This window comes from Cyanistes caeruleus, chromosome 5 (assembly GCF_971803275.1).
Source record: "Cyanistes caeruleus chromosome 5, bCyaCae1.hap1.1, whole genome shotgun sequence".
In the NCBI taxonomy this organism is placed as follows: Eukaryota; Metazoa; Chordata; class Aves; order Passeriformes; family Paridae; genus Cyanistes; species Cyanistes caeruleus.
In genome coordinates, this window is record NC_141705.1 from 62,305,814 (window position 1) to 62,376,165 (window position 70,352).

The following is a 70,352-nucleotide window of genomic DNA, read 5'->3' on the forward strand; positions in this document are numbered from 1 at the left end:
ATTTCCCTCTACAACAGGGTAACCCACCTAGTTGATCTAGGAAAGCCATCAGATCCAACCTTTTTTGGACTTCAGCAAAGCTTTTTATACAGTCTATCACAGTATCCTTCTGGACAAAATGTCCATTACACAGCTAGATAACAGTGTTATGCAATGGGTGAGCAACTGGCTTATGGGTCAAGCACAAAGGATTATAGGGAATGGGTTGACAACAGGCTGGTGTCCAGTCACTAGTGGGGTTCTACCAGGCTCCATCAGTGGCCCTGTGTTCTTCAACAGCTTCATTAATGACCTGGATGCAGGACTCAAAGGAATGCTAAATAAGTTTGCTGATGACAGTAAATTGGGAGGAGTTGTCAACTTCCTGAGGGTAGAGAAGACCTGCAGAGACCTCAACAAATTAGAGAGATGGGCAATCATCAGTCGTAGAAAGTTCAACAAGTGAAGGGCCAGATTCTGCATCTGGAATGGGACAATCCTGTATGTAGGGACAGATTGTGGAATGAGAGGCTGGAGAGTAGCACTGTGCAAAGGGACCTGGGGGTCCTGGTATATGGAAAGTTGAATGTGAGTCAGCAGTGCCCTGGGAGCCAGGAGAGCCAACCCTGTCCTGAGGGGCATCAAGGACAGCATCGCCAGGTGGGCAAGGGAGGGGATTGTCCCGCTCTGCTCTGCACTGGGGCAGCCTCACCTCGAGTGCTGGGGGCAGTTATGGGTGCCACAATAAAAAACAGGCATTAAGCCATTAGAGAGGGTCCAAAGGAGGGCCATGAGGACGGTGAAGGCCTTGAGGGGAAGTTGTATGAGGAGTGGCTGAGGTCACTTGGTTTGTCCAGCCTGGAGGAGACTGAGGGGAGACCTCAGTGTGATCTTCCACATCCTCACGAGGAGAAGCAGAGGGGCGGGCACTGATCTCTTCACTCTCCTGAGCAGGGACAGGACTGGAGGAAAAAGTCTGAAGCTGTGTCAGCAGAGGTTTAGGTTGAAAGTCAGAAGTAGGTTCTTCACCCAGAGAGTAGTTGAGCAGGTTGAACAGGGTCCTTAGGGAAGTGTCACAGCACCAAGCCTTAAAGAGTTCAGAAAGTGTTTGGACAGTGCTACTTGGGATGTTGCTGTGCAGGGCCAGGAGTTGGACTCGATGATCCTAATGGATCCCTTCCAACTCCGCATATTCCGTGATTCTGTGGTAAGAGCAGCAGGTGAGCGGTCCCTGGTGTGGGAATGGAGAAGGGATGTCCTACAGCTGCCGGCAACCCTCCGGTTTTGTGAGGTAAACTGCAGCAACTCTAGTCGAGGTCAGCGGGCCGACGGACGGACAGCACAGAATGCGCTGGAGGACCAGCGCTGAATCGGCTGGCGTTCTCGTGCCCTCAGTGCCCTATATGAGGACACACGAAACCAGCCGCGGTCCGACGCGGAACTCCTCGCGACCTTATTCTGACGGGCGGGGCCACCACCTCCTTGCGTCCCCTCCTCGGCCCTCAACCGCCTGGGGCGTGCTCGGACACGCCCTTAGGGCGGGGCGAGTCCCCCTGGAGTATGCCGAGGGCGGGGCGTGAGGCGCGCGCCCGCGCGCCCTCGGTACCGCGGCTGCGCCTTGCCCGTGCCCGCCGCCGCCATGGACAGCGACGAGGAGACGTTGGAGGAGATAGTGGAAGGTACGTGTCCCACGGCTCGGGGAGCGAGGCCCGCCGGGGCCGGGCTCTGCTGCAGGAGCTATAGGGGCGCAGGGCGGTGGCCGCGGTCGGAGCTGGGCCCCGGGGTCGGGCGCAGTGGATGACATCAGTGGGCTTATGCAACGGACGGGCCGGGGCCGCGCACGTGGTCGAGTTCGGCTGGCGGCGGGGCCGGGGGGAGCCGGGGCCGCGCTGGCGCCGTTACCGGGCGGGCGCTTCGGGGGCCTTCCGCCGCCGAGTGCTCCGGCCACAGCGGGGAGCTCTGCACCCCGGACGCGGGGATGGCGTCTGCTCAGCTCTTACTGTCAAAAATAAGTCATGACCGTGGTTTTCTGTAGCTGCTGTGCCCCCGTGCGGGCGGTGGCCTACAGCCCGCACGCCCTGGGCGGTGCGGCCGCTGCCCAGTCCTTTCTCTGGCGGCTGAGGGACATGGAGATGCCCTTCTTTGGGGAGAGCCCAGGGAGCCAGGACGGCAGTCACATACATGGAGAAAAGAAAAGAAAGAGCGAGTCCAAGAAGATACTGTGGCCGTATCCATGGGCAGCAAGGTTGGAGCCATCCGTATGGGAGAGGGGTGGGCCAACTTATAGCTAATATATACCCTGTATGTTCAATTCACCTCACATGTGTGGATAGCTAGCCCTTGAAGAGTTCTAAACCCAGAGGCGCGTGACCTCTGGAAGTGATTTGCTGGTGGAAACCTTAGCAGGCAGGGATGCAGTTCCTCAGCAGGCTGTCATTCCGTGGCGTCTGGGAGCAGGGAAACAAAGCCTGACATCTCTGTGGGAGACCACCGGCTCCCCAAAGATTCCTCGCAGAGGGACCGTGGTCCTGCCGTTAATAGTAGTTTGGCGTGTTCAGCTGTTGGGATAGGCAGCTCCTTGCTCCCTAAGATGCGAGTAATGGGCGTTCGCCGTGGGCTTTGTGTCTCATGTGGTAGAAGGACTAGGCCTCAAAGCGAGTAGCTCCGGAGAAGGTGTCTTGCACGGCAGCTTAGTCTGACAACAGATGTGAGTTAAGCAGCTGCTGCTCAGAGCTGGATTTACCATCTAGGTGTGTGGTGTCAGAGCCAAAGAGAAGCTTTGTTGTGTAGAACATGGGTGTGAGGGGAGTGCAGCACTCCTATGGATGGGTCCTGTGTCCTTAAAGATGTGGTTTTCCACTGCCTTTCCTCCTGACTCCTCAGATCAGTGGGTTGCAGTTGTCTGGGGCATCCTTATGTCACAGATAAAGTGTTCTGTATCCTGGGTTTGTTTGGCATCTCCATGGGCTAAGGAAACAAATTTTTAAAGTGTCTTTTATTCAACAATGTATATGAATGTATGTGTTTTTCTGAGTGAGACAGAAGCAGGATGCTTTCTGGGGGTGAATAGGATTTTGCACTTACCCAAACGAAGTTAGGAATATAGAAATCAGCACTTTTATTTTTGAAGGGGGAGTTTGGTTCATTGTTGTTATTCCTCAAGCATTCATCTGGCATCTTTGTGTCCAGGATTTTTTATTGATGATGCATATTATATGTCATCTGTTAAGTAACAGTGATACTGCCAATAGGGGTTTTTATCTTTGTTTTGTGTACATCAGTGGTTTTGGTAAGTGACTCCATTGTGAGCTAGCCCCTATTAAAGTAAAAAAAAACTTGAAAAGTTCGTTGTCTGAACTTACAAGGAAATCTTAGGAGACCCTTAATGAAGCGACAAAAGTGAGGTTTTACTATAATTTAAAAATGTGTTTAGATGCTTTGGGTTTATTTTTTGCAAATGGAGGAGAGAGGTGAAAAAGGCAAGTGGAACACACTGCTCCCCATGAAATAATGAGGATTTCTTCTGTTGAGTTAATCTGGGACAGAATTAGAGCCAAAGGCCACAGCCATACAGAAAAAAGTGGTATTTATGAAGTTATGAAACTTGAGGTTGTGGTTTTTTCCGTTATTGTTGACTAAGAGAGACTGTGTTTCTTGTTTTGTTGTAGTGGTGGGGGCATGGCTTTATTTTTTTTTTTTAATAAGGGAAAACGTCTAGCACATTAGAATAATTGGATTCTTTGTATTGTGGCTGAGATTAAGACCCTGTATAGAGACCATTGGATCAAAGCTGACCATTTAAATCTCTGAGATAGTCTGTATCCTACTGTGCAAAAGTCCTGATATATGTTCTGTGTACAAGCATGGCAGATTTTATGTTTGCCTTTGCATTCTAGCAAAATCTTGACAAAGCTGAACAGTCACAGAACAAATTTGCTAGGGTGTTTATTTATTGTTGTTGCTTTGGGTATTTTTTTAAATAGTATTATGTACCAATATTATCAGTGTATTTTTTTAATCCAAGTGTTTTATAAAAGTTTTGCCCCTGTAGTGATGGTAAAACAGCTGTTGTATTGTTTTGGGTTTGTTAAGTTAAACCAGTTGTACCCTTCTATATTGATAAAACTTAATTTAAAAGGCCTTTAATTAAAACTATAAATTTTAACATAGTTTTTGGTCTAAAAGAGGTGTCCACATCAGAAATGTTACTGACATTTTAATTAAATTGGTCATTAATTTATTGTTTATTAATATTTAACCATTAATAATAATTGGTTAAATTTAGGTAAAACTTGTCCTTTCTACAAAAAGGGGTGTTCTGACAGAATGGGAGGGGAAAAAAGCCTTTGTCCTCTTTGGAAAGAGCAGCTTTTGTTTAAAGAGTTCCTCTTCAAAGTAATTAAAAGCCTTTAGTGATAGAGCTTTGTTCCTTCCACCTTTTTCTCCCTCTTTTTTTACTCTATTATTTCTCTCACTTTGAATTGATAAACGGTGCCTGATTAGTTTTACTGGATTCTTAAACTTTTAACTGTTTTCAGTTAGTTTGGACTAGGGACTTGAAGTGAGAGCACAATTGTGCGAGAGAAGCTTGGTGGAGCATGCAAGGGAGGGCTGAGGGAGGGAATCCTGGCTCTTGGATGAGTTCTGATTCCTTGCTGTTACTTTCTTCTTTACACCTTTCTAGGTGCATTTCCATACTCAATTAAATCTGCACAGCTTGTTCCCTCTCTTGGCACTGGACTTAAGGTGTGATAATACTGAAGTGCCTCTTGCTACCTGCATCAGCCTGGGCTGTAAATCAGGCCCCCTCTCACCGAAGTTTGTTTCTGCCTTTCCATATGTGTGATGAACCTTTTCAGTTTAGGGCAAATTTTGTCAGGGAACAGCTTGACCCAAAGCTTGAAGAATTGGATGCATACACTGTCTCTCATTTCTAATTGGCTGTGTATGCATCACCAGGAGACTGGAGGAATCAGAGGTAATGTTTTAGGTAGAAGCATGGCAGGACATAAATATAGGCTAGCTGTTATTTATTTGACAGTTTTCATGCAAAATTTGTACCTGATAAAATGTCACTGTGGGAGCTGTAGCACCTACTCAGGTGTATCCCTGTGCTGAGAGCAGCCCTGCTGAGCTCTGCAGCCAGAGCTCACATAGCTAAACCAGGCAGTAACTATCATTTAAAATACTTCCTTTGGCTTTGAAGAGGCAGTTAGAGATGCAATAGGAGCCTTATTATGCTTTAACTTAGTAGAGTTGGCCAGTTATATTAAGTAAAACACAAAACATGCAGGTGAGGATCCAACTGTTTTGTCTCTGGTTTCACTCTGTGCAACAGATGTAATAGGGAAAACTGATATGGCTAGGGGTGGGAACAGTATATAACACATCAGAAAGGCACTGGAGGACAGCATTTAAAATACTAAATACAACGTTGACTGTCATATTGCATGGGCACAGCATTATGGACGTTACATACTTTTATTTCTTTAAATTCCTGTGAATACAGCTGCATGGTGGCACATGCATATTATCATAAGGCATGTGTTTATCAAAAGAAAAAATCAAACCTTTTCTTATCCTGTTCTTGCCAATAAATACATGTTTTAGATAAAGAATTATTGTACTTTTGAAGATGTATATTAATACAAGTTAGAGTAATATAAACTTTGTTTCTTTAAGAAACAAGTTTTGCTTATTGTCATCTTCTCTCTCCCATCTCTCATCCCTTTTCTTTCATCCTTATATTTTATTTTTATATTAAGCTATGTGTTACACAAGTACGAGCTTCAGTTGTATACTATGCCTGATCACTGTTCCTAACAGCAATGATCCGAATTACTGTTTTGTACTAGGGAGCTACTGCATTTCAAGCAGCTACATAATGAGAGAAGGTTTAAAATCTTGTATAAAAAGTCATGTATTTTGTTGCTTTTTTTTTATTATTTTTTTATTTCAGGGCATCTAGATGATGATGGGCTACCACATGGATTCTGTACAATAACCTATTCATCAACAGACAGATTTGAAGGAAATTTTGTGCATGGAGAAAAAAATGGCCGTGGCAAATTCTGCTTTTTTGATGGAAGGTACACTCTGACTCTGCTTTTTCTTCTGTATTCTTCTTTCTGCTTGTAGTGATGCAAAACTAATCTGCAATGATTGTATATTGCTGAGTTTCTGGATAAGATTTCTCATTAAAAACTGTAGCTGAAAAGTTTGTTGCTGCTGTAGCCATTCCTGTGGTGGGTTTGTGTGTAATGAGGTGCCTGTAGTTGTTACCTTGAGGGAGAATGCAGTGGTGTGAGCTCTTTTAGCACTGTAAAGTTATGAGCTAATTAGAAATTATAAGAAATTGGGAGGTGATTAAAGTGGTAAAAACCATGCTGACAGTGACTTGGGCATCAAAGTTCATTACTTCAGGAGGACTTCTTTGCCTTAAAGAGCTACACAGAGAGTGCATCTGGACCAGGAGCTCCCTGTGCCAGCCCTCACACACAGACATAGGACCTTGACAGAAGAGGCTTGCCTTCTGCTTTGTCAAATTGTTTTGTAAGTTAAAGGACTGTGTTAAATACAGGTTTGTTATCAACTCTAGTTAATCCTCTGCAAGTTGTTTGTGGCCTGATTTACTTTCAGAAAAGCCGCTATAATTTCCCTTCTTTTCACTGGGAATTGTGACAGTGAAATTGGGCTAGTTTGTGCCTATGCATGTGTTTTCTTCTCTGATCCTCACTGTGAACACCTTGTAAGTCTTCACCCCACCACCACTGCAGCATTCCTGTCGGCAGTTGCTCAGAACTTCCTCCAAGGGAGCAGCAGTATAAAATTATACAATTCTTCATGATTTTGCAGCTGTTGATGACACTCTGAATAGCGGCTGTTAAACTGACAGTTGTGCCCGGTTACTCTCTTCCTGCTTAGCAAAATTCTGAGGAGGAGCTCGAGGTATTGTGCTGTCTCAGTGAGTCAGCTTCTTGTCTGTATTTGCCTTTGCCCTTGTTTCATACTGGGGATGTTTTTTCATGAGAAAGATAATATATTTATTCAGTTGTGTAGAAAGATATTAGGCCTCCAAACTTGGATGAAGAAAAATCCTCACTGTTGTTGGTAATGGCCTTATTAAATCTTACCAGAGTAACTGAAAATGAGTACTGCCCAGCAGCTGAGTTCTCCAAAATAGTTTTGGTTTAAGTTGTTAGTGTCTCTGTGGACACACATACTTAATGTTTCTGTGCTGGTGGATGATCTCAGCAGTGTAGTTGCTGATTGTATAATCAGAGGAACTGACCCACTATTTTGTTTGTATGGCTTCTCCTCCACGTAATCCAGGGTACAGGCGGCATTTAGTGGGAAGAGTCAGGTTGCTGCTGAGTCTTTACTGCTTAAGTATTGCCAACTCATTTTTTTTTTCTTCTTTTTTTTTATTTTCTCTTAATTTTAACCTTTAAAAAACTAGAATAGTTGGCCACTGATTTTCAGGAACGAAAAGGGTACTTTTCAGAATGAAAATATGCAAAAATAGTCTGCAATGTGGTTTTGGAAAATGGGGTGTTTTCATTAACTATTATATATTTTTATTTAGCTAAAGCAGCCTTAACTGAGCAATAGCTAATTACTGAAGATGCCATTTATCTAGCTGTGCCCAGCTAGCAAGACTAAGTTGCTTTCTGAAATGGATGGTTCAGGAATCATGACATGTTATAAGAATGACCTGGCATAAAGCAGGACATGCTATTTCCATTAACTGTGCCATGGGCAAGGCTGAGTGTTCATGAAGATGAGCAATTAATATCAAAAATGTCTCAAAACAGCTCTCCCTTTGCAGAATCCTGTGCAGTAAGCTAGCTGGTTTCAACACTCGTGGGTGTGTTTCCCTGCAGACTACTGAGTAAAGGCTGACAGCTGTACTGCTGTACATCTGTTGTTGGGGGGGGCAGCTGAGTCCTGTCAAATACAGGACTGGCTGCAGTGTAAGCATTCTCATTTTTTGAGTGTTGGGGAATAGGACTGGCTTCCTGGCTGCCTTGTTTGGTCAAGGAAACTTTTCCCTTTACTGGAATAGCTGCCCCCTTCCTGTTAATTATTTAGAGGAATGGAAACCTGGGATGAAATATCAGTTGTTTTTTTTCCTTCCCCTTCAAGAAAATGCAAAAAATTGCAGCATATTCTTAGAGAGAGAGAAGTTTCACCTCTAGCATACTCCCTGTTTTGGATTATGGACTTGAACTTTCCTTGGTGCCAGTGGTTCTGGAGTGAACTTTGAAGAACACGGCACACTATAAAGGCAGGCATGAGAGCCATGCTTGGCACAGAGCTGCCCTTCTTCCCTAATAGGAAACTCCTGTAAACTGACATCTCCCAGAACACATTAGAAAACCATTATTTTTAGGGAAAAAGTTCTGAGTTTTCAATATGGAGGGAGCAAGAGATAAGTGGATTGCTCTGTATCGATATTAACTTAATCCCTGGAAGGATATTGGAGTAAGTCTTTTCCTCTCCAATTCATATCACTGGTTTAATTTAGATAGTTTAGATAAGGAGTATCTTCAGTCCCTTCTAGGCATAGTGGATAATGGGAAGATGGTACATCTGATGAATCTTGACTTAGATAGAATTTATTTTATCAGAAGTATGATCATCTGAGAAGCAAACCAGAGAAATACAGACTAGTTCAGGTTTTGTATTAAAAAGGTTTTTCTTATGGAAGACACAGAAGCTATTTATCTTTGTGCTGGTCAAGTCTTAGTTGCAATTACTGTGTCTGGCTGCAGACACCATAATTTGAGAGCTTAAAAAAAGTGAAGTGGGAACAGGGTGAAAATAGCTAGGAAACTATGAGCAACATAAGAGTTTCTGAACCTGACTTTTTAGGTGAGCTTGAAGGACATAGACTTCTTTCTTAAGGTATCATCCTTTTGATTTCCTTAGATGGATCTTTTGGTCTGTGTTTGGAGCTTAATGCAAAGAGAGAAAACATAGAAGTCTGAGTTACAGTAAAAGAAAATATATTCTTTCCAGGGATGAAGCCCTGTTGTAATTTAGCAATGTTTTAACTTCAACTAGTGCAATTAAAGGTAACAAGACAGGATTTTTAGTGTTTTTCATTACATGAACTAGGGGTGGCTGCTTCTTTTAAAGAGTGATCCTACATGTGCACCCTATGTGTGTTGTCACTACAATGGAATTCAAACCTAGTGATCTGTGATAAATTAGAGAGGAAAGTGCCATCATTTATAGTTAAGCAAGGGCACTGATTTCTGGTGGTTCTCTCATCCTTCTGTGTGCTGTAGTGCCATAGCTGTCTGTGCAGCTCTGCAGTAACCTGGATCAAGAAATCCATTTGACTGAAAAGTAAAATAGTTTTCCTGCCCCTTGTTGTTTTGCATCTGGTGTGCACTGAGGCTTTTACTGTAATGTATTTTCTCATGGAACCCTCATCCAGCTTGCAAAAGTTATGTAAAAACCGAGCATGAAGCTTTAGAAATGAGAAAGTAAATTCTGAAAAAACGTTCCTTCCACAGCTCTTGTAAATCTAGACATGACATGTATAGTCATTTGCTCACAAACACTACTTGGGCATATACCTTAGATGTCTGCATCTGGAAAAGAATTATGCAGTGAAAATATGTGTATGATGACAGCTGGCTGTTAGCTAAGTGTGCTGAAGTAAAAGCTCAACAGGTTGTGTTCCCTTATGTTAATCCTAACATATGAAAGAAATACCTGAATAGACCCTCTTTTATGGTGATAATAAAGGTTTTGCAAGACAAAACCAAAATGAATAATTTCTTTGTTTAAATCCAAGTGCAGCCCTAGTTCTGTTTGACAGGCGATGTTCTTTAAGAGAAATACATGAAAAGTTACTGCTTTTAGTGGGGCCTGTACAAATGGCTGCTAAGTGTGTTGTTGGGGAGCTGACGCTGAACTGTGATAGGTTGCAGTTTGTGCCCTGTCATAGTTCATGTGTACAGCAGCTCAATTTCATCTCTTCAGAGACATGTCAGTGAAGGTCCACATGTAGCAGGTAGAAAATCCTAATGTGAGAGTAGCCTGCTTGAACAAGAATTACTTCTTTGACCCATTTACTGACTATTCCAGCCTACAGAAAATGGTAAGCATGTGATTAAGATGAGTGATGCTGTGTCCATGCAGCACACACTGATGAAAGGGTGCTGTAAGTTGTTTTCTGCCCTTGGAGCTCCATAGAAACAAGTGTCAGGTTTTCACCTTGGTGTCCCAGTGTGTTGAGGCTTTGGGTTCACAGCTGAGCGGTGAACGGTTATCCACTGCTGTTTTCTTTCTTTCTTCATCAGCACCTTGGAGGGGTACTACGTTGATGATGCCCTGCAAGGCCAAGGAATCTACACCTATGAGGACGGAGTGGTCCTTCATGGCACCTACGTGGATGGAGAGCTGAATGGCCCAGCCCAGGAGTATGACAGTGATGGGCGGCTGATATTCAAAGGGCAGTATAAAGACAACATCCGATATGGAGTCTGTTGGATTTATTACTCGGTAAACCTGACCATCTGCTCTCCTTATTGTAGAATTATGTACCTTTCTTTTCTCCCCAGCTGAAACAAATACCCACCATGACCCAGATATCCAAAAATCTGGATAGATCTGGGCATTCTGATTTTGGATAATCCAGCACAAAGTTAGAAGATTTTGGTGTTGAATGTTTGCCCAGTAGGTGAGATTCAGTGAGGCAGGCTGCAAGATGCCCTCCACCATTTTCACCTTCCAGGAAACCCAAGCCCTTGGAAGTGCATTTATATATAATTTGTATGTAATGTAGAAATAGGATGTCTAATAATTTATGCATTATCTCTCTGGGAAGGCTGGACTAATGATTTTGCCACTTTGTAGTTCTGCCTGCAGGTGAGGAGTTTGGAAGCCATGCCAGCTACTGCAACCTGTTGCTCTTAGGATGAGAGACTTTGTCTCCATTTCTGCAGGATATGTTGTGAAGTCTGGCTTTGCCCAACACATCAGATATGACTGGTGTGGGAGCTGTGTGAGTGGAGTTGTGGACAAGGGATTTGCTAATGAAGCAAACCAGTATTTTATCTTCTTGAATTTATGTTCTTTTACAACCATGCTTAGTTAAGGCAATGACTGTTGTACAGTTTTTAGGGATTTTTTTGGTGCAAATTTTTAAAAAATAAAATTCCTATTCAGCCTTACCCTGCAGAGTTGCACCTTTCAATCTTACCTCATGCTAGGAAGGGGTTAACGTCTGCATGTAATTAAGCTGCTGATCAAAAACCAGTTTAGTTCTGTCCTACATATGGTGCAAACTTTAGTTGCAGATTGATTTATAAATGCTTACCACCACTGGGTGTTCATTTTATTTACTGGTTTACACTTTTGCCATTAATAATGTATTAGTATCAGCAAATGTTTGGTGCATGCTGCCATAAGTTTTTTCAGTCCTAGTGTATAAAATTCACACAGCTGACACTTCATGTATCTCTTGCTTCATCTTCCAGCTGACAAAGTGTTGCTGTGCCTTTTGGAAACGTGGATAATTACAGGTTGTTTATCATTATTGTCTTGCCAGACAAAAAGATGCAAGGTGTTCCAAAAAACTTACTGCCATGGAACCAATTGTTTTCTCATGACTCTGACTCTGTGACTATGTGCACATTTTTTTTCCCCAACTTAAGGTTCACTGTTTCCTATTACAGCATGTTTGAAACTCTTTCATCCTTGGACTTGAACAAAATGGTGTCTCTTTGAAATAGACCCTGTGCACAGTGGTCTTGATATAAATCAGTTTGTTTCCACATCATACCTGCTGGTCTTGCTCCCGGCGTTATTTGGAGATTCCAAATCTTCCTTGTCTTTTTTGAAATAAATACCGGTGGTGTCTAGGTTTGAAAGGTGTCTGCCAAGGAAGATGGAAACCTCCTTGGAATGGAAAAAATATTACCCCCTTCCCTCCAAATTATTCTATCTTTGAAATTAAGGGGCTTTCAGGCAAAGATACAGAAAAAGGAATAACACTTCTTTACTAAATGTATGTGTACATATACATATAGACATACAGATATATATACACAGAGATATATATACACATATGTATAAATATATATACACATATATATATTTATATATGTATAAAAAAACATGGCAACAAACAACAGGAGCACAGCAAACAGAGCAGAGCCAGAAACCCAACCGCAGCCTTCTCTGGGCGGTCAGGCACTTTCCCCTGCGATGCAGTTCCGGGCACAGCCGGCAGGGGACGCTGTGGCGCGAGCGCAGCCACCTCTCTCATGTGGTCATGGCGGGTGGGCTGGGATGAGCAGATGCCCGACTAGTAAATGTATCGGAAACTCCGCCGCTGTAGCGGGGAGGTGGTGGGGAGCGTGGGGGTGTGTTACAGCACAACCCCCTGTTGCAGCAGGGAGGCTCCCTCTGAGGGGCTGGAGGTCCCAGGGTTTCCCCTCAGTCACCCCAGTAGATGGTGAGGGGCGTTTCCAGTGAGGTTCACTGTTAATAAGGTTTCAGTGCAACGACCACTCCCAGTATTAGAGCTCTACTCAGAGTAGGAGAAGACAGCGCGACACGGAGCCTTGAAGTGGTGGTGAATTTTCCCCACAGTGATCACAGCCTGTCTCCCCTCCGATGCAGAGGGAGGAGCTGAGCTCAGCCCGTCACCACCGGGCGAAAAATCTCGGTATCTTTGCCCTTCCAAAAAAACACCCCACCCATCCCCCACCCCTTTAGCCTCATCTTTTGTTCTCTTAAGTATCGGTAGTTACTGTTTTGTAGCAACAGATGGGACAAAATTCGGTGGGAGAAAGAAACAAAAGGAAAAATCCTAACCTCCTAACCCTAACAAGTGGTTAGACCTGTGCTAATGTATGCGTCTCATTTCTTCGCTTCTGGAAATAGATCTAACCTGAGCTGCAGGCAAATCACAGATGGCAAAACCTGGAGCTGAAATGCATAAGCCTTGAAGAGGGAAAGTGTTGGTATTGCTTTCCACAAACAGTTGTTCTCACTGATTACCAGCTGACATTGCGGGGCATTCTGGGAATAATTTTTCCAGGAATCATTTTTCCATAGTAGGCTCAAGTCTTTAGAGGTACCATGAATTGGCAAGGTAGCATTAATTCTTTTTTTTTTTTCCTCCAGCACAGTATCATAGTAATCAAACTTGGACATTATGTGGCTTTGGTCCTTCTTTTGCACATTGTACACATAATGCTTTCACCAAGTGAAATTAAATATTTGTGTCATATGGAAGGAAAGACCTTAGGTTCTGCCTGTTCCAAACAACATAGGAAATCAGTTTTATCCTAACTGGAATGACTTCATCCACATGTGTCTGTTTCTCCCTCATTTTCATAATTTCACATCTGAACTTACTGTTGCATTTTTAAAAAGTTGGAGAAAACCCTTTTCATTTACTGAGGATGTTGCCTAGAAAATAGATCTTCCCAACAACATTAGAGTGAATATAAAAGCAAACCTTTACTTGAAAACTTTTAGGTTTTTTTACTTGAAAACTGCACATGGGTACAGTAAATTCACCATTTTCTAAGGTTTGTTGCTTAGTATAACTGTATATTGTCCAGTTAAAAGGTTAGTTGAATAGGTGATAATTCCTCAGGTTCTGCCCCACTGGAAGTAGTCCACAGGCTTATTTTTCCCCACTTTTCTTATGTCAGGTCCAGATTCTGGTTGGAAAACAGAATGTCCTTGTAGTTGGTACTCTTCTTGGAATAAAACTAGAGAATATTTTAGGAATGTGTTTAAAATGTTAGCTTATTTTTCCTAATTGTAAGGGAAAAGAATATGAAAAAGTAATAGAAGCTACAGCTGCACATTTGCAGTCTACAAAGCTACAAATGCATGAAAAAGATAAAAAGCTAAAAATCTTAGGCATCAAGGATCGTAAAGTATAACTAAATGCTTTGTCTTTTCTTTCTTGCTTTCTTGCTCTCAGGATGGAGGCAGCCTTGTGGGAGAAGTGAATGAAGATGGAGAGATGACTGGAGAGAAAATAGCCTATGTGTATCCTGATGGAAAGACTGCATATTTTGGAAGGTTCATAGATGGAGAAATGATAGAAGCAAAATTGGCAACTCTGACAGCTGTTGAGGATGGGAAACCTCAATTTGAAGTTGTACCAGGCAGTAAGTTCAGCTAACACAAACTTTTATTCCTGCTACCAGCCTTTTACTGCAGACAGCTTGATTCCTGTGATGTTCCCCACTGGAGACTGGGTGTGATGTCACAGGCTGTTAGTGAGAGGCCTTTTTTCCAAGTAAGGGTTGGGCAGAGAGGATGGTGGTTTTTGTCCTGAGAGCAGATGGGAAGTGCCCCCTGCGTGGTCCTGCCCAACTGCATTTCACAGCCCTTCAGCTCTTCTCTCACTTCTGTACTCATAGGCACAGTCCTGCTTGTCACACATCCCACTGCCCTCTGTGCCAGATGGAAAACCTGTTCCATTCACCCTGATGATAGTGGTACAGCTACAGCCACAGCTACAGTATTTCTTCAGCGAAGTAACTGCAGAAGGAGAGGGAGGCCCTGATTTGATTGTAACTCTGTTAGCTGGGTTAGTCAGTGTTTGGTACCTGCATTGCTGGGCTGAGATTGGAATTAGTGAACCAGATTTAGCCGTTGTGTAATGGTCTGATTCACCAGCACCCTTCAGTGTGTCAGGTCCTGCTGACAGAAAGTGGCTGTGAAGTGCATAGGGGTGGGGTGGTGCCTTCTCCAGTGGCTTGAACCTATAGTTCTGGAGTGGGTTGGTTGTTCTGAGGTGTATGTGATGTTTGGGAGGAGTGTGGGTTAAGATGCAGTAACAAGCAGAGACTGTGCTAATGTATATATTGCTCTGCCAGCAAAAATTGTCTCACAATATGAACTAGGCACATAAAGTTCAGTGAAAAGGTATTGACAAGCAAATGCATGCGAGTTTATTTTTTTAATTGCTCAGTTATGATAGCAAATCAAAATTTTAAGTTAAACTTACTTTGTAAGAGTTTTAAGTTAAATTAAGAGTTTTGAGTTTTTTCTCCTGAGTGTAACTTCATCAAGCATGGTTGTGCTTTGTAAATAGGATGAAGTTACACTCAGGAGGAAGCTGCCTTCTGCTAGAACAGATCCTGGACACCAGGGGCAAAGGTCTTATATCAAACTTTGTAGGATTCTGTTCTGTGGGATTTTTTCCCATCTTATTTTCACCTCCTTCTTATCTACCTCCAAGATAGTCCTCTGGCATTTGGGAGAGGGATGTAAGAATATAATTAGAGCTGTACCACTGAGTTGCTTATTAATGGCAAAAAATAAAGGACTGTAACAAGGATTCTTTCTGATTACTAACTGTTATCTTCTGGCTGAAGTCTCTTAAGGATTTGGACTTAAAAATATTTCATATTTGAAGTAATAAAGTTTTGGGGTTTTTTGGGGGGGGGGGTATTTAAAATGAGCTATTGAATATATCCTCTTAAATCATGCTTTACTTCTGAATTTTATTTAGAGACACTAGGAGGGTCAGTTTTGAAAGAGTATCCAGTCCTCTACAAATTGGTAATTTGAAGAACATATATATTACCTTTTTGTGTTAGTACTGTTACTCTAGAATGTTGAGGAGAAAAAAATAATCAAGAAGCAGTATCTCACTTAAGGCCATTTACAGGTGCAGTTCTGTTCAGTACCTTTTTTTGGAAGTGTAACACTTATTTTTTGCAGCCGTTAAAATTTAATTTTTGAATCTCTTGATTAAGTTAAGGATTGCATACTCTCAGTACTGCCAATTAGTTTATTTCCTTCATTGATTTCTGGTATTTTTAGGCCCAGTATATAGTTTTGACAAATCTACTTCATCCTGCATTTCTACAAATGCCCTTCTTCCTGATCCTTATGAATCAGAGAGGTAAGCTTTTTTTTCTTCTCCCCATATTTCTTTAATGTTACCTATTTAGGTGTCAAATGTCTCTGGGTTCTTTTCTTCAAGGTCAGGATGAATGAGTGAAAGAGATGGTTTTCATGTTCGGAATCAGTTGTTTATTTTTTTTTATCTATATTACATTCTCACAGGCAGTGTGTTCATCTGCACACTAAGCTAACAGTCTAGAAAATGAAGCCCCAGGTATCTCTTTGCAATGCATTTTAAGTGTCAAGTACCCAATTATAAAATGGCAACTAATTTATTTTTACTTAAAACCCAATAACCAAACACCTGTGTTCCGCACTGCAGATTTTTCTATCCAATCACACAATATTACTAAAATCTATGAAGCAGAAGGAGAAAGAACAAGGTAAGTTAATGGCCTAAAACCTCCATCTTGTTGCATACATATTACTCTATTCTAAAAACCTTAAAGTCTAAATTTTCCACCAAGTGATATAACACACTTCTATTCAAACTACGCATTCACAGTTTCAGTTCTGTCTGTCAATTTTGGAAGTCTTTTCCATGGCCTTAGGTCAAACACTGTGTTCTCTTGTGGGTCTGTGCCTGCCAGCACAGAAAGCATGAAATTCTCTGTGCCCAGGGTTCCAACATTTAGGGCCTAATCTGGCAAACCTTTTCTCATCTAAAACTTAAAAGATGTGTAAAGGTTTGTAAAATGGAAGCCCTGTGTGTACCTCAACTGTAGGCACTTTTTGATACTCTGAAATATCTAAATATTACAGTGTTTAATAAAACGCTTTAATTTTCATCAAGTTCTTGAAGATGTGGTGCTTCGCCATGAGAACTCTTGCTCCTCAGTATGGATGCTAAATCTGAACCACAGTGCCTGTACAAATTACAGGCCGCATAGCTCCTCAGGCTGCCTGAGAAAGTAGCCTGGGAAAAATATGAGAAGGAATTAAAACAATTCTCAGGGACACTAAACAGCCTTGCAGGTGTTGTTTTGCAGTCCTCTTGTTTTCTCTTGCAGGAGAGAGTCAGGGGGGTAGTGTGCCCCTGACCAATGATGGTAATGTAGCACTTTGTTAACCAATAGGAGCTTCCTTTCTGTACTTTCCGCGTATCTGTCTATAAGACAGGCCTGAAGGAATAAACCAGAGAATTCTCGTGTTGAAACTCCCTTGAGAGTTTTGTCGTTCTTTATAGCCGTTCCAAATCGGAACGACACCTCAGTGCACATACATACCAGCAACCACAGCTTGGTGGGGACTTCTGGGGTTCAGTTATGTTATTGAGGGTGTTCCTGAATTGAAGCCATCATTGTGGAGTAATAGGAGATTGTCGCTTTAAAAAAAATAGCAATTATCCAAGTCAGCCCAAACTTCCCACCAAATCTCAGTTTTGACAAAATAGAGAACATGTGGAAGAGAGGAAGGGAAGGAGTTCCATATAGAGGTTTGGAAGAAGAAGGAGGTGGTGTTGTTACTGTTATTTGCTTTATTGTTATACTGAAGTATTGGGCTTTATCCAGTAGTGTTGTACTTCTTGAAAACTAAAACTGCAGCCAGCTGCTAATTCCATGTCCTGTTCCTTTTGTAGGGTGTATGTGGATGTCTCTCTCATTTCCAGTGCTGGAGAAGGATTGTTTTCAAAAATAGCAGCAGAAGCTAGTACAGTGATGTCCTTCTATAATGGAGTGCGAATTACACACCAGGAGGTAAAGAAAAGAAAAAAGTCAGTCTGAATTTTCATTGCTCCTCTTAAAATTTTCTTCTCATAGTAGGATCTTTGACCCACTAACTTCCCACCCTTGATTTAACATGATAGAATTTAATTGAAAGAAAGTGCATGCTGTCCTATGTATAGATTTAAAAAGTGAGTTGTTTTTTTAATGATATGCACCCATGAAAATCTTTATTTGCATATATTTTGAATGTTGGGTTTCAGACTGCTGACAAAGTTGACCCTTCCACACAGACATTGGATTTTTGCCTTGCAAATTAGGTAGACAGCAGAGACTGGGCTCTCAATGGAAATACAATATCCCTGGATGATGAAACAGTCATAGACGTGCCAGAGCCCTACAACCACGCTGCCAAGTACTGTGCCTCGCTGGGGCATAAGGCCAACCATTCCTTCACTCCTAACTGCACCTATGAGCTGTAAGTACAGCCCTGTGTTTTAGGGTAGAAGCTGCAGCCTGGCTGTCTGGGCTCACAGGGGATCTCTTGGCAGCTGGATGAGGACCAATGGTAGGCTGGAAGTGAAGAGTTGAGGCACTGGAGGAGTTTCTGCTCACCTAGGCTGAGTTGGAAATGTGCTAACATTATGGGTGCTTGAGGTCTTTTGGGATTTAGACCATGGAGTTTCTTGAAGTTTGCAGCTTGTTAGTTTTGTCATGAACTTTATGAGTTATTTCTTGATTGTAAAATGCAGAATTACAGCTCTCTAAATCATAGCTTGGCTAGAACTGCACTGTATTTACTGAACTACCAATGCTTTGATAAATCAGTGTTTTTGCTCATATTCTTAAATCTTTATGAGGTTGATTCAAATATGTAATTCAGTTATGCAGTATTGCTCTGAAGTGAATGAATTCTGGAACTGTAAAAGGGGCTGGCAGAATATGTGAATTGACAGATGAGCCTAGCAAATACGTTTTCTTCCTAGGTTTGTTCATCCTCGTTTTGGGCCCATCAAGTGTATCCGTACCATCAGGGCTGTGGAGAAGGATGAGGAATTGACAGTGGCTTATGGGTATGATCACAACCCTGTGGGGCAGAATGGGCCTGAAGCACCAGAGTGGTACCAGCTGGAACTGAAGGCTTTCCAGGCTGCCCAGCAAAAGTGACATGGGAGGGCCTTCTCCACTCAGCAAACTGAAACAGAAACTTGGATCTATGCACTACCTTTATACTGAAAACTGGACAACCAGGGATTGTTCATGCTGTTGCATCATAACCTTGCATTCTGTGTTAAGAGATAAGTTCCTTGGATACTAACTAGGTTTGACTGTGTTACTCATAGCAGATTTAAAAATTAGCTAGCATTGCACTTATCTGAAGAAATTATTTAATATTCTATACAAGATGTGGTATTCTTTGGTAGCTTCTGCTTTTGCACATGCAAAGATGCCAAAAGACTAGAAAGAAACTAAAATGAGTGTATCGTTCACTTTTAGTCGGCAGACTTAGTGTTGCTCTTTATCTGCCTAGGCATTATTGTGCAACTGCATTTTGCATATATGCCACTTGTGATTATAACAGTAATATTTTGATATTCTCTAATAGTAGCATAATTTTGCCTTTTTAAACCTTTGATCTGAATCTTGCAATAGAGCAATTTATTTATTATTATATAGGAGGCTGGGTTTTAACTCCCCTTTCCTCTTGTCTGAACGTTGCTCTTTCTACAAATCCTCTTTTGCAGGAGAAAATCCTTTCTAACTAGTGGAAAGGCTTGTGTGTGTATGTGAGAGTGCTGTGTGTTGGTCTCTGTGGCTCTAAATAGTATAGCAACATGTCTGAACCTAATCTTTATCTAGCCTGTACGGCTGGCTTATTTAATTTATTATTATGACATGCAAATGAAGCTATTCTTTGCATGAAGATTTTGTGAAAAGGAGAAGACAGGTTTGCTGTTGAAAGACTTCCAGAAGTACATGTTCTGGAAGGCAAGCACATTATTTGCATCAGTGTTCATAAGTTGGTTTGTGTATTTCACGTATTCAAGGGGCCAATTCTCAAGGCAAAAGATACTTGGATCTCCTGTGGATTCTCTGAAAGGAGGTGCATGTATTTGGGGGCAGACCTTGGTGAAGGAGATCTGTATCTTTTCTATGTGTTCATTTGACAGAACAACATAGCCTTATAGCCATCTTTTAGTAGTTCTGGTTTATGACACAGTGAATTAATATAATATGAGGTATCAAAATAAGATTTTTTTTTTTTAAAGAAAGAAAAGATGTTAAAAGATTGTCTTTGAAAAACAAACAATGAATGTAAAAACATCACTTAATGCTCGTATTTATAAACAGCAGTCAATCCATAGCTTCATTGCAGCCAACAGTGGGGGCTTGTGAATATTCATCTGCAGGGCTGTGTGCTGGGGTTTTTCAGGGGTAGGGAAATTGTATGGTTTTCAGATGCTGTTCTGGTCTTGCCTAATCCTGTATAAGAGAGAAATAATGTTTTGTCTTGGTCTGGATACTGGAGCCTTTCTGGGACTCTGATGTTCTCTTTTGGGTTTGGCAGCTTAGGGGAAACTCAAATGCATTTGCAACATTTTGTTTAAATGTTTGTGGTTTTAAAAAGTTTGTATATATGTAACATAAATGATTTGAGAATTAGACCTACCTTTCTACTGCAATACATTTTGGTTGTTTGCTTGAACTGTTGGAGGTGTCTGGGGTGCTGTGCAGGGAGAATTTGTTTGGTACTTGCAGGTAGAAAGATGAGGCTGCTGTTACGTTCAGTCTGAGAATCCTTGCTTTGGTACCTGAGGAAAGTTAGGAGTTACTCATAAGAACCTGGGGCTCTAACCTTGGGCTCTGTTTAGTCCCTGCACCGGCTCACAAGCATTTTCCATCACCTTATCATTTCAGTTTGCACAGAAGCTAGTCTGTGCATGTGCTGGGGCAGGGGACAGGCAGGCTCAGGATATTGTGACACTCTTTCAGCAGTGATCTGTACATGAGCTGGGACACCTCCCATCTCCTTGTGCTGGACACTCAGGTAGCAGCTCTGTGTCTCGTCTACAACAGAGGTGACAGCTCAGGGACTCACTTGAGTGTGCAGAGATAGAGCTAACCACAGGTGAGGGAGAGGTGGCAAAGGTCAGTCAGCCACTCAGCTTCAGTAGATGATTCTCAAAAAGAAATGCATGACTTCATCTTTCCCTACCTGCCTGTGGGTCGTTACTTTAGGTTATCAACCACTTGCAGGAAAGGAGGGAGCTCTTATGTGTATCTTGGGGTTTATTGTGCCGAGATCATGAAGTTTGCAAAGCTGAAGCTTGAGTTTAGGTGCAGGAAAGAGCAGAGGGAAGATGTGACTGAACCCTGCTGGGAATGGATGGTATCTCCTTCCACAATATTGATAACCTGCTTTGGACTGCTGGTCTCTGTGCTCACTGGGGAATTGTGTTTAAAATGTGCTAATATCTAAAGCTCCTTTCCCTTCATTTCTAAGCAGTCTCTGATTCCTCTGCTAATCTCCTCTTTGTGTGGAGTTGCTTACATTTTAATAGATTTGTCAGTCTTCATATTGCCTGATTTTGAGGTAAATTGAATATAGGTGCTCTTTGTGCATCAGGCTTGAAGATTGTATCCTAAAATAGGGAAATTATAGGAAAAAAAAGGCATTGAGATGTGTCCTGTGTCTTTTCAAAAGATTTGGTGAGTCTAGCAGATTCTTCTGTACATGTGTGTAGCCTGGTAGGTAGCATGCCACAGCTGTGGCTGTTGTCTCTGTTACCTCTGCTGTCTTTCTCAGCTCTGTAAAATCTGTTGGTCCTTCTGTAGCTCCCTTCTTAAGCAATCAACCTTCTATAAAAGTTGTGATTATGGAGTTGCTTTGGCTTGATTCAGGACCAAGCCTTTTAACTCTTGGTTTCTCTCTCTTCCTAGTCTGTTAGAGTGGAGATGGCTGAGATGGCTTTTGCCACTGGGTGGTGAAAGAGCTCAGTGTCCTTCAGAGGTATGAGTTGACATCCCGTGCTTCAAACACAGGTTAGTTATAGAACTCCAGATAAATGCCTTAACACGTTAGTGTGTTTCTGGAACTCACCTAGAGAGCAGGACCAGCTTCACAAAGCTCCTTATTGGTAGTGTGATGGCATATCCATAGACAAAAGACCCACACCCAACCATGGTTTTCATTTGGGGCAGATAAAGCATCACCTTGCACAGCAGTCTTCTCAGGTCTGTAGAATGCAGCTGACTACTGGTGAGAATGCAATAAGTAAAGGAGCTCCACTTCTTACAGTCTGGCCAAAGACCTTTCCTATTGGCACAGAAGCTGGGAGGAGAGCTGGTGACTGTCAGCTGAGCCTGAGTGAGTGGTTGGCTCTCAGCATGCCCATTGTGACTATAGAGTAGCATAGGAAAAACCTGGAATTGTTGCATTTTTCAGGTACAGATCAGTTCCCAATATCTGCCTTTGGTCTGCAGTACTGCACATGGCTTCTCTGTCAGTTACTTGAGCTCCTGTATGAGAAGCCTGTATCACTCTCTATTAGGAGGCTGCTGATCATCTCTTCAAAAAACAGACTCTGAACTGAATCTTCTTGCAATGGCAGCACAGGGTTTTGTCACCAAAAATATAGAAGCTTTGTTTTCTGGAAGTGGCTACTCTTGGAGAGCCAGAAAAGTTGCAGCTGAGAGCTGCCTGCTGCTGAGGTCACTCCACTGGATAAGAAGGAAAAGGAAAAGGGCTTAGGCCATGGAGGGGGTCTGAAGTTGAGTCTTGTGCTGTAATTTTACTTTTGGGGGATCCTGATTTTCTTTTAACAAACCTGAAAAGGATTTTTTTTCCTTGTTTTGTAATAGTGATTATAAAAAAACTTCCCTACATAAATACCTGTAAATCTTGACTGCTGAAAAAGTAAAAGGAAATACATGGACGTGGCATTTCACCTGTGAGAGCTTTTTGACTTTTTCCATAGTTGCCACGATACCTCCTAGTATGATCCATGCTTTTTATCAGGTGAAGCTCCTGGGGAGGTTTTTGGGAGCTTTGGGAGGCCATGGGGTGAGGCTGTGTGTTTTGGGAGCAACTAGGCAGGCTTCTCCTTGGCACAGCCTTTCCAGATACAGAAGTGTTACACACAGATGGCAGTGGGTTTTTGCCCAGGGTCTTGTAGCATGGGGATTTCTCACCCTCTGTCAGGCACTGGAGGAGCAGAGTAGCCAACATATCCTGTATGGTAAGAGAAACTCAGAAATTATGGAAATTGCCACTTTTTTGTTTCCTTCCCAGTCTGCCCTTGTCCTCCAGTCAAACCCTTGCTCCCCACCTGGGTTGTGCCAGCGGTATAGCTTCTGTCCCAGAGACCTCTGATTTGTGTCCTTTCACTCAATTTGATGGTCTCTTGGAAAACACTGTCATTGTGATGAGGCAACATTACACAAAGCCAAGTATCTGCTGCTGTGTTCTCCTGTGGGCCGGCAGAATTCCTGGAGCTGTGGGTGCCTGAGGACCTCACTTCCAAGCACTAAAAAAAGCCAAACTGCTTTAGAAACAATGGCACTGAAGTATCTCCTTACATGCAAGGGTGCTGCTTGCGCCTCAGTTCCACTGCACTGCTATGTGCCAAAAGCATCTAAGCGAGGAAAGCAGGCATGGGAGCAGCTTCATCTGTGAGTGGAAATGGGCTTCACCTGCAGTGAACTTGTTCCTTTTGCTTCATGTAATGGAAACAGGAGAACTATATTTTTGGACAAAGAATTTCTAAACAATCTTATAAGGGATTTTTTTTTAAAGAGGAAAAACAAAGGTGCAAGATTAAATGTATGTTTACTTGCCCCAGATCAAAGGTTTTGAACACTAAGATCACTCTCTTTTGAATGGACCCTCCTGTGTCTTCAGGCATTGGAACTTCCTGCCCTTTTTCTGTTTACCATTTTATTTTAACTCTCTTGTTTTCCCCTAGGAGAAATATCTATACAAAAATTACAAGCAATTAAATATTCAAGCCATAAAATCATGAGTGTGGGAATACCTGCTTCACAAATTTTAACATTTGTATGTAAAATGATGTTTGTATGAAATATTTTCATGAATGAATATTTAAACAAAAAAGTTCCAGTAAAATCTAAACCAGATTTAAAGGGATGTCTTTTTGTAAGATGCACGTGTAATTGAATACCAGTAAGTAGATAATTTTTTTATTTTTTTTTCTAAGGGGAGATGCGACAAATGATCCTTACAATTACAAATTATCATTTCTTCTATTTGGGGAAATATTTATGCAGCATTACATGCAGCCACCATAAATAACTGCAATAGCAAGGCTAGTCACATTTTCAAGACGTACCTCTTAGCTTATCTCTTCATGATATCGTACAAATGAACCATCCCTCCTTTCTGTAGATTCCTTTCTAGAAAACTTTTCCTACCGCATATGTAACAAATTTAACACTAAGAACCAGACTAAAATTGTATTACTTAACGGTTTCTGCTGGGCCTTCTGCTGTTTTAATACTCTTTAGCCCATAATTACTGGGTGTCTCTGTTCTGAAGAACTAAGTGCTAAAGAATAATCTTTGGGGTAAGCTAATACATGTGTTAACAGTTAACCCCAGAGTATTTAACTTGTGTACAGTACTTGATAGGTGTTTTATGACATTTGTACTCGAACTATGAGCCTTACTGAACATCTGTAAGTTTATTCATGACTTTTAAAAAATGGATAACTCTTAAGAAAGATGTTTACATGAATGATGAATGCCCTTCCTTTGATGTTATGAATGAGGTTTTTATAGTGTGTCTGGGCGTATGTGCAAGGAAGCAAGAAAAGTGTTTCTGGTGAAAAACAGACTTGACAAACATTTGTAATAAGTGATTTTAAAAATTGCTTTAATTGCGCTATGAAGGCAATGCAAAAATAAAATACTCAACACAAAACCATTGTCTCTGCTTGTTATTTGTGTGTCACAGTTTTGAGCATACTCTGACCTCTCCCCTTTCCTTGTGTCTTGTGTGACCATAGTTTTTGCTGATGCACAGGAGCAGGATTTCACACAGTTAATCTCATCTAGGCCATGTTATGTAACTAGTGAATGAACATCTGACGCCACATGTTGGTTTTTTCTGGCCCCTCTGCTGCTTTTCTTACCCTTCTTTTTCAATGCACATAACATAGATTTCAGTTGTATTGTGGTATGGAAGAACATCCCAACCAAAGTGTCGTTAACTATTGCTTTAAAGTGTGATATATTTTCCTTTGAGGCAGTGGGAAGGTGCAGCAGGGTGCCTCCCCTCCAGGTAACCTATTGCTCTGTCTCCTAATTCCATGTTCACATCCTGCTGGGTGAGCAGTGAGGAAGGGGGCAGCACTTTCGGTGCCTGCCCTGCCTTCCCCTCCTCTGTGATCACAATTGCTGAGATAACTGAGCCTCTCTTGTCTGTGCTGGGTGTAGATATGCAAAGACTCTGCCCTCCCCTCTCTGCAAGGATGCAGAAGTGACATTGTCGCTTGAACTTTTGCAGTCATTATGGGCTAGAAGGATGTGTGCTTGGTGTGTATTTGCAAGCTCTGTGGAAGATGACACTGGGATTGTGGATGGTGCCATGTGCTAGCCGGCCTAGCTGTATTCCAGTCCTGCCCTGGTGTAATAACACAGTATACTGCGAAGGTGCAGTGAGTTTATTTAAACAAATTTTATCAGACATATGAGCTGATTTCTTAAAAAATGTTTCAGGGATAGGCAGGTTTTAGTCATGTGTTTGTTAGGATTTTGCTGGAAGTGCCTGGGGGGATGTTAGAATCATAGAATTGTTGAATCATCAAGGTTGGAAGAGATATTTGAGGTCAACCAGTCCAACCATCCACCTCTCACTACCACTGTAACTCTTAAACCACGTCACCCAGATGCCTCTTGAACACCTCCAGGGATCATGACTCCACAGCCTCTCTGGAAAAACTTCCAACACCTGACAGCCCTAAGAGTGAAAGTTTTTTTCTAATACCTAATCTGAATCTCCCCTGTCTCAGTTTAAGGCCATTTCCCCATGTCCTCTCACTGCAGACATGGCAGGGAAGACTGTCCCCCACCTTATTATGGCCTCCCTTGAGGGAGTTGTAGTGATGAGGTTCTCCCTGAGCCTCCTCTTCAGACTAAACAACCCCAGCTCTCTCAAACATGTTTTCTATGTGTGAGAAAACATGAGCTTTCATGAACCTTGTTGCCCTTCTCTGGACACAATCCAGCACCTCAAAATCCTTTATAAAATGGTGTTGGGGGTTAGGTGTCCTTCTTCTAAAAGTTCTGGCTCACTTGTGGAATTTTTACCCATTAGTTGTAGGGAAAACCTGACTGCGGGTACTTTGTGGGTGCTTGAGAACCTGTTCTGCCAGGACATGTGGCAGTGCCAGCCACCACTGTGGAGCTGCTGATACACCTCAGCCACCGGCCTGGGATCTCAATTCATTCCTGCTGTTCCAGCTGAGTGTTCCTCAGAGCCTGCAGGAGCACCGGGACTGCCCGCCCGAGGGGTTTGTGAAACAAAGCCTCCCCTCCATCTCTTCCTGTCTCAGCTGAGAAAGCTGTCACGGGGTCCCTGGTTCTGTTTTCTTGCTAACACTGTAGTTATTGTTTGTTTGCCTGGTTATACTAGTAAAGAACTGTTATTCCTATCCCCAGATCTCTGCCTGAGAGCCCCTTGATTTCAAAATTATAGTAATTTGCAGGAAGAGGGTCTACATTTTCATTCCAAGGGAGGCTTCTGCCTTCCCTAGCAGACACCTGTTTTCCAAAACAGAGACAAATGGGCAGCACAGAAGTGAAAGCAGCACTTAAGGTGTAGCTCACCAGTGCCAAGTAAGGAGAATGATCACTTCCCTAGTCCTGCTGTCTACTCTATCCCTGATACAGGCCAGGATGCCCTTGGCCTTCTTAGCTACATGGGCACCTGCTGGCTCATGCTGCATCAACAGCACTCCCAAGCTGTTTTCTGTTGAACAGTGCAGGGTCTTTTGCTCTTTCCAACAGAGAGTGGGCAGCAATGTGCCAGGGGAATCTTTGCCTCTCATCTAGTTCTGCTCTCCCACCACGGGCAGGAACACGTTCCACTAGACCAGGTTACTCAAAACCCCATCCCTGGGATTCAAGGCCTCAGTCTGGCCTTGAACACTTTCAGTGATGTGGCATCCAACAAGACCTCTGAGCAACCTGTTGTAGGTGACAATATAATACTGGCTTTCACATTTATAGATTAACTTTTTGTATCACAAGTATTTTGGTATAGTACAATTTATACTTACTTTTAACTGCTTTTGTATAGTATAATCTGTCAGTTTATGTATACATTGTGTAGTTTATATGAACAGTAATGTGATAAATACATTGTCATAGACATTAGCAAACTGTTAAAAATAGAGACTAAAAATACCTCTATGTAACCAACATGAAAACATAAAGAATGGTGCAAAACCACTAATTTTCCTTACATCTGTGGACTTGTTGTAGTGCATCTAAAAAAATCTTGGTATCTCCCAAGGGTAAAACTCGCCTCTGGTTTGTGTAATGTTAGTTCCTACCTGAAAACCTTCTTTCCCTCCCCCCCCTTCCCATTGGCTGTGACCTCCCTGCATCCCCTAATCACCCCTGCCCCCTGGTATAAGAGATAAGACCCAGAGCATTTCGCTCTCTCTCTTGCCCCGGATGGACGACAGACAATAAACCTGGGATTATTCCAGCAAGTTTGAGCCTCCTGTGTCTAGATACTTTGAGTCCGTGTTGTATCCACTCCAGGACTCCCTCCGCCGCCTACGTCCCGAGACGAGCGGGGCTCTCACCACTGGGGGTGGGACAGAGGGGTCCCCCGAGAGTAGGATTGCAACATGGACTGACACATAAGCGTCCAGAGTGTGAAATAACAGGATAAGAACATGGGAAGACCTTATTTGTAGAATATCATGCAGTCAGGTCAGAGGTTAAAAATCAAGCAAGAAGAGAACCTGGAATATTAGGAGTTCCCAATGAAGTTTGCATAATAAAACATATGAATATGCATGACCCTCAGGAATGATACAGTATAAAGACAAACAGTTTCAAATATACAGTGTGTTCTTTGGCTGTTTGCCAGGAACACCCCAAGGCTGGACTTTCGCCTCTTGTTTTATTTCCTATTAAACTTTTTCAAAATCCTGAAGAGTCACTATTCCTCACAAACCTGTGCCGCTTTCCCCAGCTCACAGAATTGCACGTGTGATTGCACACGATATCGTGTGAAGCAGCACTTACAGCTGTAGGGAGGGGAAAAGGCTCAATTGCTGTGGAGAAGGGATGGGTGGAGTGCCCGGTTCCGGGAGCCCGAGGGTGCCCGGGGCAGGTCGGCCGCTCCCTGGTGCAGGCGAGGCGGGAGGGGGTGGGCGGAGTAGCCGCGTTCCTACGTGGGTCGCGGCACGGCACAGGCTCTCCCGGCCTCCCCGGCTTCTTTTGGCATCGGCTCGAAACTCCTTTCCCCGGACGCGGAGCAGGAGCTCTCCCGACGCTTCTCGGGGAGTGTCGTCTGGGTCGGTGCTGCTGCAGGTGAGGGCGCAGCGGGTATGGCGCTTCCCGGCCAGCCGGATCGGAATGGAACAAGGGGACACGGGAGGACACGGGAGACGGAGCTAGAGCTGAGCCTGCAGAGGGCATGCGATTACCGGAAAGAGCCACGGGGAGTATCGGGGCTCGGTGCTGGCTGCCCAAAGGGAGCAGCAGCGCCTTCCCGGAGAGGTGCGGAGATTAACTTCCAAATGGGAGAGAACCTGAGCACTCCCTGCACTTCTGTGGGCAACAGAAACCTCGAAGGGAGAAGGTCAGTGGTGGGCTCTGAGGTGACGATAGCGCATTCCGCTCCAGAAACGTCGGGAATGGTGTCCCAGTCACCTGCTACGCAGCAGCCCCAGGGATTTCCCAAAAGACGGCTTGCCTTCGGACACTGAGGAGTGAGCCCTGCACTCCTGGTACCGGCTCTGCGCACCAACCGATGCCCGAGGAGTGCTGATGATCCTGTCCCTTCTCTCTCTCCTGCTTAGGAAGAGCCCTTCTCCCGACCCTGGAAGGCCCTGGCACACCTCGCCGATCTCCGTGTTCAGGGGTTAATGTGGGAATCAGAGCAGAATGGATCGGTATCGATATTTCATCTTTAACCAGAGGAACATGGTCGTGCTGGGGATGTTCCAGATAGCCTTCAGCACCATCTGTGTCACCAGTGGGTTCATAGATGGCATTTTCAGAACAGAGTCTCAGCTGGGCAAAACCGGAGCTCCAGTTTGGGCTGGCATGGTAAACTTGTACTATATTTTCTATGCTTTGTTTTGTAGTGGTTTTTTTCCCCCACTGCTACCTACTAGTACTCTTATTGGGGGTGGGAGGGAAGCCAGGATTTCTTGCCCGCTCTTCCCTTGTTTTATTGTTTGAAGTCAGTTAATGAAAGTCTCCTCATCATTATATAAGCAGAAGAGTGCAAGCAGACTTTCCTCTGAAGGAACTAAATCAAATACATTTCTGCTGGATAATGTAGAAAATGGGGCTATAGTGACAATCGACAAAGGTTTTTTTGCAGAAGCATAGTGACCACAGAGAGTCCACCAAAGATTAGGAAGGGAACACTTCATCCTCTCTTCAGGTAGATGAACATCTAGGTGATGATCTCTGTCCCATAGCACAGTGCCCCTAATTTTGGTACTGCAGTGAGGAGTGTGCAGGAGGTATCCCTGCTCCCCTGGCATTCAGCATCTTGATTTATCCTGCTAAGCCATGCTGCAAGGAAACTACATTGAAGAGCTCTCTCCAGTGCAGTGGCTGCCTATCTCCTTTCATTAGTATCTTTCTTTCCTCTACAAGACGCATATGGACTTGAGAAAGCAACATGCATTTTTAGCACGTTAATCAAACTTACTCAATCGGTTTCATTATTTTGCCTGACCCATAAAGCTCTGGTCAGCCATAACAAGGCTGTGCAAGTAGCAAGTGGGCAAGATACATGTCACCCATGTCCTGCCCCCAGGAGATGCTACAGAAAAAATGAGGAAAACTGAAAAAATGAGCAATTATTTTCCCATTTCTGATACAGTAGTTACTCTAATCCAAGCCTTGAAATCACGGGCTTTTCATTACTCTGTCGCAGTTTATCTTCTGAATCTGATGCTAGTCTCCCAAGCTGCCAACTCCTTTTGTGCTCCACAGGTGATGGGAGTCCCAGGCGTCCTAGCTTTGTTCTCCTCGCAGAGGAAGAATCCAGTTCTTGTAAGCCAGAGGGGTAGATGGGTGTTTGTGTGTATGGGGCAGGGGCAAAATGTTGGGGCAATCAAAAACAGTTTGAAGAGGGAATGAGCTGACTGGTCCTCCTAAAGAATTAAGAGCTTATTTCTTTGAGTTATCATCACAAAAGCTGCTGTCTTCATAAGCAAGAGGAGGATGCAGTGTTACCTTGCTTTCTGCTGCAGCAGACAGGCACTGGGCCTAATAAAATGCAAAAATCTGTAAAAACACTTCATTTCAATGCTTTTCTTTTGGTGGTCCTTCATGTTGTTAAGCACTGTACACTAAAATATGAAATTAGTTAAGAGGTTTGCATTTCCTAGGCAGGTTTCTCCAGCCGTGTAAACTCCAAGGGATGATACTGTATGTAAGAGATCTCTAAGACAAAGTCTTTAGACAGCACCTCTGATTAATATTCAGGACTCACCTGTAGCTCAGAAGCTCAGTTTTATGAAAACCTCTACTTCTCCAAGTGACTGTTGTTACTGGGGACGTTGTAGCGTTATGGTAGGTCAAAGGCTACCTGTAATGCTTTGTATTTGCCAAAGGACAGCTTTAATTCCTGCTCCATTTCTTTTTCTCACTAAAATTCTCTGTCTATCTAGGTGAATGTACTGATAGTTGCTTCCATATTCTCTTGTGTTGCCATCCTCATTATAATAGTTTATAGCTTCTTCACACTGAACTATGGTGAAGAGGAGGAGTTGAGTTCTGCCCCAGTCCATGTTATCCATACTGTAAGTATTGATATCATGATTATTTATGGGGAACATGACACCTTTAATCTGCAAACAGTGACAGATGTTGTTGCAGCTAGGTCTAGGGGCCTGTCTGACCCCCAGTTCTGCTGGCAACAAGCCCAGATAGACATCCTGGGAGGGAGGAAGCCTGTCTGCTTACAAACAGAACCAGACTTCTAGGTCAGGTTTGGCTGGTTTTGCTTCTTGGTGCAAAGAGGTGGTGTGGGCTGAGCCATGAAAAAATACTGGTACTGCTCAGGGAAAGGTGTTGAGAGTATACCTGGCCTGGTTTGAGACAGTGGTTGCAAGGTTCAAATCTTTCCAGCAGGCACATCAGGTGATAAAATTACAGCAGTTACAGGGCAGCTGGTTAAACCTGGTCTTATTTCAAGTGTATCCTCCACAGTAAAGCTGAAGAGAAGGAATGATGCCCTTTTGTATCTCCAATCTACAAACAATTGCTTGCTGTGGGGGTGAAGGTATTCCAGATAGATGAAGCTGATGATTAGTTTATTGAAGGACAAATCAAAATGTCAGGCTTCTATAAGGTGCAGTGCAGCAAGAGGATGTTTCTCATATTCAGTGTGAAGAAGAGCAGCAATTCCTTGGGTTTTTACTTATTGTCAAAGCTATTTCCAAACCCAATGCCGTTGAGTAGCATCTCACATTTAATCAACAGCCTTATTTCACTGCTTGCTCTGTTTGAGGTTCATACTTGGTTTGTTTTTCAGAACACAGAAAAACCTTAAATAACACTGACTCTCCTATCATGCGATCATAGCATTCTTGCAGTCATGAGATTATTTTTTGGTGGAGAGCGTCACTTTTTAAATATGGCTTTACCATCTCCTTTTCTGTTTGCAGAGGTTCATACTCAATAAAGTTGTCAAGGGTGCTAACATAGCCATGCTGGCTGTATCCATCTGCAGTGCCTTTTTTGTACTGGCCATGGCTTACTTGGGATGCCGGAGTCTTCCACACTGCTCCTGCTATGACAGTGTAACTGGGATGGTGAGTGAGGAGCCTGGCATACGAGTTTATTTCTACTAAGTGTGAGTAGGAGGGGAAGAAACTGTGGAGAAGGTGTGTTTTTCTCCTATAAACCTAGTCTCAGCTCCTACCTCACTCATGCAGGACTAATTCTAAGAAATTAGGTGGGAAGAGTTTTATATTTCTTGTATTTTTTCCTTTATTATCTCCTCTTAGTTACAGTTTCCTGTAAGATGTAAGTTATGTCTATTTTCCAAAACATTTCTGCTGAAGCTACTGTGGCCTCATTTCCCATAAATTCCTGCTATCCTCAAAAACTGTTGCTCTCATCTTTAAGCCAACAGTTGTTTCTGGTGCAGCATTACAAAGACTTACTGGTACTTACACTCTTGGACTTCAAATTCAGTAATAAAAATAACTCCTGTGCTGTGTGTGAAGTGTAGTGGTGCTGACATATATCATTTACTCCTCATTCATAAGGACTCTGCCTGAAGTGATGGGGGCACATGGCATCTTTGCAAAGTGAGCTCAGTAAATAAATAAATAAATAAACAAACACCAACTACTTCTCTACTAGAGAAATTCTGATGCTGTATTATTAAACACGTGCATCCAACCATATGGTTTGGTAAGGGATTAAAGGGTGCGGGCCACAAGACAGATGTTCCTGACTAAAGATACTGAGTGAGTAAGGTAAGGCTGCTTTAAACATTCAAACTGAAACGTGTTAGGAGGAGTGGACTGTATGGACTTTTAAAATAAGTTCAAGTGTATCTTCTTGATCAAATTTCCAGGTGAGGTATTTGATGGTGCTGTTTTTTTCATAGGAATGGTTGCAACCTAGTGAGGACCAAAATCAGGCTGTGGAAATGGTTTGTGCTGTACAAAGTGAGTAACTCTTGCCTCCACATATCTGAATGTTCACCAGGGATGAGGAAGGAACATTCTGAATAAGGTTTACATCCCAGGCCAAAATCCTGATAACCAAAAGGAACTCAGGATTTTGTGCAGACATCTATACCATGTTTAATGGTTTTCTCTTTCTTTTTTCACACAGACTCTGGGGGAACAATTTTTAACTTCACAGATCAGTTTCCGGCCCAGGATGTAGATGCAGAGGCAAACACATCCAAACCTCCACCATGTATCAGAATGACTTGAAAAATGGCTGAACATCTTACTCAAATGTGGCAAGAGAGGTGCAAGAAGTTCTTAATCTTTAAAGATGGTTATGCACTTTTCCTTGGCCATTTGAAAAACAAAAACACACAGAGTGAACTAGTGAATGTCCAACACTGAGCAGAGATCACAGTGCAGAGGGAAAGATCTGCAGATGATTTTGAACTTTCAGGCTTTGTATAGTAAAATACCTCATTGCCTCTGGAAAGTGAGAGCATTTTTTCCTCTGGCTTTTTACTTAAATTATGTCTTATTTCAGTAAAATTCATCATGTAATTTGCCTAGCAGTGCTAGCCTTAGGTGCTTAAATATTAAATACAATCTTTTTTCTTCAACTGTTTTCTCAATTTCTCTCTCTTACTGCATAAATTATTTGTTTAATAATGAAGGATGCACTTCATCCTGGAGCTTCAGAGTGTTTTCCTTTTCATCTTGATAGGAAAGGAGCAAGTAAAGTTTTTGATATGAAACCTTAATAACACCATTCAGATACCTTTGTCAAAATGTGGTTTCTGTGGGGTGTACATGTCTCAATAAAATTAGTGTTAGCACTGAAGTGTAACTACAGAGTGTGGCAGGAACTGGAGCTGCAGTAGCTCCTCTTATAAAGTAACTTGAGTACTCTAAATTCAGTTCAAGTTTTTTGTAGATTGAAAGTTTAAAAGAAATCCTTATTTTAGGGCCCATTTTACTAAAATATATTACAGATCTAGACCAAGGTGTTTTGTTTTATTTTCTCTAGGGGACCTCTTGGTCCTCTAGACCAAGGAACTACAGCTTCCAGTCAGATTGTGTCATCTCAAAGAGCATATAATTCCCATATGTACTTTATGTTTCACTTTAAGGTGAATGTCAAGTGTTTATCTTGCCTGCAGGCTTTGAGCAGGTGAGAAGTGGGCAGGAGGTATCCCTGCTCCCTAGCATTCAGCACCCTGATTTATCCTGCTGAGCCATGCTGTAAGGAAATTACACTGAAGAGCTCTCTCCAGTGCAGGGGGTAGTAGGTGACTTATCCCATGATACAGATTAGTGCAGCATTTGAACAGGGCCTGGAAAATAAGTTCCCATCTTGAGAAAGTGGGTAGTAGGATAAGTCATGCCCACCATGGGGCATGTAACTCCAGGAATGACCTCATATAAAACTTCTCTAATTGCAGCAAGTAAGATGCCTTTCATGATCCCAAGAGTTGTTCTTCATTTATTTATTTTTTTTTCTAAAGACTGAAGTCCTTTTCATAATGCTGGTAAAGGGACTCTAATACCTACATGGTTTTAAACTAAAGAGGGTAGGTTTAGATTAGATATTAGGAAGAAATTGTTTGCTGTGAGAGTGGTGACACACTGGCACAGATTGTCCAGAGAAGCTGTGTATGCCCTGTCACTGAAAGCTCAAGGACAGGTTGGATGGGGCTCTGAGCAACCTGGTCTAGTGAAAGGTGTCCCTGCCTGTGGTAGGGGGAGTCAGGATGAGGTGATTTTTAAGGTCACTTCCAAACAATTCTATGAATATGTTACACAGCTTTTGTTGTAATCTTGAACAGATAAATACTCAGATCAAGAGAGCAGCCCTAACCACCAGGCTCCCTCCACAGCCCTTCTCAAGTCACATATTGCTTCTTTCACTGCCCAGCTTCAGCCAGGGATGCTGTCCCCAAATTTGGGTGCTTGGACTATCAGCTTAACTTGGGCCTGCAGGTCCTACTCTGGCAACTGAAGGCTTAACTATGTGCCACAGTAGACAAATTTCTCCTAAATTTGGCTCTAAATACCTTTATTAACTTGCCAGCAGAGCCACAGAATGATTGAGGTTGGAAGGGACCTCTGGGGATCACCTAGTCCAACCCCTTCCGATGCCAACCAAAACACATCTGTTGTCTTGTTCATTTGAAGGTATTAATGTTTAAATTGCTTTAATATATTAATTCAAACATTGTGATTCAAAATGGGATGCTGTGCTTTTTCCTCTGAAATAGTGCCTGTCAACAGGCATCAAAGCGCTGAGCGTGACTGCTCTCCCTGTCCTCAGATGCTTCTGCAATGAAATGCTGGGGAGTTTCTTCTTGATTAACATAAACCGCTGTTTTTGTACATTAAAAGAAAGTCAGATTCCCTCAGAGGGCTTTGGGCTCACTGATAACTGAAAGCAGCATGGCTCTGATTAGCCTAAAACAGATTTTGCATTGCTAAAATGCACTGCTCAGACTCTGCATCATTTCTGGGTGGGAGTTATTGTCCCATCCAGGAGTGCTGTTCCATAGCCAGTTGTTGCAGTGTGACATACTGAGCATAATTCAACAACATTTGACTGCTGGGTGAACAGGACAATTTGCTTTTACTGTGAGCATGCAGAGCAACATGTCACCACTCCTTGTTCAAATGCTGTGCTGCTTCCATTGGCTCAGGCAGATAATTCCTGGGATGAGGGTGGCAGTGCTACCACAGCTACTGCAGGCCAGGTCCTCTTGGCACAGCTCTGGGGTACAATCCAAGTACCCAGCCTGGCTTTGAAAGCCTTTGATCAGTGGCATTTAGTAACAGGCATGGCAGGTACTCTTTTGGCTGTGAAACAGCCTTAGCAGCACATACTGAAGTCTTACGGTGTAAAAGAGAAGTATGCTCTATGCTACTTCTAAATAAAAATGTATGCAACTGATTTATCAGCAGCTATAAACTGTCTTATTTCTTACACAGTCCTTCCAGTGGTGCAACTATTGCAGATCACTCATAGATATCATTTCAACAGTTCTTTTTGCGAAAGTGGGGGCTTTCATAAAAATGACAGCTGCAGAATGGAAATTGGTGGGAACTGATTATCAGTTTAATGTTAGTCCACTTTGGTTAGTGTTGCAGAAAATATATTCCTGACTGCTGTTTCCAGTGCTATATTACAGTAACTTCCCAGAACCTACCTGCATCTCCAGGGATATTCCATGGCTTGTGTCACCCCCAGCTTTCACTGGTGGAAGTCAGGTGGAGTTATAGACCCCCATTACAGACCCCAAGCATTTCATGCTCACCTTGTGTCAGCATTTCTTGTATTAAGTCAAAGACAAGGCATTTACATCAAAAAAACTTCTTTACCTCAAGTAGGCTGAGACAAACATTACCCTCTTCCCTGATGCACAGAACAAGGCACACAAAATCCTGAGGTGGATAAAAAAGCCTGCTAGCCTCTCCATTAGCAGTGGCCTGAGTTAATCACCTAGTGTAATCGGAAGGTTAATCAGGAAAGCTGATTCTGGAAGTTAATGTTCAGCTAAGGACAAAGAATTTTTTGAAGTCACTTCCCCAACAGATGGGGCAGGAGATGCAGAGGAGGAGGGAAAGAGGAGGGATCTTCATCATGGCGAGGATCAGGGAACCCTTTCAGGCACTTCTTTGACAACAAGCCTGTTTGGGACTTCTCAAATATATATATATATTTGTATTTATTTATATCTGAATTTTTATTTTTCACATATGGTTTGGTGCAGTTTCTCTCCTATGCTGCTGAACTGCTGGTGCTCAGGGTCAGGGCAGTCTTTCCTGGGTACAAATGTCTTTTCCCTTTTCTGGCAAAAGGCAGTGAGAAGCCAGGGGATACAAAGTCACAGTTCTTTTTCTCCATAGCCCACCCTGTTTTAGCATGTAGTTGGAAATTGAAGTAAAGTTTCTCTGTCGGTGGATGAACTGACCTAAAATATTTTGAGTGGGAAATACATAGGTCTTGGTCATTAAACATACTGCTGACTGCTAGGGAAGGGCAGGCTACAGAAGAGAGCCTTAAAAGAGCTGGGAAAATAGCACAGGAGTACTATTAATGAATCAAAATACAGATATGTTCTGAAAATAGCAAGTGGTATTTGCCTGCAGCTGAGAGGAGGAATATTCACTTTGGTTTTTTGGCTTTTTTTTTCTTATACTCAGTAGAAACCCTACCTAATATAAAAAGCACAACATTCATTTTTTTGAGTGAGACTGTGTAATTTTTTTTTTCTTAGATCATAGAACCACAGACTTCTTTAGGTTGGAAAGGACCTTTAAGATCATTGAGTCCAACCACAGATTCTTATAGGTCCCTTCCAAACAGATATGATTCCATGATTCTCCAGCGCTAACAGCAAATACAGTAAATCCAGTAAATACAGGGAAAAGTTGTTGAACTTAACTCTGACTTGAGGAGAGAAGCCCATTAAAGTAAACAGCATTTTTCAGCCTTCCCTAGCAGTTTCACCATAAAAACAGGAACTGCTTTGTCCTGCACCTCTTCAGGCCAGTCTAACCCAAGCACATTACCAAACTGCAGTTTCACTTGCACTTTCTGAGCTGCTCGGGTAATCTCCCCTCCCCTCCCTACTTACTGAAGTAAACTGAAAAGCTGTTTTATATATTTTAGGGCCAGTTTAGTCTTTTCCTCTTTGTCTGCTCTTCCTTAACCAAAGAAAGGTCCGAGGGACAGAGGACTAAGAATGACAAAGAGCACCTCAAAGGTCCCTGAGCATTTAAAGTGTTTTCCTGTACAGGAGTGGGTATGAAGGATATGGGGATGACCAGGCTTTGGAGAGGATAAATGGTTTGCAAATGCAGGTTCTGCTTTGACTCCTGTTTTATAGGCCCAGCGTACTCTTAGTAGTAAATGACTAAGTATTTTCAGAAAGAGAGAGTTTAGCATATTGCCTCACACCAGTCTTTTTTCTGCCTGTGACCTTTCCAAAGGGGCAGTTGTCCTAGGGTGACTTTATGATGTTTGTATCCCCAGTTGCCTTGTTTATGTTAAATATTAAGTTCTGCACCTTTATGACTGCCTCTGAGAGTGAAGGGAGGGGGAAGAAGAAGCGTGCACCTTGTGCTGAGGAAGAACACTCCCCTGCATCCTGCTCCTGGACTGTGGTGTCTGCAGCACGGACAGACAGCGGGACAGAGCTTCTCTTACTGTTAGTTTTTAGCTAGCTGAGGCAGAGGAGTTCCCTGGACTTTTTTTTCCGTTTTTTCTTGGATCTGTTCAAATCTGCTCTGAACTGAAAAACCCCCAGCCAAACCCTGGGAGCTCACGCCTGTGGCCCACCGGGGCCTGGGCCTCAGTACTTTCCAGCACTGGAGGGACTGATAAGAACCTGAGTGAGCCAAGCTACACCACATGAAAAGGACTTTTTTTTCTTGGATTTGCCATCTCATTGAACAGCAAAAGGTTTTATTGCTTAATAGTATTCAATTTCTGTTAAATAAACAGGTTTTTTTCCACTTCTCTCCAAGGAAATCTCTTTTTCTGAACCAGTTGGGGGAGGGGCCATTTGAATTTTGCTTTTCTGGAGGAACTGCATTTGAAGGTTCTCTCCCAAATTTGCCCTAAACCAGGACAGCAGTGCAAACAGTAAAAAATAATAATAGAAAAGGAAGTACTGAGCTAAGATCAGGGTCTTATGACTCTCAGTTTTCATATGCTCAGAGCTTCACTCAGCCTGGCCTTGAACACTTCCAGGGTTGGGGCATCCACAGGTGCTCTGGGCAACATGTGCCAGTGCCTCACCACTCTCAAAGGGAAGAACATCTTCCTAGTAAATGCAGCATATATATTAAATGCAGGCCAGGGAGAGGATTATGCTGTTTTGGGATTTTTTTAAAGATCACTGCTATTGCTGGGAAATTTGTTTTCCATTAATTTCAAATTATTAGCAAAGGATTCAGTAATTTGTGATTAAGCAGTGATGATTCAGCAAGGCAGAAAACAATACTGTCAATAATATGCACCCAGAGATTGTGCACCTCAGGGAATGTCTCTGGATGACCAGTAGTTCTTACTTCCATTCCTCTGAGCTCTGGAAATAGCTTCCAGAACTACAAGGAACTGCCTTTAGCACATGCTTCTATTTTGCAGGTGGGAGGCTGTGCAGAGCCCATTGAATCTCAGAATATCTCTGGAAACTAGCAGCCATTATTCCTCTCTCAATGCTTCTTCAGAGCTCTCACTGATGACACTATTCAGCTGGATAAATGAGGCCTCCTTTGGGCACCCAGCATTAACAAGAGGAAGGAGAAAAAATCCTGCATCCTCAGAGACATCCTCAGAACAGTGGGATTTTTTTTGTGAGTCCTAGAATCATGACAACTTCTAATGCTATTTATGACTTTAGACATGGTGTTGATTTGTTAAAAGTAACATTACTATTATGCTAAAAGTTAAAATGTTAAAAGTAACATTACTATTTTTAAATAACATATGGCTCTACATTTATCTGGGACTTGCAATCTTAAGCAACATCAGTCAATGACCTCAAAAGTAGGACTCTGGAAAAAAAAAAAGAGTATTAGAATTATACATTCTGGTGAAAGTGAAAATACTCAGAGAGGGGACAAGGAATATGACTTTCAACAAACTTATAAAAGTTAAAGAGGCTTTATTTCTGAATGAGACCAGAAGAAGAGTAATGGAGGAGACTCCTTTAGGGTCTTTACTTACATACAAGGGTCAGTTATCACTATTTTTATAAATGTTGTATCACTTCTGGAATCTGAAATAAATACTGAACATGCCTCTGAATCATCAGGCGGGTGCTTCAGATGCCTCAAAATCACCTAAAGTCATTTCCAGAAAACACTGACAGTACTCCAAGTATTGTGACAGTCTTTTTTGTAGAATTTGTCACCCACACAGACAGAAACTAGAAACTCCTTTAATTCCCTCACAACATTTTTTAAACTATATGGAATTATATTATTAATCCTATTATAATTATTGAAAACAAGTTATAACAGTTTGTGGCAAAGCCAGTTTATTAGGTTTCTGGGATTGTGCTTTGCCTGCCCCCAGCACATACAAAATAACCCAACTTTACAGTCTGGTAAAGTTAAAATACACATACAAAGTATTCAGTACTCTCACATCCATTCTATGGGCAGAACACCACCACTGAAAGCCAGGGAGCAACACTGAATGCTGCATTACTGACCACACTGCCTTCGTGGCAGAACCATTAAAACATGCTTTGTGCTGAACATGGAATTAAACACTTGAGCACCATTTCCACACAATTTTCATGACATGAGGGCCCTTATTTACAAGTTGTGGCAACTCAGATAAAACTTAACAGATGTGCAGGTGGTTCAGCTCAAATTTAACAGTAACACTGCAGCTACATTACTTTCTTACCCCAACCCCCAACCTGACTGACTTTAAAATTCTGAACTCTGGGATATTTTTTATTAAAACAAAACAAAACCAAAAACCCCACACAAATAAATGAAAAACAAACAAACAAAAAAACCAAAAAAACCCCCAACCAACCAAAAACAAAAACCCTCTAAAACAAAACAAAAACTACCCCGCAAACAAAAAACAACAAAAAATATCACAAAAAAAACATCAAAACTTGCTGACATATTTAGTATACAAATAATTAAGAAAGATCCTTCTCAGAAAAAGGATTAAGGACATGAGTGAAAGACAATCTGTCCAACAGGACTGTAAACCATATCTACTCACCACAGTATAAATATCAATTTAAGATCAATCCCTTTCTTAAAGAAATCGTTAAGGACACTAGTGTTAAAAAGGTGATTGTTTCTGAAACAACTGTAAATTCTAGTCATGTAAGGTTCAGAGTGAATACAAAAGCTCCCTTTTACAAGTTTTTCCTAAGCAAAAATACTGTCACAACTGAGGCAGCATTATACAGGAAAAAGTATTACTTTTTGTTTAATTATTTTTAAACATCTTAATCATATTAGACAAATTAAATGCTCTTTCAAAATCCAGAAAAAAGTCTATGCATTTTTTTCTGTACGTATTGCAATGAAATTACATCTTAAGAATTGTAATAGTTTACATAATAACAGTTATCTTGTTTCTGTAATTTGTTTCTAATGTGACCATTAGGGTGGCAGCTTCTGAACTAGCCCTTCCATTTAGTTTCCAGTAAGCAACACATGCTACACATTGCAAAAAAAAAAAATATCTTCATTTATAGTTCAAAAACTAAGTCACCAAACACTGTTTGGTGTGACATGAATGAAGTCATAGATTGCATTCTATGTATATGTATTCTTATACTTCACTTAATGCAATTATGTGCAACTTAGCACCATTTATATTATGAAACTTGACCTTATTTTTGAAACTTGATCTTCAGATTGGACTGAAAAAAGGCAGTTGCTACTATAAGAACAAAGAAAAAGGTGGTCAAGAGGAAAAATTTCCCTCATCAAACCCCTACCAGCTCACATTAGTAATGACAAGGATGTCCTACATAGTCACATTATACATGCATGTTTTTGCTCAAAAATCTGTAATAGATGATGTAGTAGTACTTGGTAGATTTACTCCATATTTCAAGACCCAATTTAGTTTGTGTTTGGACTATTTTAAGAATGTACCATATTTTCAAGCATTCCCATTCCTGAAATATGTTATCAAGTTGGCTTTTCAAGTTATTTGAGAAGCATTCATGATCTCTTAATGCCCTGCAAACCCCTATCTTTGAAAACCAGTATGCTTTTGACAAACTCACCCAGTCTTCTACTTACTCAACTGTTTTTACTTACTCTGAGACACTCAGCTCAAATACAGCACCTTCAGAAATATATAATTTAATTTTAGTAAGATCAGAGAACTTATGGACAGATATAGAGTCCCAGTTTTACCCCAAATCCTGTGCTACAGTACTTTCCACAAGTACAAAATAACATAGTTTGGTATCACATGCCAATTATGAAAAATTAATAAAGTTTTAAGTATCAAATAAATGTCTAGAGGTAGGGAGAAGTTAGTAAATTCTGTTACCACTGCCATGAAGAAACAGACCAAGCTCATAGTGGAATGAGAGGCCAAAACCTAGCAATTTACACCAACACTGGCAGTCCAAACTTTGACAGAATTGTTTGTTTGCTTTTATAATAAAAAGTTACCTGCTTTGTAATTTGCTAGTAGTCACCTAATATTCCTTCATATACCCATTTGCTGACCCAAAACCTAAGTTTCATGGTTGTCACAAAAGGCTTTCTCCTACATTATTCCAATGCAAGTAGCAATGAAAAGTATTAGTAAACTGGCCTACTATTTATAATCTTACAAGTGATGAGAACAACCTCAGACAGCAACAGCTCAACTAGAATTGTTTTGTCAAAACTAGACAAAGTTAATATGGTCCTATATATTTACAGCGAAACTTTAGTAATTCATAAAGTACAATTACAAAGTGCGTGAGCATAAGATGGGCACATCTACACCAGGAAAAATTAAAAAAAAACAACAACACATTAAAGTGCCAAAGAGATTTGCTATAATTGCTACCAAAACCAGGAACTTTGCTAAGATCATAATTTTGAAGCACTTGCAAACAATACAAGGTGATAGCCAGTGACAATGTCATCAGTGACAATCCTAACACCAGCAGGATGTGATAGGTTTTGGTTCGGGCTTTATATGTATTTCATCATGATCTGAGGGTTGACTAAGCATTAATGGCTTGTGACTTTTAAGCTTGTGAGCCAGTGTCATGAATATGGCCTCCACATGGTCATTGTCATTGGGGTTCTTGGCAGAGGTTTCGAACAATGGCATGCTGTGAGTGTCAGCAAACTTCTGGGCCAGGTCCGTGGGCACCTGAATAGCACTTCTCAGGTCACATTTATTTCCAACCAGAATCCGTGGTGTATCATTAGCAAGAAGGTGTTGTTTGCATTCCTCTATCCAGGATGGCAGGCTGTGGAAACTGGCAATGTTTGTCATATCATACACAAACACCACAGCATGTACATTCCTGTAGTAGTGCTGCACCATGCTCTTCCTGAAGCGCTCCTGGCCTGCAGTATCCCACAGCTGTATCTGAAAACAGAAAGAGAAGGAGAGGAAAAAATATTTTATTACTCATCTTGGAAAATAACAAAAATTACCTGCAGTGAGGAGTTACATGATCACAGAAATCTACTCTTCTGAATTCATCATAATGACAAGTTTGTGATGAAGAAAACCACTGCATTCACACAGTTTTAGAAGCTTTGGCTTTCATAGCTGCTCGCAAGTAAGGCCAGGAGGAATGACACAACTTGAGAGAAAAATACATATTTCTGAAAGTTTATTGGAGCCTGTATTTTTTGAGATTTTTACAAAACCAAATCCTGAAGTCTTAGCAATCAACAGCACTTTCATTTGAAAATTAAATATGTTACTTCCCAATACAATTCTTAGCTGACATGATTTTTGTTATTGCCAAAAATAATCTCATCCTCCCCAAAATTTTGTTGTTAGCACGGCATTAATTGCCATGTAAAAGTAGGAAGAAATCAAATAATGCTCAATTTCAACACTAACAACAAAAACAGGACATAGAAATCTTTCTTTGCAGTGTATTGGAATTAAACCCACCTGTGATGAACATCTAACTTAAGCTTATTTAGTGCTTTAACTGGAACCATACTATTGTTTGTAGTATCAAAGTATGCATAAAAGGAAAAAAATTAAAAGTATAAACCTCCTGTTAGCTTAACACGTGACTATCATTTCCAGGCACACACCATTCTGGTCCAAACCAGACTGAACATAGGTGCTAGAAGCTTAGTCAGAATAGAAAGACTTTCAGAAGAACTGAAATGCTTACAGATTTCTGGGGTGCTGAAACACCCACATTAAAACAAAACAAAACAAGTTTTGTAGCACCAGTAGACACTGCAGCATGATGTTACAGTAAGCAAACAGAAATTTTAAATACATTGATCATCCTGTGTAATGGAAGCCTGGAGTCCTCAGACATGTAGAGAATGCTACAGAATTGTACATGGTGATGTTTAAACAAAATTCTCTTCAGGAGATAAGGAGCTGCAATGCACAGCAGTCAGAACCCCTTTACCTACAACACTGCATTACCTGTACACTGTCAGAAATAAATTGGTGTGCAGCTCTATCACACACACCTTAGTGATAATGAAATATCTGAAACACATTTGATTTCTTGGGAAAAAGCTGAGTCCTAGCTTCCTGTCTGTCTTGTACAACTGATCCTTAATGGCTGAGGCAGTTTGATTAGTACTTTGGCTTTTGAGCAGAAAATTTTTCCTCCCTGGGAATGAAAGGAGTTTTCCTTAAGACTCAGAACTCAAGGAATACTAAATGTTCTGTAGACAATGAAGATAAATTTGAAACTTAATCTGTTCTCATTAAAGTTGCAGCTGCTATGTAATTGTTGAAATTGTTCTCCCATTACCATAGCTCTGCATTCCTTTTATCTAAATGTTTCAGTAAAACTTTTCTAGAAATCGCAAATACCTTGAAAGTTGTCTTGTTTACCACTTTAACCAGTGACTTTTTACATTAGAAAAAAAGGAAGCCCAAGTACAAAGGAAATCTGCTGAGAGCAAGAAGATGCATCACTGAGAGGACTACAGTATCACATAAAATTGTTTTGAAAGCTACAACAGTGGAAATATGGTGAAACTGAATAGAAGCAAATGCAAAGTCTTGATAACAGTGACTGACAATAAGGACTTTTTCTTTATGCACAGGGTTCATTAGGCTGGAAATTATTAAAATGGATGACAATCCAGATCCACAAGTCAATCACAGGATATTATGAATCAGTCGTGTGACAGACTAAAGAGAAAAGAGATGTTGTCAGATGGTATGACTTTTTCTGCAATACTATGTTCAGCCCTGGTTGGACATAATATTGCATCCATACTCAAAAAAAGTCAGGTTAGAGCAGGTGGGAATGGCAGCTACTGGTTGCATCAGGGGAACTGAAAGTTTGCATGACAACATCAGAGCAGCTTGGCTTTTGTAGCCTGGTCCAGTTCTCTACAGCTTTTGATCCAGACACTTAGAAGAATCCATGTGCTGCTTCTGAAAGGGTCATCAATCAGCAAGATTGTTAGGAAAAGCAGTGCAAGTTGCCCTGGCTCTGATCCCATTAAATGGTACTCAGTTGCAATCTGCCTCATTTTACAGTAACCCCCCCACTTTTTGCCAATGGTATTACACTCTACATACAACTGACAGCATCTCCATAAGTCTACACAATTGGACTGAAACAGGCACCTAAGTTTGTTTAAGATTCAGTCACACACCCAGGTGAGACATACTTCCAGTTCTGTGCCCTTACAAAACATCATGAAGTCAGGAGACTCACAGAAAATGTTCATGAATATGAGAAATTAAGAGGAAAAATGTCATCTATAAAACACCTCAATTGGCTTTTGCATGTGGGATTGTTTGAAGTTGCTGTTTAGAAGTTGATCATTGTAGAACTGTACTGGTGGATTTTTTTTGTGTGTTCCAACTGAATGTTTGATAGTTCTGCCAACAAGATTGTCAACTGTCATAAGCATTATCCCTATTTTTGTGGTCCCTTACTCATTTATTTGTTGCTATTGATACATTATTTGTAAGTTTAATAATCCCTTTTAAGTTTGTCACTTTCGAGGGCTTCAAAGCAAATCCCCTCGCCAGCAGCATGACACCACGGCAACACTGCATACTAATGAAGAACTTTCCCTCCAAAACCTCAGTTACCCCAACGACAGCAGACTGTTGGAGGAGAAGGTTTTACCAGCACCCATCAAGAGAAACTATAGGGGTGGGACTGCCAGCAACAAGCCGAGGGGACAGAGATGATAAAAGGAGCTACGAGATTCAAAGACCTGCCCTTTTAACTGTGGATTAGCTGCAGCAGAGGACCCGACACTGCAGAATATGGTCTACAGCTCTTTTAGAGATTTTTTTAGTATAAATTTTGAGTGCAGATTAGCTACATTCACCGCAGTGCTGCTGAGCTCTTGCACTCAAAACCAAAACTCTGGTTCGGCCAGAGGATTCCTCAATTGTCAGACCAGGGATTTTTTTAAATTTCCTTTCTTTTTACTTCCTCACCCATTATCCCTTCATCCCCTTTGTTTTTTTCCCTTAATAAACACCCTAGTTTATTTGAACCCCGAAGTTGTGTCTTTTTCCTCACAAAAAAGAAGTGCAGACTAAAGCAATCTTATGTATAGACAATACTATGTTAAGGAATCAGTATAGATAAATCTTGGAAAATGCCGTATCAAAATAATTTGAGGAAGTTAATTTTTGCAGACAGCTGTGAGCTTACAATTCTCTCCCCAGCTTATCCATAGAGCTTATTCACAGCATGACAATTGGTCATGCTTCAGTTAAGCAGAGATCTGCAAGTGTAGTGACAGCCTTGGGTAAAGACGGGGAAACAAAATTAAAGGTTTACATAACTTGCTTAAACTACAGTTCTTCCAATATTTTATTTATATGCAGCATTCAAGCTTGAAGGGCATTATCAGCTGAGTTATTTACACTGAGAGGTAAACCCTTTCCCAATGTTGAAAACTGCACAATTTAGAAGTTTATTTTTTTCCTCATTCAAGTTGAACTTGAGGAAATGGTTCCATTTCTGCCTCTCACCCCAAATATTTTCTCTTCAGAAAAACAATACTGAAAATGTTCATGTTAATGGGTGTGGACTAATGAAGTAACATTAAGATTACTATTTCATTGTTAGTCCAGTAACACCCATCTTCAGGGGACCACAGTTTTTATAACAGCCTTTTAGAATACGGAGTGTGATTGTTTGGTTTAACAGCATAATTCAGCTAATAAAACTGTTCAGAATCACTTGGTCACATTCCCTAAGAAAGACAAATGGCATAAAAAATATTAAAAACACTGACTCAGCTATCACACCCCACCTTCTGATTCTGTTCTGTAGATCTAAAAAGACTCTTTCCTAAACAAGGACTCACTTTCTATGTGTGGTTTATAACATACTGGTAAAAACATAACTGGCCTTGATGCTATGACTCCTTTAAAAATACATGGGGAAAAAAATTGGAATAGCTGAAAGGTACAGAACATGATGTTCACACTTCTTTGAATTTCATTTGCATTTTGCTCTTTTAATGTAGGTCAATGAAGACCGACATCATTGAATTTTTTAATTTTTAATGCTTAGCTCAATTGAGGAAGAGGAAAATTTAGAAGGCAGCAAATACATTTGTTTAAAGTTTTAATTTACTCATCACATTTAGGCATCATATGAACCTGTCAGCCTATTGTACAAGGAAAATACTTGTTCCTGTTTCTTGGAATTCTACACAATTGCTGTGTGGGAGACCCTCAGTGAGAAGAACTGTGCTTGTGTTCCTGCCAAATGACACAGCACTTTTCCAGCTGTGAAGGAAACAGTTACTGCTGTAGCAGCACAAGAAAGAATCATCCAGCTGGGTGGGGGAAGGGAGAAGGCAGAAGACACTACTTCATAACCTGCTTCGGTGCAAGAGATAAAATTCCCTTCAGGGACCAGCAAGGACTACAATAATTGAGTTCATCAGAGCTTCTCTCTCCTGGTTCAACTGGTGCTACCGGAGCTGACTGCTACATTTGAGAAAGGTGAAGAGGAGTGAGAGAAGTTGCCAAAACTGCCCAAAATCAGTTCAAACTTGACAACACTCCCACTAAGAACTAGGGTCCTGGCCACAATGATAAAATGTATTCCTTTAATACTGAAACAGAACTTGCAGAAAACAATGTGTTTCAGAACAGCCCCCTTGACTTCTCCACTTTCCTCAAACAGAACTGGTTTATTTTACATATAATATTCTCAAAAATGCAGCAAAACAATCTACAAAAACATATATAACAGAATGGCAGAATAACCTATGTGAAGCATCTAAGAACTGTGGATTGTGCTATGTTCTTCTTCACTTCTCTCCAACAAAGGTCAGGCATCATTCAGAGGTGATGAAAATGCCAGTAAGTAAGATGGTGCTGACAAGACAATATCCCTCAGGAGGTCTCTCCTCTGTCATAGACAGCAACGGACAAAGGAGTACAAAATTTCAGCTGTCAGATAAGTTCTAGTCAGTGGTTCTACAAAAAAAAAAAAAAACAACAACAAAAAAAAACCAACACAATAAAAACTCCTATTCACCCTTCTTTTTTAGTTGAAAAAGAATATAACATAAAGAATCCTGCAAGAGCAGGAAAGCAAATTTGCTCTCCTTATATATCTTCCATAATTTCTTTAATCAGTAAATAAGCAAGGAAAAACTATATCTTTCAGCTACATAAATGTAAGTTGTAATTATAATGCCTGATGATAATAAATGCCCAAGCACAAGCTTAAGACTACTGTTAACTTCCTTTTTCTGCACAACTGAGCTTTCCTCATAGAAACAAACTCTAATACAGAAGCAGATGGGGATTCTGTTTAAAACCATGTTAGTAAAAAACCTGCATTTGTTAGCTGTTAGAGTATTCTGCAAATGCTGGTTACAATCATCACACAGCAAACTTAGCAGAATCCTAAAAATTAGAAATTGAAACACGTTGCTCAATCCTGAACAATATTCAATTTCCTAATATTTTTAAAGCAAAGTGGTCGTAACAGCGGCACCTACATAGCTCTGTGGCGTTGAAGGTGACAACAACTGTGATGTCCGATGAACAACGAAGCAGAATTTCTCGAAGGCAACACGCTGCTGATAACAGGCACAAGACTAAACTACTGCTAAGAGATCTATATATAAGTCCACTGCAGGATAAATTACTGATCAACACTTGACAAAAGATTCAAGGTTCGGACTATAGTAGGAATTGGTTCACCATCACAGAAACCTACACCGTGAATACCTTTCCAACAAGACCAAGGCCAAGCAGTGGAACAGCTTTAGGGCAGACAGCCGCGGCTGCTGGCGGCACGACCCCACCGAACTGAACTTCGGGGGTATGGCGGTGACAGGAGGCCTGGAGACCCCTTGCGAGGGGTGCGGCCGGGGGCATCCCGCTCTCCCGTTTCCCGGCCGCTGGAGCACTGTGCCAAGCGCGGGCCGGGCGGGGCCGGGCCCGGCGCTGCCCCTCCGCCCGCTGCCCCCTCAGCCCGGGCCGCTCCCGAGGCTGTCCTGAGCCGGTCCCCGAGATACCTTGATGCGTTCGCCGTCGATGGTGACGGCGCGCTCTCGAAAGTCCACGCCGATGGTGGCCTCGGTACGCTGCGGAAAGCGGCCGGCGCAGAATCGGTAGGTGAGGCATGTCTTGCCCACGTTGGAATCCCCGATGACGATGATCTTGAAGATGCGCGAGCGGGCAGGGGGCAGAGCGCCGGGGGCCGCCCCGGAGCCCGTAAGGCTCAGCTCCAGCGAGGATTCGACATCTCCCGCCGCCATCGCGGCCCCGGGAGCGCCGCGAAGCAACCCGGGGCGAAGCTGCCGGCCGCCCACTGCATGCGACGCGTTCCGGCCCACCGCGGGCTGGTCTCGCGAGAGCGAGGCTGCCGATCCTCGCGGGCGGGGCCTGCGCGTGCCAGCGCCGGTGCTTGCGTGGCCGCCGCTGGCGTCTGGGGGCGATGCGCGCGCGGCCCGGCCTACTGGTGGGGCTGGAACGGGGCCTGCTGGGAATCTCCGAGAACCAGGAACAGCCGCAAATAGCTGGGGCTGCGGCGTGCAGGGGACCCGGCACCCATCCGGGCAGCCTGAATGTCGTGAAATGTGGAACGTGTAAGATTTTTGTACGAATGGTTGTTCTTTGATGTTTGATCTTTGTCTGCTTTGCGGCCTAATCAATGACAAGGGAGACTTAATGAAACAGAGCTGCCAAGAAGCTCTAAGTGATGGCCAGGTGTTCCAAAAACAAATTCTTTGTTAGTAAAAATGCCTTATTAGGGTTTGGGGTTGGACAGGCTTCAACGTTTTCAGATCCAGGGGGAGGTTAACAAAGCTTGGGAAGAAGGATATACCACTGTGGACAAAGTGGATGCCCCATAGTACCAAAATTGCCAGAATTTTACCAAATTTTACCAAAATTGCAGAATTTAGAGGACATCTGGCAGAACTCCCAAGATAGGGAAGAAACAAATGATGACAACTTAGTAATTGTGCTGAAATCGGCTCCAGCTGGGCAACAGATAATTCTGGCAGGGTCAGATCCTGACCAACTTGGAGAGCACTGGCCTGAAAAACTCACTGGCCCAACAAGAGAGAGAGAGAGACTGAGCATGGGATTAATTAGCATGAGAAGTGAGAGAGCCAACAGAAGATAGAATACTAACTAATAAGAGAATCATGTGACTTGTAACTAATGAACACTAATCCCATTGTTTGCTAAAATGTTTAAATAGTAAAAAGTTCTCAGAGTTAGGTGCTTGTTCTATTGGATATCATAGAGTCCCAAGTTTGTGCAAACTGAAATAGATAACGTCTCTCTTGAGTTGTTACTGGCTTGTTGGACATGAGGTAAGAAATCCAGTTTTTACGGTGTCAGAGACTGAAATAGTTCATGCCTAAAACATTGATAAAACGTTTTGCTCATTATAAAAAAAACTGTATAAAGAAGCTACAACCGAAGAAGCCTCCCTGAAAATACCTGACTGGGACTTAGGACTGAAAATCATACTGCTGAGATGAGATAAAGGGAAAACCCATTCTTCAATCACCTGAAACAAATAAGTAAACAAGGAAAAGAATGTGAACCAAATGCAGTTCCCCTGCTAAGAATCATCTCTGGCTTGTTTTGGGGTGGGGGAGGCCATAGCCCAAAGAGCCATTTGCTGGGAGCAGGTTTGCACAGATCTCCCCCCAGGCCGAGGTGAGGGGAGGAATTTTCCGTGTGTTGCAACCTCTGCTCAGGGACAGTAAACCCATCTTCCCTTACCCAAACTGGGTATGAACCCCCAACCCTGGGAAGGCCACATCCACAGGACATTCATGTGAGAGGCAGCTGAGGGAGTGCCTTAATCCATCAAACACCCCAGAAGTGACCCCCAGAGTCATTCCTGAGGCCTTGTACTACCGGACTGCACCTGATGCAACAAACCCAGAATCTGTTGTAAGAGACAATGGCAAACTCCACCCCCACCCAGGGAGGTGCCTGGATTTTCCTACCTGGCCTGAGTGTATATTAACCCATTGGATTCTGTGCTTTTTGGGGGGACCTTCACCACCAAGCAGACCAACTGGAGAGGATCAATGGAGCATTGTTGGGATCCACAGAGTGGTGATATTTTCCTTATTCTTTCCCTGTTACTCTCTTTCTGTCTCTCCCACCTATTTTATATTTCTGTCTCGCTCTCTCTCATATTTACTATCAAATAAAACCCATACTATTATCATTGGCATATGGTCTTGTTTGCACCTTAATTCGGGCAGAAGCATTTCTAAGAACCTTAGTGACACATGGGGAGTGTCCATAGGGAATTGCATTTGTGAGATGTTTGCATTGATGTCGAATACTCAAAGGCAGAAGGGGAAGACCAAGAGCATGAGGGCTTGTTTGTAATTGTGGGAAAGGTTTTCTGTGGTGATGTTGTGACTCAGCCTGTGAGCCTCAGCCTGTGTCTGCAGCCCAGACAATGCTGTACAGTCCCAGCCCCCTCATCCTTCCCTCATAAGAGAGGTGATCCAGTCCCGTAATATCTTCATAGCCCTCCACTGGACCTGCTCCTGGAGCTCCATGTCTCTGTTATCCTGAGGAGCCCAGAACTAGACACAGCACTCCAGATGTGGCTCAGGAGGACTAAGTAGAAGTGCAGAAGTGCTGTGCTCCAGCCTGACTGTGCCACTGCTGCCATTTACAGTCAATAAGCAAATTATGCCTGGCAGGGAAGGACACTTGACTCAGAAAGGATTGATGTATCTCAGGAAGACGGGAAGTATGGCATTTCCCTAACAATCTGTTAACTCACCAAGTTCACCAACACAGGTGGGAGGTAAGACAAAGACATCACATTTAAGCAATGTCCACCAGCAAAAATTTTTAAAGACTTTAACCCCTATACTGAAAAGCATATGTAGATTGATTACAGTAGTTGAGAGAACTCTTACCCTAACAGGGCCTTTGCAAACTGATAGCTGAGCTAGAATTCCTAAGGTTTAGATCAGATACCTAATAATAGCCTTTGAGAGTCCTCCTCTTTACACTGCTACACGTGCCCCTGACCACTTGGGGTTTCTGCCTGCACAAATAAATGATCCTGGGATCCTATAGATCAACTGTCATGTGGTTGAAGGATAGTGGTTTGAACAACCCATTATTATTCATATAAAAACAAGAGGCTAGAGTAAATTAAAAAAGCATTAAATAGTCCTGAGTTCATAGCAACTTCAGTTACAGTGTCCATCTTAATTTTTGCCACTCCCTTCCCCTCTCCTGGACCAATCCTTAAGACTGTAGAGATGTTCCTCCACCCTGTAGTCCCCTTCTGAGAAAGGATGATTCCATTTATGGTCTCAAATAATTCATTCTGTCAAAGAAGAAGAGTAATTTTATTGAAGGAAGATTAAAGGGTGGTGGGAGGAGGTTATGCCACTCTCAGGTTCCTACTGTCCCTTGCACAAAATTGTTCCTTCTTGCCCCCAGAATGTAAAATGTGTTTGCCTAAGGAGAGGAAGCACAAGCAAGCCCATCTCTATAAATCCAATGATCAAAGAAGTAGAGAAATGCTAATTCTAATGGGGGGTACTCTGATTTGGGCTTTGTATAGTTTGCTAAAAGGTGAATTTAAACAGCTGGGTTTAGGGTCCACACCATAGGGTCTGCCAACAGGTCATTTATTTGATTTTGTTCTGGGTTATGCCAGGAGGACCAAAGTGAATCAGAATTACATCTGAGGTCTTCAAGAGCTCTTCACTTCTTTTATTTCAACAGCTAGGACTTTAAATGGAAGACTCAACACACCACCTAGTGGCTGATGACATTCCTAGTCTTTAGTACTCAGCTAATTTTAAATGAACACCCCCAACACCTTGCCAGTGAATTTACCTCACGATGCTGCCAACAGCCACCATAGTTCATGTTTTGTTAGTGCTGAGACACACAGAACCTCCATGGAGAACACAGCTGACCCCTGAAACAATGGACTTAGTGTAAACAACATAATTTAAACCTGAGAGCTTAAATTTTGTCTCAGATGTGGACGTTTTTATGTGAGCTGTTTCAGTGTGGTACTGGAAATTTCATCACTTCTGCTATTCACTTGAAGCAATAAAGGTGTTGATTAGATCCTTACATTTAATCCAGAACAGACTATTCCTGGATATTCCTTTTCCTTTCTAATATATTTGGAAACCAGCAAATATAATTGAATTTATTTATCATAACAGAACAGATTAAAAATGTTTCTTGCTATAAAAGCATTTTTTGAAAAAGCTTTTGCTTGTCTTCTTTTGCAAGGACAAGTACTTTTAATATGCTCTTCAAATGTGCTCAGTGAATGAACATATAAGAGCCTAAATCCACAGCTATTTTTATTTAGCAGATGTAGAATTTTCAAAGAAAGGGTATTCTGAAAATAGTTGCAAGTCTCTGGACTCAGCATTTCAAGAGTAGATATTTCTGTTGTCTCCTGAAGGAATATTTTAACATGTTAGTCCAGTGAAAATGCAGAGTGTTCAGTATCTAAAAATTGTGTGTACTAGGTTTTAAGTTAAAGAACAAATTAGGGGGGGAAAGTGTAAGTCTAAGGTTGTCTCATTTACTTTTTTTTTCTGAAGGGATCAAAAAGTTTCTAGGTGATTTAATGACAAGTAGTTTAAAAACACTTTTAGAATTTCTCTAAAGCTTTTTTAAAAGCTTTGCAGAGATACTGTACTTCTGACTTCTTGTGGGGCTTTGGTGTGAGGCTTCACATCCTTCATTTTTGCAGGAAAATGTCCTGTGCTTTTGCAAGGGAAAGTTCTACTATTTCCAAGACTTGGCTCTGCGAGTCTTAAGGAGAGTTTGATCCCCCACTAATGTATTCCTTTATGACAAAATGCAGAGGGCAGAAATGCTGGAGCAGCAAAGAACAGCTTTTTGGAGGTGGAGTTAAAGGACCCTGTATGTCAGATTGAAAAAGCAAGTGTTAACACGCCCTGTTTACATCACAAAGTCAAATTGCACTGAAATGAAGTTTTGACACAGATGCTTTACTGCCATTTACCAGAATATGCATTTCATATTCACTTCCATGCCCTTGTTCTTGTCAAAACTATAAAACAAAAAGCTTTCTGAAAATTAAAAGCAATAAAACTTTTATAATTTCTAGTTTGTGCTTGGATGTTGTCCTCATTCCATGCCTGGAACGATCTTTGTGCCTGTCTGCATAGCTCATGTGACAACTCAGTAACTTCTGCATCAAGAGCTTGGCATGTCACAAACCTTTCCCCTGCCCCGGAGTACACCCAGCTAGCCCTGCGTCCACTGGGAGGGGAAGGAGATTCGACAAGGATAAGGTAAAAGACGAAGGAGGCTCTTTCTTCTGGGACACTCCACAGTTTATTCTTGGAACGTACTCCAGGGGAAAAAGAGTGGGAAAAATGGCAGGGACTTGTACACTGGGGGGAAAAGGGGGAAGTGGGGGGGGAGAACAGAACGGCAACCAATGGGAGACAACCAAAGGGGAGGGGCAAGGGGAAGGAACCAAAGGAGCCAACACACCACAAACCCAGTGGGGAGCAAAAGGGAAGAACCACTCAATGCAAATACAATAATCATCTTAGTGCAATACGACATCTCCCCCTTTTTAATTATATAAAGTTAAAAGAAGGGCGTTGGGCTTATTCTGATTCAGAACATAAATTTGTCTACCACCCCGCAAATCCCTAGCCTTTGAACAATTCACTGAACCAGTCTGTGCAAACAGGATGGCAAGTGGGATAGGGCTCATCACAAGGTTGAGTGTGAGGTAAGCTTTCTCTAAAAAGGAAAAACAAACATTTTTAAAAGCATGTTAAAAGTCAGTGTGTGTTTGCCAGAAAGTAACCAGATGCTAAGAAGGTTTCCTCTCCCATTTTCTGCCTGCATCAGCTTTTGAAAGTGACTGCCACTTGTTTTTCATCCCCTTCTGCTGGAGCTGGATTTTTGGGAACAAAAGGTTTTACCCAATTTTGGGGTATCGAACACGGGCCTGCAGGGGTGGACACAAACATGTAGCTACACCCCCAGGTGACAAGTTCATAGGGGCCCTTGGCCTGCCAGGTTTCAGGGTCTCTGATTAAGACTGGTGGACACTGTGACAACTTAAACTGATCCCTGCTGTTAAAGTGACCACCATAGGACTCATATTTTCAAATGAACAATTCAGAAAATTGATGATAAACATAGCTTTGGAAAGCTTTTGTTGTGGTGACATCCACACTGTTGCACTGCTCTGTCTGGCCAGAACTTGTTTGAGCATCTGGTGGGTATGCTCAGTCACAGCTTGACCTGTGGGGGAGTGAGGGATAGTAGTCTTATGTTCCACTCCCCACTGCTGGACAAATTCAAGGAACTCCTTGGATTTATACGCTGGGCCATTGTCAGTTTTAATTTCCCTAGGGATCCCCAGCACTGAAAAGGCCTGTACCAAGTGTTGTTTGGCATGTGCAGCCTTTTCCCCTTCATGGGCAGAGGCATAAACCACACCTGAGTATGTGTCAATGCTCACGTGTACACACTTGAGGCGGCCAAAGCTGGGAATGTGTGTGATGTCTGTCTGCCACACTTAGCAGCTCCCAAGGCCTCAGGGGTTAACCCCAACACCCAGTGATGGCTCAGCCTGGAGCTGGCAACTGGGACAGGTGGCCACAATGGCTTGAGCCTGACTCGATGTAAGTTGGAACTGATGGATCAGACCTGGCACATTCTGATGGTATTGCTGGTGGCTCAGCTTAGCCTGTTGGAAGATGTCTGAAAGACATATGCTTTCGGCTGTGGCTGCTAGGGAGCCTGTTTTACCGTCTCCTTCTATGATTTTGCCTGGCAAATCAGTATGTGACCTCACATGCATCATATAGAAAGGATGCTCTCGAGTTGAAACTAAATAAATTAGTTTTGAGAGCAGCCTAAAGAGATCCTCGTTCTCAATGTCTCAATGTCACTGCTCTACCCTGGACACTACCCCTGCCACATAGGCTGAGTCAGTGACTAAATTCATTGTCTCTGAGAACTTCTCAAAGCCTCTCATGGCCGCAGCCAGTTCCACTACCTTGGGTGACCCCTCCATACACTCAACATCAGCTTCCCAGTTCTGAGTCTAGGGGTCTCTCAAAGTCATCATCGACTTGTGGGATGTCCCAGATGCATCAGTGAACACTATAAGAGCTTTGAGCAGCCTGCGGCTCCTTTTCTCAGGAGGAATGAGGTGGAATTCCTCATTAAACAATTTGTGTGATAGGGCGTGGACTGAAATTTGTCCACTGTAGCTGTCCAGAGCTAACTGGAGGTTAGCATTGCTCTGCAGCAGGTGCTTGACCATCTCTTTGGTTAACCCTCCTTTCTTTCGCTCCTCAGAAAGTTTTACCAGGAGGTGAATACACACAAAGTCACAACCAGACAGTTCCCTCAGCCTCACTCTGGCTTTTTGGATCAGCTGAGCCATCAGTTCTTGTGGCTTAGTGATGGTTTTGGATCGTTGGTGGGAGAGGAAGACCCACTCTATGATTAAGAGTGAACCTCTCTGCCCTTTGATTCATTGGAATATTAACCCATGAAACTGTGGTAGCTTTCCCAGGACAATGAATTTGAAAGGTAGCTCAGGCTTATTGTGATGAGCCTGTCTCTCAGTGAAAGCCCTTTGTGCCTTTTCAATTGGGGTTTTTGCCTCTGGGGTCAGTTCCCTGGGAGAAAGCAGCTCTCTCTCCCCCTTCAATAAATTGAGAATTTATTGATCCAGGCCCTCATTGCTGAGACCTAGCCATGGCCTGACCCAGTTCAAGTTTCCTGCACAGGGAATGGAGGTTTTGGGATCCGCTAGGGTTTTGCGATCACTAACAATTTCCAATTTCTGTGGAACAATGATTTGCACAGTGATCTCTAAGCCCGGGTTCTTCCAAGGTGGCATCCTTTGAACTTTGTCTTAAGTGGTTAAGACTTTAACCACTAGGGCAAGTGTGTGTTGAAGTATAGTGTCGCTGGGGGCGCACACAAGCACATCATCCATGTAGTGTAGCATGATGGCTTCCCTTTTTTTGGCATGCACTGGGGACAGCAATGAAGCCACATACCACTGGCAGATGGAGGGACTGCACTTCATTCCCTGAGGCAAAACTCTCCAGTGGTACTGTTTCATTGGGGTCTCCCGGTTGATCGTAGGAACCAAGAAAGCAAACTGAGGCACATCTGCCGGGTGCAGAGAAATCTGGAAGAAACAGTCCTTGATGTCCAGAATCGGCAATTGCCAATTTTGGGGAAGCATCATTGGGGAGAGCATCCCAGATTGAAGTGACCTGTCGCACTCTATTGGGAACAGTGAAGCACAACATGGACTCTCTTCTGGGTTGCACAAGAGAGCAAGTTTTATTATTCTAGATCTTTTATAGACAGGTCCAAGAGGTAAAACCCTCATTGGTCATTAAACCAACATGTGGACCTGATTTTCTGAGTCTGAGAGAGTTTTCAGTGAAAATTCCTTTTCCCAAGGGAAAGTCTCTTGAGAACATTTCTCTCCCAAGGACCATTTTTGTAAATAGTTTATGGTTCTCAGAACAATACTGTACAGCTGTGTTGTGTTTTCTCTTGTTCCACCAATGGGACTACAGAGGTGTTGTTCCCTTTACCAATCATGTTAAATCTGTATTGGAACACCTTGTAAAAGGGGCTGAAAGTTCCAAAAATAAAGCCCTTCTGATGATCCTTTCTGCTGTAGAACTGAACTCATGCTCCTTATTTTGTGTCCAGCAGCGACACCAACACATCACTATTATTGGACAATTAGGAACTACACCCCTTGACTGTTTCTTACAAGTAAACAACAAGGATCCAAAGAACACCTGCAAAGGTTGTTTTCCATCTCCAAAGAATGTTTGGATTCCTCTTTATGATTTCTCATGCCAGAGTGAGAACATTGTGTGACTTAGTTTTCACACAGGTTCTGTGCTCCTTGCCTGCTTTCAGCGTCCATACATGTCCTCAATTACTATGTTTATTTCATGGAGCTCCCGAAGGAGGTACCACTTAACCTTCTCTGGCTTCTTTATTACAAAGACCAGGGAATTCCAAGGGCTGGTTGTCTCCTCTATGAGGCCTTTGGCCAATTATTCCTCCACGAGGTCCTTGAGCACCTTCAGCTTATCCTTACTGAGTGGCCACTGATTTACCCAGACTGGATTATCATCCAGCCACATTAACTTTTGGGTAGGACGCTCCACAGTGGCCACTTCTAAAAATCCTGGTGAGTCTCAGGGATAATTAATTTGACTCCCCACTGGGACATGGTGTCTCTCCCCCACAGGGGACACTGTAGTCAGTGACAAACAGACAGACACTGGCCAGTTTACTGTCTGGCCCCTCAATTTGAACAATGCTCTTAGAGACTTTTGCCAATTTTACTCCTGTTTTGTGAGGTGCCTCAGGGAGGCAAAGATTTTGTTTCCGGTAACACTGTTAAAGTGAGACACATGGCTGTAAGCCAAGCTAGTGAATTTTGACCTCCTGCTTTGGGGGATGGGCCGTGTGAGCCCTGGATGAAGTTGTCCCACCCCAAACCCCTTGTGAAGGGTGGCCCAGGAGTTCTAATTGGGTTTGAGTCCCTGAGGGTTTCTACCTTGCTGTGTTCCTAATGGTCCCTGACCCTGAACTCCACTGTAGTCTGTTCCTCAAAACCGATCACCCTGCCTTTTTTGAGTGTTCTCTGTCTCTGTAAGAGTTTGTTCCCATGCTGAATAAATGATTTCATGAACAGAGGCCCACCTCATTCTTGTCCCATGCTGGTTCTCAGTAACTGTAGCTTCCCTGGACATGATCCTGCAGTGGCTGACTACAACATATGGTGGAAGAATGCAGACATCCAGTGAGGCACCAGAAGAACATCAAGACTGGCTCCATGGACACTCCGTAAGTCTCTGGCTGATGGCTTGAGAGCTGTCGAGACCCCCACCCTAGAAAGGAGGACTCGAGAGTACCTGGCAGGAGAGCCAAGCTGAGAGTGCCTCGGGCATGGGGGAAAAGGGCTTACGGAGGTAGGGGGGCCAAGAGACCAGACGCTGGGACAAACATCTAATATCACCCAACGAGATGTATTATGGACGGTTTTATTTTTTTTTTTATATACATGGGAAGGACCTTTATGGACGATACTAACATTATGGACGATTATGGACAGTATGGGTCTTCCTGTGGACTGTTTTTTTGGCTTCTGTGAAGTCCCTCTTTTTTTTTTTGGTGTATACCTCCCCATATCTTCTTCTCTTCTCTGTTCCTAAGGGCAGGACAAAGGGTGAAAAATGCCAAGATGGCTCGGGGCTGTTGCCGACTCCCTGTCACCCCTATGTCTCTGGTATCCCATCCCCTGTTTTCTTGAAGGGAGGCAAGGGACAGAGAACATCCAGAGTGATGTGGGTCTGCTGCCATCTGCCCACCGTTCTGTGTCCTCCTTCACCCCCTGTCTTTCCATATTCCCTGTTCCCTGACTGGGAAAGTCCGTCCCAGACCCTCCCCCCTTCCCAAGATGGCGCTGGCCACCTGGCTTGGGATCCCTTGTTTCCCGCCTTGCTCTTTCTTTTCCGGCTCCGAACCTTCCCGTCCCCCAGTAACTCCTGCTTTGGTCCCAGCCCTTTGTTTGGCTGCTCCACCTCTGGGGGCTGTGCCTTTTCCATTGTGGGCAACACCCCCTCTGGGGTAATCAAAACTGTAACCTGAGCTCCAAAGGCGGGTGTTTCACCAAGAACAGCTAAAGTGGCGACGCCCACACCCTCGGAACCAGAGCCGAAGCTGGAGATCTAAGAACTCTGCCCCTTGTGAGAGGAGATCTAAGAACTGCACCCTTCCTAAAAGAAAATCCAGAACTGGAAGAGACTGAACCAAAAAAACATTATGTTTTTATTAAGTACCATCACTGTATAATTTGCCCAGATGTTGTCTGAGATTTAAGTGTTTGTTTTTGACGTTGTTTTTGTTTGTTTGTTTAATGTGTTTTGTTGTTGGGTTTTTAGTGTCCCACAAAGCAAAGCGCGTGCTTTGTGGAGGAGTTGAGATTTTATAGTGTAAGTTTTAGGAACATTTTAATCTCCTAATTAAAACTTAAAAAAAAAACCAAAAGGAGCAATTGTTGTGAGGTGCCTCAGGGAGGCAAAGATTTCGTTTCAGATAAGCATTGTTATAGTGAAAGGCATGGCTGTAGGCCAAGCTAGTGAATTTTGACCTCCTGCTTTAGGGTCACTATACATTTTTCACGTAACTTGTATGCAATTTTTGTACCTGTCAATAATTTAGAAAAGGCAGGATGGTTTCAGTGCCAGCAGGGTCTAGCAATATTAAACAGAACATAAAAGACATGGTGAGAAGATGCTAAGCAGGGGACAAAAGAAGAATTCAAAAGCATAAACAAAGCAATAAAGCAAAGATTGGAGTTTTTCCCCCCAGGTCAAACAGTTACATTTCACTAAGATATTTGATTGACACTGCAAGTGAAGTGAGATGCAGGGTTGTGAATGTTTGATGTTTCCAGTGAGGAAAAGAAATACATGAAATGCATGATGTAAACAGTCTGAAACCAACATTTTCCTAACATTTTATAAAAAATCTTGCAGATTATAAAGACAACAGTAAGAAAAAAATAGCAAATTGTTAATAAAAGCATCTTAATAGATTGTAAGGAATGTCTGGTTTACAGCTTCATATTTTTGCAATAAAATCATACCAAAAACATGCAGGGGAACAAAACTGTTCATACTTTCAGGGACATCTCTGTGGTCCTCTTAGAAGAATGGGGCCTTGGCTCTTGGTTTTGAGAAGTTCAGGAGAAAATACCAGATACTGAAAGAGCCTCCACAAACCCACCACTTACCATGGAAATGCCAGTCTTGCTGCACAATCCACTCAACAGCCACATAATTGCTTCCAATTTACTTTTGTCTAAGTAAAGAGCATTTACACATCCCTTGGGTGTGCCCATGAAGGCAAATTTGGAATAAAGGGCACTTTGCATGTACTCCTGCATTTTGAGAGACAAGAGGGGCCACAGTTGTCTTGCTGCTACTGCACATGGAGCCTTCAGAACAGATTGCAGAAGCTTAATGACAGTGTAAGAAGATCTTTTATACCTGATGGAGTAGAGGGGTACTGATGGAAAGCCAAAACAGGTATTTATGCAGATAAAATAATGCAAAAATTGCCAGGCTACCTTGGCTCCTCATAAATCTTCTATTCTTCAAATCACGAGGAACTGTTCCAAGGAATGGAAGGGGACAGTTTCAAATTATGAAAAGTTCAAGACAGGCAGTTTCCCGGCACAAATGCTCTTTCCCTCCCACAGAAAAGCAATGGCATTTTGAGGACATGGATAAGGAAGGGATGGTATTTTTTAGGGGTGGTGGTTTTTGGTAGAGCATTATCTGTGCAAAGATTGCCCTTCCTGCAACAAGCTCCCTTTTCCCATCCAAAGGGGTGAATATGAGGATATTGCTGTCATCACTTCACTATCATCCCCACCTTCCCCGTAGGCATCCAAAACCAGAGACCCTGCAAGTGCTGCAGCCCACTGGTGCTTCTGGCAGACAGGGTTAATCAGAGCTGTTACTCATTACATACAGTCATTAACAAACATTTTTTTCTAGGAAATCTGAAATGCCAGGTGCACAACACACTAGAGGTTCCTATATTGCTGTATCAGCATGTTGTATTGCATTATGTTACTAGAAATGGTTTCTCCTTGTTGCTCCCCCTCTGGATCTGTGATGTGTTGGTTCCTTCCCCCTCACTCCTCCCCTTCGGTTTCTCCCCATTGGCTGTAACCTGCCTTCCCCCACCCCCTTTCCCTCTGTTCAAAATCCAGCGCCAGCCTGGACTCTTTCCTCCCTGGAACCTTTCTGGAATTAAGCTGGGATACTGTCCCGGAAGAGAGCCGTCTTGGTCTTTTATCTTTTGTTCTTGCTAAATTCTCTCTCCCCCCTGGTGGGCGGCAGCTAGCGGGCCGCCTTCCCAGGGCAGGGAGCAGAGGGCTATATTAGCATCAGCAGTCTGCTTGGCTACTTTTACTACAATTTGTCGGCATTACCATATTATTTTGTATGCTAATAGATTTAAATCACAAGGTGCTCTGGGGTCGAGGTGGGGTTCTGAGACCTCTCTTTCCCAGTTTTGCTGGGTAGAGTGTGGCAGAATAAATCAAGATGGGAGTGCCCAAAGATAGCTTTTAATGTTCACAGAGACCACGTGGTCTGAGGGGCTACTTCGAAAGACGCAGGGGCGTGGTGAGCTTCACAGTACCTAGGGTTACCTGGTTGGGGGGAGCAACCAATTGTGAGCGTGGACAGGGGTTTTTACCTTTTACACCTAAGGTCCTGCCTATTCTGGGATGACTCCATTACCATCCCCCCTGCAACTGCATCCCAGGGCCTTAGGTTTATTCCCTCTGTGCCAGGAACCCTGTCCAGGGTATGATCTATCCCAGGTAATTCAGCTCCCACACTCTGGGACACTGAATCAGGATAACTTTGGGATCAGGAGGGCTTATGGGTGGGGAAGAGAAGCCTTATTTTATTTAATCCCCAAAAATAGTATTTGAGAAAAACAGCAAATGCTTCTTCATTTAGCTTGCCTCTGAGCACCCATCCAAATCCCCGTATTGGCTCTTTGTAGCCTGAAAGAGCAAAGGATTTTTTTGTTGTTGTTGTACATACTGTTGGTTTCTGGGCTAGGACAGACAGCTCACTGCCAAGTTGGTTCTTTCCCAGCCTAACTCCAAAAGGAGTCACAGACTTTTCCTACTCACCTTTTTTTTTCCTTTTTTGAGATCCACATCTCCATTAACAGCTAATCAGCCTGGAAAAAAATAGGGGGAATTAAGGGAATTGGCTGAGGGATCCTTTATTACAAAGCTAGTGGGCCATCAAAAGAGGACACAGAACCCTACAAGGAAACACTAGCATTCATTTACAAACAATTCAGCATTTTTATTCTTTTGAATTGAAGGACTGACTTCCTTCTAGTTTTAATGTTTGCTACTGTAACCAGAGAAGAGCGTAAAAATGCAGTACAACATTGTTAACCAGTTAGGAGGCTGGAAGGAAAAGCAAATCCCAGTACAATTGCAAATAACTTGGTGGAGTTTATAATTGAGATTTTTTTGAACGGATCACCAATGAAGCAATAAATAAGCTGCTGCATTGAACCAACAACAGGATTTAATCACTAACTTCGTGGTTTATTGCATTAGTTTAAAACGAAATGTTATCCATCATCATACATTCAACGACCAGGTAAATGACACTTTTTCATAAGTTTTATGCTAAATGGCTAAAACTATGCAGTAGCCAAACTAGAGTAGGACTAGTAGAGGTAGATACTGAATGGGCAGTGCCAGGCAGAAATATTTTGTGAAAATACTTCCTTGTCTTCCATTATGAAAAGTTAGCAGATTTAACACTCTTAATTAAAGCAAGCCTCTTAGTGAAGATATTCTAAGATGCTTTGGATTTTGTAGCAATATTTCTCTTGCAATATCACAAACTCTTTGATATTATCTCTCGTGGACAATTTTTGTCCTCCGACTTTTCTGCCACAATTCACATGAAGACTAACATACAAAGCTAGAGTCTTTGTGAACATACTACTGGTTTTGCTTGTACCACTCCAGAAGTAATACACATTTACAGCTTCCTTGGCATAGGAAGACTGCATTTATAGTATTTACAGCTTCAGTCATCTTTCTAGTAATAAAAAAGCTATTTTATATTTAATTTAAAATGGAATTTTTATTATGCCACCTCCTTATAACTCACTTCAGTCTTCTTTTGGCAAGCTGCTTTATCAGTTGTTCCTTGCCATTCCCACTGCTGGCTATATGCTCCTGGAAAGCATCTCTGCCCAATACAACCATTAAAATTAGTGTTTGTAGATTCCAGCTTTAATTACCAGAAAATATAATCATGACAGAATGGCCAGAGGTTTTGTAAAAGCATACGCCCTTTGTGCCTCACCTCATCCCAGGACAATTGATAACTGGAAGGCTACTGGAAGCAAGAGCCTTTCCCCAAGCTCATCAACCACTTTTCTCCAACTGGAACTTAACCTTTCATTAATGTGCTTATAGACGGCTCAAATCAATTACTGATACAACCATCTAATTACACTACATTTGCACCGTTTTCCTTCACAGGACCCCAAAGCATGTGTGTTATCACAGGAATATAACTGACTTCCACATAGTTCAAGTTATTTTACATTACACTTAGGTAAAAATGGCATTTATAAAGCAAAATTCCTTAGTGGAAAATACTTCAAAGCTAGTTAGATGTTCTGTCCAGAAGCACTCATACAGGAGTACGAGTACTTGTACTCTGTACAGAAGGTGACTCATGCACCTCTGGCTCCTCAGGCCTAATCTCCCCCTACCCTCATGGGTTGTTTTCTTACAGGGAAAACAATTCAATCTGTGTGTTGCTACACTAACTTCCAGGGTCTACTGTTACAGCTGCAGTACCTCCAGACCTGGCAAATCCAAATGCTATGGGGAAGATTTAACAGTTTGATCATAAACACCTCATTTAGCCCTACAGAGCTCCCTAGGAAATGTAATTTACTCCCCATGCTAGGGAAAAACCTAGGTGACAAACCTTTCTGTGTTCTGGCTGAAGCAGCACACATCCGGACAAGCTTTCCCCCTATGAACATGCAAATATCAAGACCACGACAAAAAAAAAAACAAAAAGCAAAAAGAAAAAATGTCGACTATAGATTTTAAGATGTTTAATATGCAAAGAAATTTGTTACTGAATAGGTAAGTTTGAGGCTAATTTACCTGCTTATTCACACATGTGCCTGCATGCTTTGGTCTCTACATGGAAGAAGCAAGTACTTCACCCACCATCACAGGGAAAACCACAACTTCCAGTTCCCTACAATTTAAGCCCTCATCTGACATTGCTTCATGCAACGTGCACCATCTTCTCTCATCTAGGCAAAATTTATTGTCTCAACTTCTTTTGTCTCCAGGAAAGATACCCATATCATGCGACATCACCAGTGGCTCCACTGATGGTGAAATCCTCCTCCAGTGAAAATCATGAAGAATCGAACCAAATTATGTCATGCCAATGCTCCAGGCCATTGACCACACATTCCCTTCTCATCTGCTTTGGCAGCCAAGCACTGGTGATCACAATTTTGGATGTCAGCACACAAAGGAAAGCTTCCATTGCAACACAGCATGCTGTGCTACCAAATAAGACTTATTGCACTGGATTTCAACTTCATTTCCAGCTCTTAAAATGTCTTCTTCAGAAGTCAGCCTTGCATCTAACAGGACAGATGTGAAAATGAAGGAACAATTTTTTTTGTCAATTAAAGAACCTCCATCTTCAAGAAAACTCTTGGCTTAGTTTCCTGTCCTGGGCTTGCAGACTTCTAGAAGGGGATGAGCAACCACTTTAATCCAAAAGCACCATCTCTGAAGCAGTATAGAAGCCTTTCAGCAAAGTTATGAAGTGTCTTTAGAGAAATCAAAATAGAGGTGTAAATGGAGACTTCTGGAAGGCCCACTGAATCATCCCTTTCCCCATTTGCACAATTAAAGATAACAAGTAACTTCCAGGTTTTAGTTCAGCCATTTCACTGCAGAATCAGGCAGTGATAAAGTAAAGGAAATAATCCCATTTATAGGAAGCACGCAAAAACCAATATTTGGAAAAAACTGAATTTGCTAGATGCAATTCACGATCTGTTACAAGTGACCACTCCTCTGCCTCCAGCTTAAGCATCAGCAGCCAAAAAATAGGCAGCAGTACTAAAGAGGCAAGGCCAAAAGGTCACAGCTTGTGTAGGCAAGACTTAACCATCTCCAGGAGTTGCAGAAGACATGCAGTCCAAGTATCTCAGTCTGCAGAAACAAATGAGATCAAGACATCAATACCAGAGTCAGTTAAAGGCTCTGTACGTATTCTAGCCCCTAAAAGCCCAGCACGTAAAATATACAAATATAGCAACCCACACTTCTGACAGGAACTATACTGCAAATGTACACAAGGATAGGTTAGCCATTAAAAGAAAGTGGAGCTGAGGACATAAACAAAAGCCTGTTGGTTCTGACACTTAGAAAACTACAAACCCTAGTAAGTCTTCCAGAATCTCGTAACTGGACATGCCAATCACTGAATTCCATTATGTGGAAGAGGAAGGCTGTGTATCCACAGAATAGATACTCTGTAACTGAACTCCTGCTGCAAAAAAGGCACTCACTTTGAAAGCTGTAGTTTATTTCTGATCTGTTTTATATGATGAACCTACGAAAGAAAACATTTGAGCACCTATCTATATTATTAACAGAGTAGACTTGTAGACTGAATCTTGACTTGGAAAACAAAATTCATCCCAATACTGGTGGAACTTAAAAGCCAAGTAGCAAAGCACTGTGTTATAGGACTTCCCAGACATTCAGTATTTACATAGAATGCATTTGCACTTTACACTTAATGACCACCCATCAGCAGTGACATTGTTAGCATGACTGGACAGCACAGTAAGCCAACCCTGAGCTGCACTCTAGCAAACCTATTCAGGGTCAATGTACACCACCACAGATTGGTTTAAATATTCACACAGTTGTTTTTCAAAACATTTTATTGCATTATATTTGGTACCTTATGTTTGACAAAGGAAATTACATCTGTAACTGCAGGAATAAGAAGCTGGTCTGTTATTGAAAAAAAAAAAAAAGTCTTGGGCCCCTTGAAAGTTACAAAGTCTTGGGCTTGCCTGAAACAACTGAGCAAGAAATATATTCTTAGAAATGTAGGGCTTCAAGTATTACAAACCTGTGACACTGTGGAAAAGTTCCAGAGGTATCTAAACTGCAGCACTTCTTTTTTTTTTTTTATTTTTTTTTTTTCCTGCATAACGTGAACAAGGCCTGCTGAGGTTTTAATCTATTAGTCTCTTGATCAGTCAAAATGGTAGCCAGGCGTTTTCCTCTCTGCAACTTCAAGCCATAGTATGTTCTCATTTTGTTTTCACTCTACGTGAAAAATGCATGCGATCTTTCTAACTGGTGCCACATCACAGTGCATAATTTTATTTGATTCTTGCATTACAGTTTCAAAAAGTTTGGCCAACCTATGCCAATAGGTTCATCTCAAGAACATCAATGTTGACTCTCCCCTCCCTACCCCAAGTTTAATTCCAAGAGAGGCCATTTTTAAGTTGCTCCTTCAGGTAAAAACTGTGGTGCGAGAACACCAAACTGATCGTGTACAGTGAGTTTCAGAGACACAACAAGCTTATTGAACACACTATGTTTCTTAATTCTGCTTGATATCCATATGTCCAAGCACCCCAACATAAGTATGTTGCAGGTTTCTCTGTATATTCTGATTCGCACTGCATACTTCCTATGGACACAATCATCCCCTGTATCAAAATCAGTCAGATGCTAAAGCCCCATCAACTCTTTGTGCTCAGTGAATCCAGAAGAATCCAGTGCTAAAACAGCAGTTTTGCTGTCTGAGATAACAGTAATCTCACAAGACAAATTTAAAGTTAATATTTCTGCCACACACCTGCTCTGAGGGCTACACACCTCCAGGTCTCATATAAATTAGTTTAAAAACATGGATGGGTAGGTGAGGAAGAGGGTTGTTTATCTTTTCCTTTTTTTCAATTTTAGCAGCTTTTCATTTTTAAGAAACCAAACAACCTATAACCAGTAATATGTTAGATATTTTATATATATACTTTGTCAGCAGGATAAAAAAAAGTAAAACTTTGAAGGCAACAGTTTTTTTCCTCCTGTTCTTTGTGTAAATTAGAACAATACAGCAGGTGCGTGACAAAAATATTAATACACCAGATATGGTCCAACATCATTTTTTTCCAATAAAGTTGTTCATATTTCATTGGCCAGTTCTTCAGGTTCTGCAGAACTATCTCCATTAACTGTGATCTTCATATCCTCTTCATATCCAGGGGGCATGAAAGCCAAAGCATAAGGGAAAAGCTTATGACAATTTGCTCTGTAAGTTTCAGATGCTTCTTTACAGTCTCCAAGGCTACCGTCACATAAAGCTTCTAATACCTCCATACAAGTCTGTAATTAAAGAGAAAAATAAAGAAGTGTTAATAAAGTGAATAAAGGTTTCTTAAACGTTCAGCTGAATGCTTACAAACCAATGCCACAAAGAGAAACTTCTATTGTTTACAGGTTTCAAACAGCAGTTTTGCTGAGATAAGAATAATCTCACAAGACAAATCTAAAATAGTATTTCTGCCTATTTCAAAGGCCACACATCTTTCAGTATCAAATGACATTTTAACTAAGCACAGCATGAAATACCAGTGTAGTCTGATTTGAAATAATGCAGTTTAAAAGGGGATCTAAAACACAGGTAGAAACCTTGACTGTAAAATGAAATACTAATTTGTCACTTGTTTCTTATTTTCCTAAAGAAAAAACATTATTCTTGCTAACTGGCAAGCAAGAACCCCACCATTCTTGGGACACACTGACCATTTTAGCAACACGTAACATACCTTTGAATCAGATCAAATTACTCTGATATTACCACATTTTTCAGATATGCGCACTGTCCTGTCCATTTTTGTTCATGATTTAGAAAAGGAGATTGCTTATGGAATTTTTTTCAGCCAGCATTCCAAACATGAGAAGCCAACCTACTGAGCTCCACTAAAGCCTGGAAGCATTTAACAACTGCTCATGTCTGTGTGCAGGCACACAGCCAGGCAGTCTTTTCCTGCTCATCTGACATTTAGTAGAGTTTTTATTTCTTCTGTGTACTGGGATTAACTGCTCTGTGCTCCTCATGTAGGGTTACACAGCTTTCCGTAATGACCTGTTTTCCTCATATTTGCTCTTTGTAACACTGCCATCCACCAGGTCAAACATATCTGGTCTTATACCTACCTACAGCATGCTCCAAGACAGCTGGTCTTTTCTACAATGAAATGTAATGAATTTGATCTCTTTGCACACAAAAATGCCTTTCAACAAACACCTAGACTTCCTCAGATTCTCCATTTTTAGGGTGCTTTCAATTTCTCATCTAGAAGTTCAGTAGAAGTCCAATTCTTCCTTCATGTTGATACCAAACATGTTTAAATTCAACATTTTCAGTTTTATCACAATGCACTGTACAGGACATTTATGCAATGCTGAGCTGGTAAAAGCTTCTTCTAGTCTTTACCAAGTTTGCACCTCCAAAACAACCAAGCATTTTTGGTTACACTTAATCTTTCCCCAGTCTAATTCCAAGAATCCCACTCACAGGCAAAAACTAGCAAATAGAAGGCAAATTAATTTTTGTTTTCTAAATGTATTGATAATATAGATTAAGGTCTTTGAGACCACACAGACAGTGAGAAAACCCGAACCCAAAAACCAATACCCAAACAAGACAACTTTATGAAGAATGTTACATATGTAGCTAGAATATAAAAGACATGAGTTTGTGTCCCATAACACAACAGCTAGAACAGAGAAAAGATCTGAATCTTTAACATCCTAAACAAGTCTACAAATCAAGGCAAGTTGTCCTTCATTGTCTCTTTTCTCCCCCCTTTTTCTGGTCTAAAAATTCTGCTATAAACTTAAAATCCTTCACAATTAAAACTTCTATTGAACCCACTATATTTCCTAAGAGATGTTTTTTTTGTCCACAAAAGAATAATTTTTAAAGTAATATTTACCAAATTTACTTGCAATAGATCTAAAAAATTGAGTGCACAGACTACGGCAAATTGCGAGTCAGAACTGACAAGTCTTCCCAGATGAAGGTGGGGGAATGGGGAAAGGGGCATGGAGGAAGTGTCACAGGGAGATTATTCCATGACCACTAGAATGGAACAAAGACTCAAAATTTGGTGAGCTTTTCACTTAATTACACACTAATGCAAACCTGTGCATACGCAGCTTTTATTAAACCTATGGCAATTCCCACAGCTTGCAGAAAGTTGACTATGGAAATCCTTCCCAGAGTCTGTGCCACTCCTTTTCTTGTGAACAGTTGCCTGTGTGGCAGCCAAAGCGCAGACAAACTACTACCTTTTCTTTTGCCTTGTGAATTCTGTCAAGTTTAGTATGTTTTCCCATTACCTGTAGCAACAATATGGTTTCTGCTGCTGCTATTTTTCTATTATTACAAAATGAAATTAATTTAAATGTGCAAAAAGGATATTTTAAATGTGCAAAAGCATATTCAGTTCAGATGAAACTGACACTCCTTTCTCTCACAATTCAACCTCTTTACTATAAGACATAGCAATGATTTCAGCTTCCTCTTACCTCCAAAAATTTGCTTAAAGCTTCCACAGATAAAAAAGAAGTTGTCTACAATTTATAATTATGTTACCTGAAGATTTCTGTTAATAAGGGATTCATCCAGGGTCATTGCCAGTTCAACTGCCCTTTTCTGACTGGAAGGATCTAAATAGTACATCATTTTGGCAGCTACAGGAGGAAAAATGAGACTCATCAGCCACTGGATGACCAAAACCATCTTATATACAAACATAAACCAGAAATAATATGAGGAGAGGGGAATTGAACTCTACAGCAGTAGTTCAAAATGGAACCAACTTGGAGCCTAAAGCTTGACACTTAAGTAGCTGTAATGGAAGCTCCAAACAAAGCATTAAAACAAACATTCTGCACACATTAGAAACAATACAGCAGAGGTCCCAACATTTGCATTTCAGTAGCACAAAGAGAAAAAGAAAATCACAGACAACCCAGCAATCATG

General features: G+C 42.0%; 4 protein-coding genes across 12 annotated transcripts in view; 2 read left to right on the forward strand and 2 right to left on the reverse strand.

Moving 5' to 3' along the window:
• Positions 1-1,439: 1,439 nt before the first annotated feature.
• Positions 1,440-24,486, forward strand: SETD7 (SET domain containing 7, histone lysine methyltransferase). Of its 6 annotated transcripts, none has more exons than XM_086889836.1 (10): positions 1,440-1,658; positions 5,939-6,068; positions 10,296-10,497; positions 13,943-14,132; positions 15,799-15,880; positions 17,462-17,579; positions 17,867-18,024; positions 18,533-18,619; positions 21,489-21,590; positions 21,994-24,486. In XM_086889836.1, the coding sequence occupies exons 1-9, from the start codon at positions 1,619-1,621 to the stop codon at positions 21,562-21,564; spliced, it is 1,083 nt and encodes a 360-aa protein (XP_086745962.1). In that variant the 5' UTR covers positions 1,440-1,618; the 3' UTR covers positions 21,565-21,590; positions 21,994-24,486. The 6 variants fall into 6 exon arrangements, with proteins under 6 accessions (XP_086745962.1, XP_086745960.1, XP_086745961.1 ...); XM_086889833.1 differs by having other exon boundaries at positions 1,651-2,224; XM_086889835.1 differs by having other exon boundaries at positions 1,484-1,658; positions 21,489-24,486.
• A 3,414-nt stretch (positions 24,487-27,900) lies between these two features.
• Positions 27,901-41,510, forward strand: LOC111928909 (uncharacterized). 3 transcript variants are annotated; one of them, XM_023926402.2, is made up of 7 exons: positions 27,901-28,115; positions 28,607-28,856; positions 29,760-29,819; positions 30,440-30,571; positions 31,439-31,585; positions 32,392-32,452; positions 32,622-33,078. In XM_023926402.2, the coding sequence occupies exons 2-7, from the start codon at positions 28,692-28,694 to the stop codon at positions 32,723-32,725; spliced, it is 669 nt and encodes a 222-aa protein (XP_023782170.2). In that variant the 5' UTR covers positions 27,901-28,115; positions 28,607-28,691; the 3' UTR covers positions 32,726-33,078. The 3 variants fall into 3 exon arrangements, with proteins under 3 accessions (XP_023782170.2, XP_023782172.1, XP_023782171.2); XM_023926404.2 differs by lacking the exon at positions 32,622-33,078 and adding an exon at positions 38,598-41,510 and having other exon boundaries at positions 27,948-28,115; XM_023926403.2 differs by lacking the exon at positions 27,901-28,115 and adding an exon at positions 28,245-28,386 and having other exon boundaries at positions 32,622-32,946.
• RAB33B (RAB33B, member RAS oncogene family) lies at positions 39,101-49,080 on the reverse strand. Its single transcript, XM_086889797.1, has 2 exons — positions 48,638-49,080; positions 39,101-42,542 (listed from the first exon to the last, which is right to left on the reverse strand). Exons 1-2 carry the CDS (start codon positions 48,878-48,880, stop codon positions 42,099-42,101), a joined length of 687 nt encoding a protein of 228 aa, XP_086745923.1. The 5' UTR covers positions 48,881-49,080; the 3' UTR covers positions 39,101-42,098.
• Positions 49,081-66,203: 17,123 nt separating this feature from the next.
• The window catches only part of NAA15 (N-alpha-acetyltransferase 15, NatA auxiliary subunit), a 39,793-nt gene continuing 35,644 nt past the window's right edge, over positions 66,204-70,352 (reverse strand). For both annotated transcript variants that reach the window (XM_086889838.1, XM_086889837.1), the window contains exons 19-20: positions 69,962-70,059; positions 66,204-67,683 (exon numbers count right to left, since the gene is read on the reverse strand). In XM_086889838.1, the coding sequence (XP_086745964.1) occupies positions 67,483-67,683; positions 69,962-70,059 (299 nt within the window). In that variant the 3' untranslated portion in view covers positions 66,204-67,482. The remainder of the gene's footprint in view (positions 67,684-69,961; positions 70,060-70,352) is intronic.

Excerpts from the sequence above, each read along its gene's own strand:
- SETD7 (XM_023926401.2), top strand. The coding sequence starts at position 2,161 with ATGGAGAAAAGAAAAGAAAGAGCGAGTCCAAGAAGATACTGTGGCCGT. Across the intron at positions 14,133-15,798 it reads ATTTGAAGTTGTACCAGGCA|GCCCAGTATATAGTTTTGAC; the intron begins GTAAGTTCAGCT and ends TGGTATTTTTAG. Across the intron at positions 15,881-17,461 it reads GATCCTTATGAATCAGAGAG|GGTGTATGTGGATGTCTCTC; the intron begins GTAAGCTTTTTT and ends TTCCTTTTGTAG.
- LOC111928909 (XM_023926402.2), top strand. The coding sequence starts at position 28,692 with ATGGATCGGTATCGATATTTCATCTTTAACCAGAGGAACATGGTCGTG. Across the intron at positions 28,857-29,759 it reads CTCCAGTTTGGGCTGGCATG|GTGATGGGAGTCCCAGGCGT; the intron begins GTAAACTTGTAC and ends TGTGCTCCACAG. Across the intron at positions 32,453-32,621 it reads AATGGTTTGTGCTGTACAAA|ACTCTGGGGGAACAATTTTT; the intron begins GTGAGTAACTCT and ends TTTTTCACACAG.
- RAB33B (XM_086889797.1), bottom strand. The coding sequence starts at position 48,880 with ATGGCGGCGGGAGATGTCGAATCCTCGCTGGAGCTGAGCCTTACGGGC. Across the intron at positions 42,543-48,637 it reads TCGACGGCGAACGCATCAAG|ATACAGCTGTGGGATACTGC; the intron begins GTATCTCGGGGA and ends TTCTGTTTTCAG.